The following is a 72,089-nucleotide window of genomic DNA, read 5'->3' as shown; positions in this document are numbered from 1 at the left end:
TGTCGGTTTGTGGTGGTTCGGTTACGGGTGGGGTTTCGGTTACTGGGGTGTTTCAGTTGCAGTTGTGAAAATGGGTGGTGGTATAGGGAAAGAGGTTGGTGGAATAGTGGTATTGGGGATTATGGTCGGAATGGAAGTAGGAATAGTTGGAGGAGGTGAAGGAACTGGTGAATTATGAAGTTCCATTTCTGGGGTGGGGGACCGAGGTGGTGTGTTGCCTCGTTGTGGGGTTTCGCCTCCTTGAGAGCCGTTCGAACCGGAACTTGCGCCCTCAGAATCACTTGAAGAAGAGGGAATAACGAGCTTGCGCTTCGGTTGTGTCTTCCTCCTCTTCAACTGTGGGGACTGTGCAGCCTTTGTTTGTTTCCTCTTCTTGGGAGAAGGACCCTTAGGAGCTTTGGTCGCTTGCTTCCCTTTTTCAGCCTTTTTGCCCATGTTCGCCGGTTTGTCAGCATCGTGGATAGACCTGAGCATATCTGATGTCAGTTCCCTAGGACCAGTTGGCCTGAATTCCTTGATCGTCCGAATCAGCCTGCTGTCAGATGGGACGTCGCCATACATTGTCTCCAGAATGGAGCCAATGAAGGAAAATTTAGATGCATCTGAGACGATGATCTTCTTGGTATGAAACGTACCAACAGAAGACATCGATGCATCGGCAGCAGTGGGAATTTCGAACTTGTCCATCGCCCACTTTGTAATCAAAATCCAGAACCGGGCCAACGACACCTCAGAGTGTCGTGATGATGAAGAAAGGCTCTGGACGAGCTGTTGCCAGAGGACCATCCCAAAGTCCAAATTAACCCCGTTGTAGATGGCATACATGATCGACAAGAAAAGTCGACTAGCCCCGTCAGATCCTGAGCTCCGTTCCGACAAGCCCTTGAAGAGGACTGTGAACATGCCGTTCCATTGAGGCGGCAAGCAGGACTTCTTGAATTTAGCGACGGAGGTGAGAACCTCCGTGTACCCCATGTTGTAAAACATGTTATACAGATACCCAACCGGAATCGTCTCCGGGTTTATTCTCGATGGGTCAACAGCCAACCCTGGCATTGTGCAGAAACGTTGTCGAGAAACTGATGTCTTGTGTTCAGCAATCTCGAAGAACACCCGGTCGACCGCTTTATCGTAATAAGCAGTCGCATAAACCTGCGATAGGACCACCATGGGAACAGACTCGATCCTGGAAAGAGTGGTGGCTATTTGAGAGTACTTGAGGCACTCTATAATCGGCGACATGTAGGAGTCATACGCTAGAGGGTTGAGATGAATCACCAGACATTGTTGTGGACAGATGGGAAGGATTTGTGAAGTAGCATGGACGGAAGAGGATTCTGCCATTGTTGAAGGTATGGAGAAGAAGATGATGAACAGTGAAGCTTTTTGGGAGTATTTGCTCTTTAGAAAATCCAGAAGCAGTAAAAAGGTAAATGGGATTGTAGACGGGCTTTTATAGTGAGGGATTGGAGAGAGAAAAATCGTTTCATATCTTCTATGGAAATACGAAAAGGTTTCCTCAGTGACAGATGGATGACAGTTGAGGCGTGCGATGATCACGTAGGAGAGAGAGTGTCAGATTCCTAGGATCACGCCGCCTAACAAGTGCCGTTTCAGGGAGAAAACCGTTTCAATTTCTCACGCGCCATTAATTGCCAGAGAGATGACGGTTGGATTTCGCACACGCGTCCACGTTGTCAGTAAAAGTATGGCCGTTTCAAATTCACACGCGCCCACTATTTACCGTCGTTTGAATTTCAATCCGTTTAACTCCCGCCGAGTCAGCAACCTTTCATCTTATCCTTTTAAACGACATCTTTTGAATTGAATACCCACGTGGACTGTTTTTGACCACAGCTTCATAATTAACCACCAAGTAATGATACAGCCTGTAATAATTAGTAACGGAATTTTGGAAAATCAAAGATTTTCGTGCGAAGAGTGTAAAAGAAAAAGAAATAAAGCAACTCTTTTAAGGATTTTCTGTGATGTCAATAATGACACGAAACTGATGATCCCGGGCACGAATCTCTTCCTTCAAGGTCAAGAGAGACCTTAAAGTGTTAGTGTGGATTCCCGTTGAATTACGATCAAACACTTATTAATAAATGTGGAAATGCTTCTTTTAATTAGGCTAAATAAGGGTGGTTTTCGCTTTGATTCAGCTATTCTAATCATGAAATAAGAAAGAAAGTGAACAAAGTACTTGTGAGACCGGTGTAGTCTGTTGAACAAGTAGGTAGGAATTTTTATTTTAAAGTGGCTTGGATAAATATAAAATCTCAGAAAAAATAAAAACTGGATCCCAAGGGAAGAAATGTTATGGTGTTTTAACAATTTCATAGGAATCACGCAAAAGAGAATTTGAGATTTCATGAGGGTACATTCGTCAATTCTTTGGTGAAAGCTTGAGCAAATTAATTGTTCACCGTCAATTCTTTGGTGTTGAATATTGGGTTTCACTCAGCGCGTAGTGACACGAAACTAAGATCATAAACACAGATGTTGTGTAACCATAAACCTCAGTGGTAATTTCTGAGAGTCTCAAGGGTTACGATGATGAAACGAATGTAATGGAGAAATGTAAAGGAGATGGTGTAAGAAAACATAGTACCTCTACTGCGAAAATAAGGACCAAGCAGGGAACTCTTAACTCATGTGAGAAGAGAGTGAGGTAGCTCACGATTAGAATAAATGTGTTAGCCTTATTGGGAAGACAAGGTTTGTGTATACCAGGTCATGAAGGCTATTATTGAAAATCTTATGAGGCTTGGGACACATACAGCAGCATGCTTCTAGGGACACTTAAGTAAGTCATCAATTATATCCCCATAAACGAACGAACACACAAGAAAAAAAATAAAAGAGAAAAATATTTTTGGTGTTTTTGAGATTTTTTAAAAAAAATTAAAATAAAAATAAAATAAGAGAAGTTAAAAAAAATAAGTAAGAAAAAAATACGATTAAAAAAAACTTGGAAAAAAAATTTGATAAACCGAACCCGAACGTTCGGTTGGTTTCGGTTGAGAAAAAGTTGAAAAACCGAACCCGAGCGTTCGGTTGGTTTCGGTTTCATAAAATTTTGAAAAACCGAACCCGAACCTTCGGTTGGTTTCGGTTTTGGAAAATTTTGAGAAACCAAGAAATTTAGACATGCAATTGGAAAATACTTTTAATACAAAGAAAAACAAAATTGTACAAGAAATATACAACAGAGAAAAACTACCTTTGAAGTGAGAGCGAGTCAGATGGTTTAACCGAACCCGAACGTTCGGTTGGTTTCGCTTCTTACGTTTGATGTTGAGAGGTAGTGTGAGGTACTGACTCTGATTCCATCATACCTAGACCTTGCAATATTCTGTTGAATGATGCTTCAGGAAGAGCTTTGGTAAAGACGTCAGCCAGTTGATCAGTGGTTCTTACGAAGTGAACTTCGACGTTTCCATCTTCCACGTGATCTTTGATGAAGTGATACCTCAGTGCTATGTGTTTGGTTTTAGAGTGTTGCACTGGGTTATGACAGATGCTAATTGCACTTTCAGAGTCACAATATAGTGGGATCTTTTTCATATTGAGTCCATAGTCTCGAAGTTGACTCTGGATCCAAATCACTTGTGATGTGCAGGATGCAGCGGCAATGTATTCCGCTTCGGCAGTAGACAACGACACACACGCTTGTTTCTTGGATTGCCAGCTGACCAACTTCTCGTCAAGGAATTGACAGCCACCAGTTGTGCTTTTTCTGTCGAGTCCACATCCTCCAAGGTCAGCATCAGAATAGGCTTGAACGAAGAAGCCTGAGTTGGATGGATACCATAGACCTAATGAGGTGGTTCACTTGAGATAGCGTAAGATGTTCTTCACTGCAAGCATGTGTGGTTCGCGTGGGTTTGCCTGAAATCGAGCACAATAACACACAGAAAACATAATGTTAGGCCTGCTAGCAGTAAGATACATTAGTGAGCCTATCATTTGACGATAGAGCGTGATATCGACAGCTGGTTTGTCTAGAGATGGGGTAAGCTTGGTGCCGAATGCCATTGGGACTTTGACTTTGGAGTCTCCCATCATGCCAAACTTTGCTAGGAGAGTCTTCGTGTAAGCTTCCTGATTGATAAAGATGCCTTCGGGTCCCTGTCTTATATTTAAACCGAGGAAAAAGTTAATAGGACCCATTGAGCTCATTTCAAACTTAGTCTCCATCAACTTTCTGAATTCAGCTGTTAAGCTGGGATTCGTGGAGCCAAAGATGATGTCATCGACATAAATTTGAACTATCATAAGGTGGTTACCTTCCTTTTTGTGAAAGAAGGTTGGGTCAACCGAACCTTGTTTGAATTTAGACATCTTTAAAAATTTAGTTAGCGTTTCATACCAGGCTCTCGGAGCTTGTTTGAGGCCGTACACAGCTTTATCCAGAATATAGCAATGGTTTAGATACTTTTCGTTCACGAACCCAGGAGGTTGCTCCACATACACAGTTTCTTCGAGTTCTCCATTGAGAAATGCACACTTGACGTCCATTTGGAAAACTTCAAAGTTTTTGTGAGCAGCATAAGCCAGAAATATTCTAACAGATTCTAGCCTAGCTACTGGAGCGAAAGTCTCTTCATAATCTATCCCTTCCTCCTGACAGTATCCCTTTACAACCAGACGAGCCTTGTTCCTTATTACATTCCCTTCCTTGTCCATTTTGTTCCTGAAGACCCATTTGAGACCAACAACCGAAGCCTCTGGTGGAGTTGGAATGAGGCGCCAAACTTTGTTCCTTTCAAATTCGTTCAGTTCGTCTTGCATTGCTTGAACCCAATCAGAGTGATTGAGGGCAGTGTTGACTGTCTTCGGTTCAACTTTTGATACGAATGAGTTAAACATACAAAACTCAACCTTTGAAAATAAGGATGTCTGTTTTGCCTTCAGTTGTGATCGGGTCAGAACCTTTTCAGATACATCACCAACTACTTGAGAGATAGGATGATCTCTGGTCCATTTGGTAAGAGGAGGGTAATTTGGATCAAAGGTAGGGTCTAGTTCAGCATTGATCATTTCTTTTGGCTCAGATTGGCTATCGTAATCAAGCATCATATCATCATGCTCCCCCTCAATTGATGAGCTTTGAGTAACTTGAGGTTCAGGGGTTTCTTGTGGTGCTGGACTTTCAGGCGTTGAAGCGCCTTCGGTTGGAGAGGCACCTTCGGTTGGAGAGACACCTTCGGTTGGTGAAGGACCTTCGGTTGAAGTTGTAGAATTTGGCTCCCCCTGGACTTGTGAGCTTGGCTCCCCCTCGACATTAGAGCTTGGCTCCCTCTCGACTGAAGCATTGTTGGATGGAGAGTCATCAGTAGTCGATCCTCCTTCATGCATTCTCCTTGCAGCATCTTCGACAATCCACTTTATGTGATCAACCTTGTTGTCTGCTGCACCTGCTTCTGAGATAGAAGCTTTCTCTGGTTCGTCAAATAGTTCCAGAAATTTATCGTATAGGTTAGCGATCGAGACTGTGACTTGGCCAGTTTGAGGAAAGATTTCCCCAGCGATATCTTCTTTGGCCTGCAGCATTTTGACATAGTTATCGTCAAAGGTCACATAGTATGTCTCTTCAATTTTTCTCGAACGCTTGTTTAGGACCCTGTACGCCTTGGATGTGAGAGAGTAGCCCAGAAAGATTCCCTCGTCGGCTTTGACATCGAACTTGTTGCGGTGTTCTTTAGAGTTAAAGATGAAACACCGAGAGCCGAACACATGGAAAAATTTCACATTGGGCTTTCTGTTGTTTAGTATCTCATAAGGTGTGAGCGTGAAGCGCTTGTTGAGATAAGACCTGTTCTGTGTAAAACAAGCAGCAGAAATAGCATCAGCCCAAAAATAAAGAGGTAATGAAGCGAAACATAACATAGTTCGGGCAGCTTCACACAAAGATCGGTTTCGTCTTTCGACTATTCCGTTTTGTTGTGGTGTGTAGGGAGCTGAGAAGTTGTGACTTATCCCCTTTTCTGCTAGAAACTCTTCAAACTCCTTGTTCTTGAATTCCAGACCATTGTCGCTCCTAATGTTGCGAACGACCTTCTTGAGCTGTACTTCAATCTGCTTGATGAACAATTTCAGCTTTTGAGTCGCTTCAGATTTGAGCTTTAGAAAGAACACCCATGTAAATCTTGAAAAGTCATCAACAATAACAAGAATGTACTTGCTACCGCCAATGCTTTCGATAGATGAAGGACCACACAAATCGATATGAAGTAATTCGAGTGGTTCAACAACTTTTTTGTTGATTATAGATGGGTGACTTTGACGACTCTGCTTCCCCATTTCGCATGCAGCACACAAATGATCTCTGTCAAACTTGAGCAATGGAAGACCCCTAACATGACCTCCTGTAACAAGTCGGTTGATATCTTTAAAGTTGAGATGAGAGAGTCTTCGGTGCCACAACCAGCTTTCGTCGGATTGAGCTTTTGATAACAAGCATATATCTGGGTTTCCTTTGATAGGTTTCAGATTTAGAGGAAACATTTCACCCTTTCGCTCCGACTTGAGAATTACCTTCTTTGTCTTTTTCTCAATAATTTCTGAACCTTCATCATCGAATGAGACTTTAAGACCTGTACCTCCAACAAGCTGAGATACACTGATGAGGTTGTGCTAGAGTCCTTCCACATAAGCCACCTTCCTTATAGTAAAGTCACCATTTGTTATCATCCCGTATCCCTTTATGGTGCCGAAAGAATTATTTCCAAACTTGACATTGCCACCATTTGCAAGAGATCTATATTCCCTGAGCTCCTCTTTCCTCCCTGTCATGTGACGTGAGCAGCCACTATCGATGTACCATTCTTCGTCGAACTGCTCGTCACTTATAACCTGCAAAAATTAAGCAGATTTAGGAACCCAAAGTTTCTTGGGTCCATGTGAGCTTTTCATGGGAACAGGAACAGTAAGAGAGATGTCAACTAGATATGCTCATTTTATGAGTGTTGTTTTATCTTTCTTTCTAATGGTAAATACTTTTATCTTATTAGGATTAGGTGCGTTCGGTTTGGACTCTGTTTTAGATTCATTGACCTTCTGTTTGCCCTTTTGTTCAACTGATGGATGAGATTTTTGAGAACGAACAGAATTAGCTTTAGAGCAAGATGGAGATGAATTAGTGGAAGTAGAAGAATTAGAAGAAGTAGAAGAAGTGGGTTTAGATGGAGAGGACTTCTTGGCTGCAGACTCTAGGTGATCCTTATGCTTTTGATCATTGGAAGGACTGACCTTAGAGTTTTGATCTCTTTTGACTTCAGAGCCGAACCTTTGCTTTCGGTTGGAATCGTCTTGTGAACCGAACCTTGGCTTTCGGTTGAAGTCTTTCTCAGAACCAAACCTTTGCTTTCGGTTGGTATTTTCTTGTGAACCGAACCTTGGCTTTCGGTTGTTGTGACCTTCAGACTTTTTGACAGGATTGTTTTCATCCTTCAGATTCTTGTCTTGATGTGAGAAGTATGCATTCTGGGATTGCCAGAATTGTCTCCTTTCAGAGAGATTCTTCCTGTATCTTTGGTTCCTTTCTCTCTTCTTATTCCTCATCTGCTTTGGTTGATGATGAACATTAGCTTTCGTTTTCGGTTTCTCCTTGGTTGGTTCCTTTTGAGTTGAGGGAGTTTTACTTTGAGCCGAGGGAGTAGAGGGAATGTCTGAAGGAGTTTCACTTTGAGCTGAGGGAGTAGAGGGAACGTCTTCTTTTGTCGAACTTTCATCCTCCTGAGGAATGTCTTTCGTACCACTGGTGCTAGGCTCGTCGAAATTATCCGGTTTATTCAAGGGTTCAGGTATGTATCTACCTTTACTCATCTAGGAGGTTCTTTCAGATAAGCCAACCGTTTCGCTTGCATTATCTATTGGAGCTGACCAGAAGTACTCATCACAGCCATCAGCATTGTCTTCGTTAACAATAGCTGTGAGTTCAGCTGTCTGATGTTCGGTTACTCCAGTCACCTTGTATGCTTGATTTGGAGTGGTCCGGACCTTCTGATACACAACTGCTTTTTCTGCTAAGATCGGGGACTTTTGTTGGGACAATCGAGCGAACTCCACAGAATTTTCAGAAATAAGATTCTTGTGGTTTTTAGGTTCGCTTTTAACAAATTCTGAGCAGTCAACCGTGTCCTCTACATAAATTTCACTCATGTTGTCATCCTCGTTAAGCTCAGATGCATTTTCAACATCAATTTTGTTTTCTGAGCTTACTTTGGCATTCAATGAGTCAAATTTTTGTATGGTTTCGGTTCTCAGTTTAAGTCTATCATTTTCATCCAAAAGATTTTTGAGCATGTCCTTGTGGTCCTTGGATTTAATGAAGGACTCAATTTTGTCCAGTCCACACATGTAGGTCGGATTGACATCATCAGACGATATCACACTCTCACAATTGTAGGCTTCGGCATCGATTTCATCCTCCTTAAACTCAAGGAAGGGCAAAATCATGCGATGGATCTTTTGGCCTATTTCACAATCCAAGTGAAGCTGAGTAATATTAGAATATAGACGTTTTGCAATCAAACAAAAAACATTCCGCTGTTTTAACAATTTTAAATTATCTCTTTGCAAATAAATGTTTTCGTCTTTAACTTTAACTAATTCAGACTCCTTCAACTCGATCCACATACGCCGCTCCTCACTCTTCGACGCCGGCCTGCTTAATTGATCAGTTAGGTTAGATTTGGTGACTCGAGTTTGAGTTAAGCTACTATCTAGATGAGAAATTCTTGTATTAACGTTTTTTAGTTCTTTCTCATATGAGGATGGTGGTACTTTAGAAGAAATGAAAACCGATTGTACCTTCTTTATCAGTTCATCGAGCTCATTGAACTGCTGGCTGAGTGGTTTGGCCGTAAAGCACATGTCCTCCTGCACCTTCGGTCCATCGCTTCCACCATCGGTGTTGTATCCCCTCATTTGAGATATGTCAGACACCACGAAGCATCTTCTTCCACTGCTCTCCTCCTTTGCCACATAAGCCTTTCCATGGGTAGGCTTCCTCACTTCATCGTCTTCTGAGTCGGTAGACCAAACTTCCGTGCTACCGAACTCGTCATCAGCAATCGAACCCTGCACAATAAGAGCATTAATAGAAGGGTTAACGGTAGACTTCTTCTTTCTGAACTCATCCAGCCGTTTCTGCAACATAGCTTCCTCATCCTTTCCATCATCCTTTTCAGCCATCTTCTTAAGGACACAATCCTTAGCATAGTGGTTTTTCCCACCACAGTAGTAACAGCTTACTCCGGAATCGCCATCCACCATCAGTTCCTTCTTGGGCTCCTCAACCTTCGATTCATTGTTCACCTTTTCTGAGCTGTAACTCCCCTGCCAGTTTCGGTTTTTATTGCTGGGGAATCTCTTCTTTATGAACCTCTTGGGATTGGACACCATCATGGCGTAATCCTCAGACGTGAGGTCATACTCCTCCAAGTTGAGGTCTTCATCCTCCATCACAGCTTTACTTTTTGATAGGAAGGCCAACGAACCAAGGCTTGAAACGAAATTCTTCTCTTGCACCACAATCTTCTCTTGGGACTTGAGAATACCCACCAGTTTCGCCAAAGAGTATGATTTAAACTGCTCATGGGCTTTGACTGTAGAAACCACTGCTCTCCATTCAGACCTCAGTCCATTTAAGAAACTAACCTTCTGCTCGATAAGCTTCCTTTCAATATCGTGTTTGATCATCTTGCTGAGAAGATGATTGAAGCGATCGAACGTCTGGGTCACTGTTTCTTCGGCTCCTTGCCTGAATTCTCCAAACTCAGATAAGAGCAAGGTTTGGATAGAATGTTCAAGATCTTCGTCTGTAGAGTACAGTTCGCGAAGTCTATCCCAAACTTCCTTCGCCGTAGTGCATGAGCTGACCAACCTAAATGTGTCGGACTAAAGGGCAAATCTGATCAACCTTAACGCCTTGATATTGCACTGGAATTTGTCCTTTTCATCTTGTGCAATATCCTTCACATCCTTTAGCAGATCATTGTACTCCTTTTGTGTCTTAATAATCCTGGACGTTACAGAATGAGAAAACGGTCCATTAATGATGGCTTCCCATATGAGGTACCCATTATCCTCAGATCCAATCACGTAGTCTTCGAAGTGATGCGCCCATACTTCATAGTCATGGGTGTATAAGATTGGAATCTTTGTCGTCGAACCGATGCTGTTGGAGATATTAATAGGATTTGATTGCGTCTCGTCCATTATGATCGAAAAAACCTGTTCAAAGATCAGACTTGTAATAAAGCAGATTAGGGCAAAACAATAAATATCAAGATACTTCAATAATGAGATGACGGCTCAATAAATATCGATAGTTGCGGAAAAACCCTAATGGAAATCTTTTTCACAGAAAAGATGTGTATCGATTACACATCCTCCTGCTCTGATACCAATTGATGAGATTAAAAATCTTTAATCTATGAAGATCGATTAGATCTTGAACAAGTATGTAAATATAAAATTATAAGAACACGAAAATATGAACGAAACAAGATTGAATCAAACGTGTCGAATGATTAAACAAAATCCTCAGAAGAGCTCGATTAAGAACATCAACTGTAGAGGATTAGAAGGTTACAAGAACGACTAAAGAAACCTGTAATACTATCGTTAAGCTCTAGAATAATCGCTATAAACCTTTTCAACCGTTAACCTAATATGCATGCAAGCATATACTTTTATATTAAACATAAAAAGGCTCTCGGTTGGACAGGCCCAAACCGGAATACAAAATAACTAAACTATCGAGCCCAAAAGACGCAACACTTCAAAATAATCTTCAGCCCAACAAGCCTAAAAGAATTAAAACAAACACCCCATAGGAGTTTACGGTCGTAAACTCTAGGGGTTATGGTCTTTAGGCCGTAAACTCCTCAAAGGAGCATTTTAGGGCCTTAAACTACCTAAAGGATTAATCTACCAATGCTAGGCTTATTCTAGGATTCATTTAGCACCTTAAAACACCCAAAACCACCAAGAGTGGAGTTCACGGCCGTAAACTCAAGAGTTTACGACCGTAAACTCAAGAGTTTACGACCGTAAACTCCAAGGGTGGGGTTTGTTGGGTGGTAAACTCTTATACAAGGTCCTTGGAAGCTTTTCAACCCTTTTTCCTTGTCCCATATCAACTTAGATGCAACCATTAGGACCTATAACACTTATACAAAGTGTTTACATGTTCCTAAGTGTCCCAAGTTATTTTGTTGAGTTATTATTTGGCTAATTAGTTATATATATGCTCTTTATATGATAACTAGGCTCGTGCGTGTGAACAAGTCTCCGTTTGCCACCTAGCACGGTATCCGATACTTCAATCCAATCCACTCACCGCAAGTGAGTTCATACCCCTTTAATTAACCTTTGAAATGCTTTTAAATGTTTTAAATACTTTATGGGGGGGGGGGGGGAATACAAGTTAAATACTTATAGTTATTGCATCAATCACATGTGATTGCATTAATCACAAGTGATTTATAACTAGAAAATCAATGATTTATTCACTGTTCCAACTGTTTATCAAACTGTTTTACTTCAAAATGCTTTACAAACTCTTTTACTTATCAAATGCTTTTATTAAATTTTGTTTTACTTCTTATAAATTGCATGCCAATATATGTATAGATATATAAGTAATGTTTAAAGGGCTTAGGAAGGCCATCCGCCCTATTTCCTTTTTCTCGATTTGGATGTGGTCTGGTGGGATTTCGGGTAACTGTCCGAAGGTCGTTTCAATATTAGTTATGTATCAAATATACATATATAGACATAAAAGTACTTCCCTATTCATACTTATCAGTACATCATCAGTAAGTTACCATCGGGGTAACATAGGATCATACTACTATGATTTCTAGATCAACGAGTCAGTTCATTCATGAGTCAATACTTATTACTAAGAGAACATATACAATGATATTAGAACAAGTAACATTATATTACATATACGAGAATACGTTAACAATTGTGATCCACTGTATCGGAGCATGCCTTAAATGTCATGACCCGAGTTGTAGCCAGAATTCTCTTGGAGGGAGAGCGTGAGTTTGCGTATAGCTCTATACTGGATTGACTATCCTATACCTCGCTGCTAGCTACAGCGGGACCGGCAGGTCTGCGGGTGCCAAACGTCATACCTTATTTTTTCGACTATACGTTGTCGTTGTTACTAGTCTATAGCATGGTGCAATTTATCACATTATACCTTTATATAAATCCGGTTTAAAGGTAGTTAGTACAGCAGTAGTTCCTATTTACAAGACTACAGTACTACAATGATTTACCCATTGCATATTTTTAGTGATTATTTCACTTAAACATTAATGTACAAACTATATTTTGTTAAATGATAGTTACATTTGGGAAATTACACACTTTTACAACAAACGAGCATACAAAACAGTTAAGCCTTGGTAGAAGGCTACTTTAATAGAAAATATAGGTTTTTCTGAGGAATTCAAACTTTTACAAACACTTACATACATTTTACAAACATACAATTGAGACAGGTCCAAACGTTTTTGATAACAAAGATCGACACTAAAATACTTATGAACTCACCAGCTTAATGCAGATAAACTCTTTCGAAATAACTTGTATTCTCAGGTCATCAGTAGACAGGTACCAATGCCAGCTTTTGAGAAGATGGAGCGCATCCAAGACTCATCTTATTATTTTGATTTACATTATTTTTGGTGTCTATAACTGTACAGAACACGCTTGTATTAAAATTATATATTTAATGCAATGGATGATGTTCTTTTCTTATTTACATTTACTGTGTTGTGATACTTTACATGACGTCCTCCGCCCCAGAACGTTTCCGCTGTTCATGGTTTTGGGGTGTGACAGATTGGTATCAGAGCATTGTTTATAGTGAATCAAGTATATCAACCCGTAAAAGATATACTAAACTATAAACCCATTAGGGATTAAGGCACTCTGACCAAGAGTTTATACTTTAAATATTAAAATATTTAATTAAGTATACTAGTCTGCATTCATACTAAAATCAGTGTCACAATGACAAGAACAAAAGTATTGCGATTGTTAAATATCACAAGTGAGCTCGGGGATGTATGGTCAGTCTTGGGAATGGCATAGCCTGATCAACTATGCTGGTCCTAGGAGTGATTAGCATATGCCCTAGAACGGTTGTGATGTGTTGACAAGTCTAAAAACTTACCAACAATACCACAAGAAGATCAGTAAAACTTAAACTTAAAATACTATAGGTGTATTTTGTACTACTAGTTACATGTATACTATATTCTTATACCTCTCTTCTCGCATAGATTTAAATGGCTGGATTCCATCACGGCGACCCGTACTTTCGAAATGAAGGCAATGTCGGGTGGATCGAAGAAGAGCCCGAAGATGACCATCCAATCCCTTTGGATGATCACCTCGCAGAGGGCTTTTCTGATGGATCTGACTCCAAGCCTGAAGTCAACAACCTACCGCTAGTAGGTCAAGCCCCGAACAACCCCCGACCAGCTTTTCCAGGTCCTACTCCCTTGTGGGCAACCAATTTGAATCGCTGGAGTGACAAACAGGGTCAACCCTTACCATACTTTGGGGACCGAACCTTTTACAACGTCAGCAATGGTGGCTCTGCTGACCGAGCTCTGCCTGTCATTATCCGCAGAATAGCTCGTAATGTCGAGCAAGGTCGAGCAGCCATCGACCGGGTCATGGATATTGATGCCAACTCTGGTGTCAATACAGTCCGCATCCGTCGTCTTGAAGAAGACATGGAACGGACCCGGAGAACCAATGAAACCCTACAGCAATAGCTGGCTGCCTCCCGAGCTGAAGTCGTGGAACTTCGAGCACGACAGAGAGCTCAGGATTGACACCTTCAAGAGGTGTTTCGTCAAGTGTCAGACCTCAGGGCTCGCCCGAGGAATTCCCATCGCCGTTAGATGATGTCTAGTACATCTCTGTCTTTTGATTAAGGAATAGCCTTGAACACCTGTGCTCTAAGTAGCACTTGTCTGTAAATATTCCTAACTTTCAGTACTCTAATTAGGAATCTAAGAACTGTCAAACTTTCTGTATGGTATGATGTAAGACCTACTGTTAGGTCAATTTTCCCTGAACTTATTACATCAGTAATACCAGTATTATTGAAATCTATCTGTCTGTGGGAAAAATCTATACACTTGTGTTTTCCTACTAATATTCCTTGTTATGATTTCAAACACTCATTCAATTGTTGGACTATGGTTAGTTAGTCCATGTGTCACTCCCATGTTGCTTACAAATTGATTCTTACCACTTTTCTTATCTTTATAAACTTATACCTGAAAGATGCCTCCTCGCAAATCTCCCAGGAATAACCCTGCACCTCCACCGCCTCCTTCGCCACCGGTCATCGATACTGCAGCCCTGAATGCTGACGTAGCTGCAACAGTGGCAACTGCCATGGCTCAGTATCACTCATCTGATGCCAGCAGAGGTGGAACCCCTATTGAATCAACTCCGGTTGAAACCCCTGTGCGCTCGAGAGAGTGCTCCTACAAGGATTTCACCAACTGCAAGCTGATGTCCTTTCATGGGACCGGCGGAGTCATTGCCCTCTCGCAATGGTTCGAGAAGACTGAATCAGTCTTCGAAATCTGTTCATGCCCTGCTGCGAGCAAAGTCAAATATGCCGCATGCACCTTTGAGGGAAAGGCCCTGACGTGGTGGAACAGCCACGTTAAAGCTCTAACCCTCATCGTAGCCAACGACATGGGCTGGGAAACGCTGAAAGACCTCATGATGGAGGAATACTGCCCGAGGGGCGAGGTCCAAAAATTAGAGCAGGAGCTGTGGAGCCTAACCATGAAGGGCTCCGACGTAGTCTCCTATACCGCCAGGTTCAGCGAATTGGTGGCCCTCTGCCCCAATATGGTTTCCACCGAGGGGAAAAAGATCGAGAGGTACATATGGGGGCTGGTGCCTTCGTATCAGGGGAATGTCCTATCATCAAACCCCGCTACCTTTGACAGTGCCAAGAGATTGGCACAACGACTCATCGACCATGGAGTCAAGACCCCTACAACAACCGCTCTAGCCATCTCGGAACCCTCCAAACCCGCTGACTGAAAGCGGAAACTCTGGGAGGAAAGGAAAAAGACGAAACGAGCTGCCAAAAAGCAGCAAATTGTGGTAGTGCATGCAACAATAACCCCTGCTGCTGCTGCTGCTCCGGTGGGACGGTATGCTGGAAGTTTGCCCAAGTGCAACAAATGCAATTACCACCACAATGGCCCCTGCCATGAAATGCAGTGCTCTAACTGCCATAGGAGAGGACACACCGTCCGTTTCTGTAAGTTCCCGGCACAACCGATCGCCCAAGTCCCCGGCTCTAGCGCGAGCCCGACCTGCTATGGATGTGGCGAAGCAGGCCACTATAAGAGGGACTGCCCCAAAGCGAAGAATGTTGGAGGAGCAGGGAGGGTACTCGCTATCGGGCACGGGGAAGCAGTTGCTGACCCGACAGTGGTGACTGGTACGTTCCTCCTCGATAACTCCTATGCATGCATTCTGTTCGATAGTGGAGCGGAGCGAAGCTTCGTAAACCACAAATTTGCTCGCATGCTTAAACAACAACCACACACACTTAGGGAACAATTCACCGTAGAAATGTCTAATGGGAAAACCGAAAGTACAATTAGCATATACTTAGGTTGTATGCTAACTCTAGATAACCACTCATTCCCAATCGACCTCATGTCGGTCTCAATAAAAAGTTTCGACGTTATTATTGGCATGGATTGGTTAAGTCTTCATCGCACTGACATCATGTGCTACGAGAAAGAAGTCCGTCTAAACCTCCCGTCTAATGAAACACTTATAGTCTACGGCGACAAACCTGGTGCGAGTCTTCACATTATATCAAGCATTCAAGCCCAGAAATATCTGCGCAAAGAATACCACGCATTCCTTGCTCACGCCGTCGACACAAGCCTCGAGACGAAAGAACTAAAGAACATCCCAGTAGTGAGCGACTTCCTCGACATTTTCCCAGAAGAGCTACCTGGATTACCTCCGCAACGACAGGTCGAGTTCATAATCGACTTAGTCCCAGGAGCTACCCTAGTAGCCAAGTCGCCCTACCGTTTAGCACCAGCTGAGATGCAGGAACTCTCTGGTCAACTTAACGAACTGCTCAGCAAGGGCTTTATAAGACCAAGTTTCTCACCTTGGGGAGCACCGGTTTTGTTCGTTAAGAAGAAAGACGGATCATTCCGTATGTGTATCGATTACAGAGAACTCAACAAACTGACTGTTAAGAATCGTTACCCTCTGCCTCGCATGGATGATCTATTCGACCAACTGCAAGGGGCGAACTATTTTTCCAAGATTGATCTGAGATCCGGATATCACCAGCTACGAGTACTAGAGGAGGATGTGCCGAAGACAGCCTTCCGAACTCGTTACGGATACTATGAGTTCGTGGTGATGCCATTCGGATAGACCAATGCACCCGCAGTCTTCATGGATCTGATGAATAGAGTATGCCGACCTTACTTGGATCAGTTCGTCATCATTTTCATTGACGGCATCCTGATCTACTCCCGAAGTAAGGAAGAGCATGGCGATCATCTGCGACAAGTTCTAGGGACATTACGAAAGGAGAAACTTTATGCGAAGTTCTCGAAATGTGAATTTTGGATCCGAAGAGTTGAATTCTTAGGGCACGTGGTAAGCAAAGAGGGAATCCACCTGGACCCATCCAAAATTAAAGCCATTGAGAACTGGTCAACACCCAAGACGCCTACAGAAATTCGTTAATTTCTAGGTCTCGCTGGCTACTACCGCAGATTCATTCAGAACTTCTCCCGAATAGCGAAACCTCTTACAACCCTGACCCAGAAAGGCGTTGCCTTTGACTGGGAAGAGAAACAAGAGAGAACGTTCCAAACGCTCAAGAGAGCCTTGTGCACCGCGCCAATACTATCCCTTCCCGAAGGAATAGAAGACTCCGTAGTCTATTGTGATGCATCAAATCAAGGGCTCGGATGTGTTCTGATGTAGCGAGGTAAGGTCATCGCCTACGCCTCGAGACAGTTGAAGACACATGAGGTTAACTATACGACCCATGATCTGGAACTAGGAGCAGTGGTGTTTGCTCTGAAGATCTGGAGACAGTACTTGTATGGAACAAAAAGCACTATCTTTACCGACCACAAGAGTTTACAACACATTTTCGATCAGAAGGAGCTCAACATGAGACAACGACGGTGGGTCGAGCTACTCAGTGACTACGAATGCGATATTTGTTATCATCCGGGTAAAGCCAACGTAGTAGCAGACGCCCTAGGTCGGAAGGAATATTCTGGTTGCAAAGTCAAGTCATTGTCAATAACCATCCATTCGCACTTGTCTAAGCAAATTCAGGAGGCCCAACTTGAAGCCTTGAAACCTGAAAATGTGACGAGTGAATCCCTTAGAGGAATGGACAAGAATTTAGAAGCCAAGGGTTACGGAGCCTTATATTTCATGAACCGGATCTGGACAACGAAGCACGATGGTTGCCGAGACTTGGTCATGACCGAGGCGCACAACACTCGGTATTCTGTCCACCCAGGTTCAGATAAGATGTATCTGGATCTTAAAAAGCTATACTAGTGGCCTAATATGAAAGCAGAGATTGCTACCTTCGTAAGTAAATGCCTTACTTGCGCAAAGGTTAAGGTCGAGTACCAGAAGCCCTCTGGTTTACTGCAACAACCAGAGATTCCAGAATGGAAGTGGGAGCGGATCACTATGGATTTCATAACCAAGTTTCCCAAGACAACGGGTGGACTTGACACCATATGGGTCATCGTCGATAGATTGACCAAGTCTGCACACTTCCTGCCTATCAAAGAAACTGACAAGATGGAGAAACTTACGAGAACATACATTAGGGAAATCGTACGGCTACATGGTGTACCTATATCCATTATCTCCGATAGAGATAGTAGGTTCACCTCAAGATTCTGGCAATCACTGCAACATATCCTAGGAACAAGGCTGGACATGAGCACAGCCTACCATCCACAGATCGACGGACAGAGTGAGAGGACCATCCAAACACTGGAAGATATGTTCCGAGCCTGTGTGATTGAATTTGGAAAGGCATGGGATACTCATTTACCCCTTGTCGAGTTTTCCTATAATAACAGTTATCACACGAGCATCAAGGCTGCTCCATTCGAAGCTCTCTACGGTCGAAAGTGCAGATCCCCTCTGTGCTGGGCTGAGGTGGGTGATACCCAATTAGCCAGGGGGCAAGATTCCGACAGTACTCTCACCGGTCCGGAGATCATTCGGGAAACGATAGAGAAAATCGTTCAGATCCGTGAACGATTGAAAGCCTCTAGAGACCGACAGAAGAACTACGCCGATAAACGAAGGAAACCTTTGGAATTTCAGGTGGGAGACCGAGTCCTTCTCAAAGTCTCACCCTAGAAAGGCTTGATACGCTTCGGGAAGCGTGGGAAGCTTAATCCGAGGTACATAGGGCCTTTTGAGATTCTTGCAAGAGTCGGCCCCGTAGCTTACAAACTCGACCTACCCGACGCACTTCCTAACGTACATTCTACATTCCACGTATCTAACTTGAAAAAGTGTCTGTCCGACGAGACTCTTGTAATCGCACTCGACGAGATCGAGATCAACGAGTGCCTCAACTTCGTGGAAGAACCAGTAGAGATCATGGACCGTGAGGTCAAGCAGACGAAGCAAAGCCGTATCCCTATAGTGAAGGTTCACTGGAATGCCAAGCGAGGACCGCAATTCACTTGGGAACGCGAGGATCAGATGAAACTACAGTACCCTCACCTTTTCGCTTAATTGTTGTAACTTCGTATTTGCTTAAATTCTAATTTCGGGACGAAATTCCTTCTAACGAGGGGATGATGTGACAACCCGAAATTTCCATTTGTACGAACATTATCTATTCAATAGAAGCTAGTCCAGTTTCAGTGAATTTCAGACTTTTCCGAATGCGTTTGTGTACATTAGGGTCTACATTTAAGGAGTTATCAGGAGAGTGGATGCTCATGGGTTTGTGAAACTTGAGCCTTTCAAAACTTCATAATGTTAGAATCAAATTCCGGAATAAAAATATTTTCTGCCAAAATATTTCAGGACTATAAATAGATTTCTGAATTAAATTAATTCATTATTCACATTTCCAACTAGAGAAAAGCCATTTTCTCTCTCACGGATCTTCGGGTTTTCATCCCAAATCGTGAGTCTACTTTCCAAAATGTGTTTCAATGCTTTTTATATGCTTTATAACATTGTTTACATGTCTAAAATGCAAGATCCGGGAGTTTACCGCCCAAGAACGTTCTTGGGGAGTAAACTCCAAAATGGAGCTTTAAGGCTACCTAGTCCCATTTCCTTGTTAGGCAACTAGTTAAGGACTTAATGTAGAATCATTTGAGGCTAGAAATCATTTAAGAACACATAGCTTTTGGAGTTTACGGCCCAATAGTTTCTTGGACCGTAAACACCATTTTTCAAGGACTTAAAGTGCCCTAAACACCCCTAAGGCTTTAAGACAATTACCCTCTAATACTTGTAGCTAATTTGGACACCTAAACACATCAAATCCATCCCTTAAAGGGTGTTTATGGCCAAGGAATATCACATGGGCCGTAAACTCCAAGTGAAGGCACAAAAGTGTGCCTAAAGTCCCCTTTAGCCTTAAACAGAAACCTAGAAGCTATCCTACTTGTGCAAGAGGCCTAAAAGAATTAAAACAAACACCCCATAGGAGTTTACGGCCGTAAACTCTAGGGGTATGGTCTTTAGGCCGTAAAATCCTCAAAGGAGCATTCTAGGGCCTTAAACTACCTAAAGGATTAATCTACCAATGCTAGGCTTATTCTAGGATTCATTTAGCACCTTAAAACACCCAAAACCACCAAGAGTGGAGTTCACGGCCGTAAACTCAAGGGTTTACGACTGTAAACTCCAAGGGTGGGGTTTGTTGGGTGGTAAACTCTTATACAAGGTCCTTGGAAGTTTTTCAACCCTTTTGCCTTGTCCCATATCAACTTAGATGCAACCATTAGGACCTATAACACTTATACAAAGTGTTTACATGCTCCTAAGTGTCCCAAATTATTTTGTTAAGTTATTATTTGGCTAATTAGTTATATATATGCTCTTTATATGATAACTAGGCTTGTGCGTGTGAACAAGTCTCCGTGTGCCACCTAGCACGGTATCCGATACTTCAATCCAATCCACTCACCGCAAGTGAGTTCATACCCCTTTAATTAACTTTTGAAATGCTTTTAAATGTTTTAAATACTTTATGGGGGGAATACAAGTTAAATACTTATAGTTATTGCATCAATCACATGTGATTGCATTAATCACATGTGATTTATAACTAGAAAATCAATGATTTATTCACTGTTCCAATTGTTTATCAAACTGTTTTACTTCAAAATGTTTTACAAACTCTTTTACTTATCAAATGCTTTTATTAAATTTTGTTTTACTTCTTATAAATTGCATGCCAATATATGTATAGATATATAAGTAATGTTTAAAGGGCTTAGGAAGGCCATCCGCCCTATTTCCTTTTTCTCGATTTGGATGTGGTCTGGTGGGATTTCGGGTAACTGTCCGAAGGTGGTTTCAATATTAGTTATGTATCAAATATACATATATAGACATAAAAGTACTTCCCTATTCATACTTATCAGTACATCATCAGTAAGTCACCATCGGGGTAACATAGGATCATACTACTACGATTTCTAGATCAACGAGTCAGTTCATTCATGAGTCAATACTTATTACTAAGAGAACATATACAACGATATTAGAACAAGTAACATTATATTACATATACGAGAATACGTTAACAATTGTGATCCACTGTATCGGAGCATGTCTTAAATGTCATGACCCGAGTTGTAGCCAGAATTCTCTTGGAGGGAGAGCATGAGTTTGCGTATAGATCTATACTGGATTGACTATCCTACACCTCGCTGCTAGCTACAGCGGGACCGGCAGGTCTGCGGGTGCCAAACGTCATACCTTATTTTTTCGACTATACGTTGTCGTTGTTACTAGTCTATAACATGGCGCAATTTATCACATTATTGTCACAACTGTGAATTTTAAGCTATGTAATCTATACATTCAAGTTAATGTGAATCAAAAACTTTAATCAAATACAAGATACAAGTACTATAAATAGTCATCAAACAATTGGAGACCCTAGAAGTTTTGGTTAAGTCCATTTTGGACTAAGACTTCCTTATTGGATCCAAATGAACCAATAAGCTTCCAATTAGACTATCATGGGCTTAGGACCCTAATTGGGCTCTAATTGGACCCACATTCGTTTATTCCAATATTTTGGGCTAGGTAGAACCTAGAAGGAAATAAAACACAAGTTTGATCCATAATTTAACCTAACCTAGCTTAATAAAGCATAAAAAAATCACAATTTTATTTTATAAGTCCAATAAATACCCTAAACTACCTCTAATGTTGGGCTTAGGGGCAAAAGCCCAAATTTTTCCTCTTTCCCCTTCATATTCTCGGCCCAAGGCCCAAATCCAAGGGAGGTTGACTTTGGTTGCCACCTCACTATTATCTAATGGATTTCTAGGCACATATCACATACCTCCATGCATGTATCACTTCAAGAGTCACTTCTTTTCTCTCTTCTCTTCTTGTTTGGCCGAGAGCAACACCACACACACCAAAAATATCTCAACTTTCTCTCTAGAACACACAAGAACTCTCCTCCCTCCCCTCTCCAAAAATCTCGAAATTTAGGGACTTTCCAAGAGGATTTTGCAAGTAAATCATCATCTAAGGTAAGATTATGCATGGATCTATGGTTTAAATTCTTTTGTTATTAAAATCCTTTCCTAATCTATACAAAAATCGTGATCTTACACCCTAGAATCATCTCAAAACTCAAGATCTTCACCAAAGGGAGCCAAGGCCAAAAACACTTCATTTTTCCTTCCATTTTCCTTGCAAAAACCGAACCAACACCCCAAGGTGAGATTCATACCCCTATTTTCTGTTTTTATGAGTTTTTGTGGGGGGGAATACAAGTGAAAGTGTAGATCTATATGTGTTTGTATGCCTTGTATGATTTCCATGCTTATATGTATGCTTATATGTGTTTTAATGTTGGATCTAGCTATTAAACCCCTCAAAACCGAGATGTAACTTATGTTTTATGATTTTAGCTTCAAATGTGCTCCTACATAATAAGTGATACAAGAAAAATAGCTAAGTGGTTAACAACAATTTTCTTTAAGCTAAAAACACACATTTTGGGCCAAAAATGTGAAAAATACAAAATTAAGGGCCCAAATTGACATTTTACAGATTCTGATGGTTGAAATGTGCCAAAACAGTTTCCATAAAACTATTTCTGGAATTCTATTCAATTAGAGGATTAAAAACATAAATTTCAAGCTTATTGGGCTAAAAATGAAAATTTCGGCCCAAGGAGGCCCATTATGCGAATTTTTCTGTTTTGAAGGGCCAAAACTGTGAAATTCTGTAAAACAGTGGACTATAAGTGTCCCAACCCTTTTCAAAGGTTTAAAATGCTTTTTAAATTTAAAAAGGACCAAAGTTGCAAAAATTTTCCATTTTGGGCCAAAATTGTCAAAATTGCGAAAAGAAGGGCTAAAACCGAGAAAAACTGCATTTTCAGGGACCTAAACTGTTTTCTATGGAAAATATGCTGGAAAATATTAATTTCAATAATTTTTGGTGTTAAAATGTCAAGAAAAATAGTTTAAGGACCAAACCGGGAAATATTGAAATAAAAGGGTTGAAAATGTAAATTTTACAAATAATGAGGGGCTGAAAACAGAAATATTCCAAGGCTGATTCAATATGTACAACTTGATCAAATAATGACACCTCAACTATCAACGAGATACAACTCATTACAATACCAAAAGTCGTTGTTAAACGAATTGGCTCGGTCTCGAGCCAATGAAAATCTACAACTACTAACTCTTCGATACGTACAAATAACGACTGGTAATACATATACATACGAGTGTGCACAGACGTCTACGCACCATCTTCGGGCCCCAAAAGTGTAAAATCTTGTTTGTTGGGCCTAGCTAGCCCAATGACCTGATCTTAAGGCCCGAAGACATTTTTTTTTCTACGAAGTGTTGAGTTTCACCGACTTGGCACAACGTAGGGTGACTTTCAATGGCTTGTACCACTGGTCCCCAAGGGTCCATGGTATTGCTAGAAAAGTCTACACATTTTACGAGGCGGGTCGGGGACCCCTCGCACGCATATTTTCCCCAACCGGTTAATGGAGTTACCGGGGTCTTCGTGACCTCTTTCTCTTCGGATGTGGGACTACACTTAGTCCGGGCGATTGGATAACGTGATTAGTACGGACGACGCCTTCGGGTTCGTTAGTATAACTATAAACTGGGCGTTTGTGTAATGCGGGTTTGTAGTAAATAATCAATGCTCGAGAACCTTCCAACGTCGCTTGGGACCGATACTGCTATTTTCATAATGTTTTCAACGCAACTTAATGGATTCCAAAAGAGCTAGGGGAACATCGGGTTTCCCTAGGTTTTTTTTTTATCACATACAGATTTGAAACGCATACATCTTAAAGGAACATTTTTTTTAAGTATAGAAACAAACAAGCATACCTATGGATCTTCACAAACGTTTTCGAAAGCTTTTCTTTTCAGAAAATATCGGATTTTCTGGTGGTTTTTCAAGCAATATAAACATTCAATTTCAAACACTACTTATGAACTCACCAACATTTCATATGTTGACGTTTTTCAAAATACTTGTATTCTCAGGGAACCAGTGAATCAAGGGAAATCATACTCAGTGACGGTTGCAGTTTATTTTTGAATGAACCAAACAAAATTAATTTTTGGAAATGTAATGTCTTAAACAATGTATGACATGTAAACACTACTGGTTGTACTATGTTGATGATTGGTGACGAATGTTGTTTTGTTTCATATATATTCAATGTTATGGTATTCAATTGAGTCACGACAGCCCCCGGACGTTTCCGCCGTCTGGTTCGGGGGTGTGATAGGTTGGTATCAGAGCTTTGTTTATAGTGAACTAGCATGTCGAGCCATACATTGATATGCAACTATAAACCAAAAAGAAGGACTAACATAACTCTGAACAAAACAAATGAATAAAATACACTTGCTTGCATTAGGAGTAAGGACCTAACGCTGAATCAAACACCATAATGCTGGTATCTCGGTTAATTCGGGACTGTTCTTAGTGATACCAAGGAGTGAATGTAGCCTGATCAACTACATTCTCTCCAAGGTAAAACTAACACATGTCTTGATGAGATCGGAATAGCCAGGGAACCTAAAAATTTTACCCTCTATCACTCAAAAAGAGAATATTTGCTTAGCCTGTGTAATAGTCATAGTACCCTAGGAATAATGTAGCATAATTCCGTACTCGCGCAGACAGCATGGCTGGTTTTCATCACCCGGGAGACCCCTACTTCCCCAATCAGGGAAACAACGGGTGGCTAGAGGAGGAGGAGGAGCCCGAGGAGGAGCAGCAGGGTATCCAGTTTCATCAGGCCTTAGTAGCTCACGGGATGCTTGTGGATGAGCCGGGAGAGAATCCAGGAGAAGCACACGACGTCAAACCCGACGAATATGTAGACACTGACTATGAATTTGGAGAGCTCGACGATGACGACGAAGACGGCCGGGACGGGGACCAGGACCCCATCCCGCCATGCGAGGACGAGGCACAACCAGATCACCCTACCCCACCAGTGAACCCCCCAAGAGAGAACCGTTCCCTCGAAGTTGAGATCGCTGCACTGCGACAACAGCTGTATGCTATGGAGGCTCGGGCAGTGCAAGCAGAGCATGAGAGGGATGAGGTTATAGGAGACATGGAAGAGATGGCGCAGCTACTGGCACAACATTTCGGCATATGACTTCGGCACCACCTCCTGACGCAGCTCATCGCGGTTAGGGATAGACCTATCGTAGTAGGATATTAGTAACTATGTTATGTACTCCGGCTCTATGTTTAAGTGACTACACTACTCATGGAGCCGTTATGCTGTCGGATTAGTGTTACTTATGTATGCTCCTACGAGCAAATTTTCTTGTACGAAATGCGGATAATATTAATAAACTTTTATGTGTTTTGCTAAATTATTCTCAGTTGCTATGTGTTGGGACATTATGATTGCATGCTTGATGATAGTAATGCTTAGGTTCGTACCCTACACCTAGTTAGTAGGATCATAACCTCACCGAAACCACGTACACTCAACATCTTTCCGTTTCATGACAGAAAGATGCCTCGCCCAGCTACTCGCGGAAATCCCGAACCAACCCCGCCGGAAGTTGACTCCACTGCTTTCCAGGCAGCCGTGTCTGCTGCGGTCACGGCAGCTATGGCACAACTTCACCGAGGAAACAACGGAGGAGGCAATGGTCAAGGCTCCGGAAGTTCGAACAACGGGACGAACCAAGGACTCACTAAAACGTGCACCTACAAGGATTTTGCGAACGCTAAACCCCGAACTTTCAACGGTACCGGAGGAGTGATCGCCCTGAAGCGATGGATCGAGAAGGTAGAGTCGGTATTCGAGATATGCGAGTGCCCCGAGCAGATGAAAGTGAAGTTCGCGGCCTGCACTTTTGTAGACCAAGCGCTCACTTGGTGGAATGGTCATGTGGAAGCTATGACACTCCCTGTCGCCAACTCTATTCCCTGGGCAGAGATGAAAGAGATGTTAACGGCTGAGTACTGCCCCCGGGGCGAAATACAGAAGATGGAGCAGGAACTATGGAATCTCACGGTGCAGAATGGGAACATCGATGCTTACATATCGAGATTCAGCGAACTGTCTCTGTTGTGCCCGGGTATGATCACATCAGAGGGGAAGAAGATTGAACGATTCATTTGGGGATTGACAACCCCCATTCAAGGGAATGTGATAGCTGCGAACCCTGAAACTTTTGACAGTGCGAAGAGATTGGCAAAGAGGCTGTATGATCATAACCACAAAAAGGGCGAGAAACCGGTAGAGACTGAAAAGAAGAAGGAGAGCGATGGTAAGAAAGGATGGAACAACAAGAGGAAGGGGCGTCAAGGTCCCGAGACCTCTAAAAAGCAACAAACAGTGGCAGTTCACGCTGTCACTGCGCCGGTACCAGTCACATCACATGCTCCAGCCTCAGCTGCTTCAAATACTTCAAGACCCTATTCCGGCACTCATCCCAAATGCAACAAGTGCGGTTTCCATCACCAAGGAGAATGTAGGGAGTTCCATTGCACCAGTTGCAACCGAAGGGGACACACTGCAAGGTTCTGCAGGACTTATCCTTCTCAGAACCAGAGTCAGGGAAACAACCAGAACAACAATAACAACCACCGCAATACCAACAACACCAATGCCGGCGGCAACAACGCAGGGCCTAGCCACACCTGTTTCGGGTGTGGAAGGACGGGACATTTCCGTCGAGACTGCCCTAACCACAACAACAACTCAGGAAACGGAGGAGCAGGAAGAATGCTGACTATGAGTCAGAGTGATGCAGTTCAGGACCCCGCAGTTGTGACCGGTACGTTCCTCCTAAACCACACTTATGCATGCATCTTATTTGATACCGGAGCGGAGCGAAGTTTCGTAAGCGAGAAGTTTAAACATTTATTAAAACAACAACCCCAAAAGCTAAATGAAACCTATACGGTGGAAATGGCCAATGGGAAGACCGAATCCACTAGGGAAATCTACACTGGATGTACCCTAACCCTTAACCAGCACGTCTTTCGAATAGATCTAATGCCAGTATCAATTAGGAGTTTTGATGTGATTATCGGCATGGATTGGTTAAGCCCCCACCATGCTGAGATTATGTGCCACGAGAAGGCCGTTCGCCTTCGTCTCCCGAATCACGAAACCCTAGTAATTTATGGAGACAAACCTAGCACGAATCTTCGTCTTATCTCGTGCATCAAAGCACAAAAACATCTGCGAAAGAACAACTTAGCGTTCTTGGCCCACATAGCGGACAAGGCCAAAGAAGAAACTAACATCCAAGACATTCCGGTAGCATGTGAATTTCCGGACGTGTTTCCCGAAGATCTTCCAGGAGTACCCCCAGAGAGACAGGTTGAGTTCCGAATCGACCTCGTCCCAGGAGCAACTCCTCTCGCTAAATCACCATACCGACTGGCTCCCGCTGAAATGCAGGAATTATCCAGCCAACTCAGTGAGCTTCTGGACAAGGGATTTATCCGACCTAGCTACTCGCCATGGGGAGCTCCGGTGCTCTTTGTCAAAAAGAAGGATGGATCTTTCAGAATGTGCATCGATTACAGAGAGTTGAACAAACTCATTGTTAAAAATCGCTACCCACTCCCGCGAATCGATGATCTATTCGACCAGCTCCAAGGAGCTAGCTATTTTTCTAAAATAGATCTACGGTCCGGATACCATCAACTCAAGGTCCGAGAAGAAGATATTCCTAAAACCGCTTTCCGAACCCGCTATGGACATTATGAATTCGTCGTAATGCCCTTCGGTCTAACAAATGCACCCGCCGCATTTATAGACCTAATGAACCGAATCTGTCGACCGTTCTTGGACAACTTCGTCATTGTGTTTATCGATGACATCCTCGTCTATTCTCGAAGCAAAGAGGAGCATGGCCAACATCTCCGACAAGTCCTAGAGACGCTGCGATCGGAAAGGCTTTACGCCAAACTCTCTAAGTGTGAGTTTTGGCTACGGAGCGTGAATTTTCTAGGTCACGTAGTTAGCCAAGATGGAATTCATGTGGATCCCTCTAAGGTCAAAGCTGTGGAAGGATGGGCAACTCCGACTACGCCCACAGAAATTCGTCAGTTCTTAGGCCTAGCAGGGTACTATAGGAGATTCATCCAAAACTTCTCTAAAATCGCCAAGCCACTTACCTTGCTTACGCAAAAGAGTGTGCCATTCAAGTGGACAGACAGACAAGAGATTGCGTTTCGAACCTTGAAGCAAGCTCTTTGTAGCGCTCCTGTATTATCTCTACCCGAAGGAACGGAAGATTTTGTAGTTTACTGTGACGCGTCAAATCAGGGCTTAGGTTGCGTTCTCATGCAACGTGGAAGAGTAATAGCATATGCGTCCCGTCAACTAAAGACGCACGAAGTAAATTACACAACCCATGACCTAGAACTGGGAGCTGTGGTCTTCGCTCTAAAAATTTGGAGGCACTACCTGTACGGTACAAAGTGCACCATCTTTACGGACCACAAGAGCCTCCAGCACATCTTGAATCAGAAGGAGCTGAACATGAGACAACGAAGATGGGTGGAGTTGTTAAACGACTACGAATGCGAGATCAAGTACCATCCAGGCAAGGCCAACGTGGTAGCTGACGCATTAAGTCGGAAGGAATACACAAATCGCCGTACGAAAACGCACTCGATAACCATTCAGTCTCATCTGACCACTCAAATTGCATCAGCCCAGGCAGAGGCTATGAAAACGGAAAATAGAACTAGCGAGGCATTACGTGGAATGGAGAAGAACCTGGAAGTCAAAGAGAATGGGGTATACTACTTCATGAACCGTATTTGGGTTCCAAAGATCGGAGGATTCAGGGAGACCGTTATGAAGGAAGCCCACAAGACACGATACTCCATTCATCCTGGTTCTGACAAGATGTATTTGGACATTAAGCAGCACTATTGGTGGCCTAACATGAAGGCGGAAATCGCAACTTATGTTAGTAAGTGCCTTACGTGTGCCAAAGTAAAAGTGGAATACCAGAAACCTTCCGGATTGTTACAGCAACCGGCAATCCCTGAGTGGAAATGGGAGGGGATTTCTATGGACTTCGTGACCAAGCTGCCCAAGACGTCGGACGGATTGGACACCATATGGGTAATAATCGACCGACTGACGAAATCTGCCCATTTCCTGCCCATCAAAGAGTCCTACAAGATGGAGAGGCTGACGCGTTTGTACCTACGAGAGATTGTAAGACTTCATGGAGTGCCAAAATCCATCATCTCGGATAGGGACAGTAGGTTCACGTCACGCTTTTGGCAGTCGCTCCACAAGGCAATGGGAACTCATCTTGATATGAGCACCGCGTATCACCCACAAACGGACGGTCAAAGCGAACGAACCATTCAGACGCTTGAAGACATGCTTCGTGCATGTGTGATAGACTTCGGAAAGTCTTGGGATACCCACCTACCGTTGATCGAGTTTTCATATAACAATGGTTATCATTCGAGCATTAAGGTGGCCCCTTTCGAAGCACTGTACGGGCGTAAATGTAGATCACCGTTATGTTGGGCTGAAGTAGGTGACACCCAGCTAGCAAGAACACATACGTCGGATAGGGCAATGACAGGACCGGAAATCATTCGCGAGACCACAGAAAAGATTGTCCAGATCAAAGCTCGATTACAGGCATCGCGTGACCGGCAAAAGAGCTACGCTGATAAACGGCGAAAGCCCTTAGAGTTCCAGGTCGGTGATCGAGTATTGTTGAAGGTCTCACCCTGGAAAGGGGTTATACGTTTCGGAAAACGAGGAAAGCTAAACCCACGGTACATTGGACCTTTCGAAATCGTCGCCCGAATAGGTCCGGTAGCCTACAGACTACAACTACCCCCGGAGCTAAACGGTGTACACCCCGTGTTTCATGTTTCTAATCTGAAAAAGTGCCTATCAGATGAAACCCTTGTCATTCCTCTTGACGAAATCGAAATCAATGAGAATCTCCTGTTCGTCGAAGAACCAATCGAAATCATGGACAGAGAGGTGAAGCGTACTAAGCAGAGTCGCATCCCGATCGTGAAGGTACGGTGGAACGCAAAGCGTGGGCCAGAATTCACATGGGAACGCGAAGATCAAATGAAGCAAAAGTACCCTCACCTATTCTAGCATTCTCAAATCTAGCTTTCAAACAGAATTTCGGGACGAAATTCCCTTTAACGGGGGGATGATGTCACAACTGTGAATTTTAAGCTATGTAATCTATACATTCAAGTTAATGTGAATCAAAAACTTTAATCAAATACAAGATACAAGTACTATAAATAGTCATCAAACAATTGGAGACCCTAGAAGTTTTGGTTAAGTCCATTTTGGACTAAGACTTCCTTATTGGATCCAAATGAACCAATAAGCTTCCAGTTAGACTATCATGGGCTTAGGACCCTAATTGGGCTCTAATTGGACCCACATTCGTTTATTCCAATATTTTGGGCTAGGTAGAACCTAGAAGGAAATAAAACACAAGTTTGATCCATAATTTAACCTAACCTAGCTTAATAAAGCATAAAAAAATCACAATTTTATTTTATAAGTCCAATAAATACCCTAAACTACCTCTAATGTTGGGCTTAGGGGCAAAAGCCCAAATTTTTCCTCTTTCCCCTTCATATTCTCGGCCCAAGGCCCAAATCCAAGGGAGGTTGACTTTGGTTGCCACCTCACTATTATCTAATGGATTTCTAGGCACATATCACATACCTCCATGCATGTATCACTTCAAGAGTCACTTCTTTTCTCTCTTCTCTTCTTGTTTGGCCGAGAGCAACACCACACACACCAAAAATATCTCAACTTTCTCTCTAGAACACACAAGAACTCTCCTCCCTCCCCTCTCCAAAAATCTCGAAATTTAGGGACTTTCCAAGAGGATTTTGCAAGTAAATCATCATCTAAGGTAAGATTATGCATGGATCTATGGTTTAAATTCTTTTGTTATTAAAATCCTTTCCTAATCTATACAAAAATCGTGATCTTACACCCTAGAATCATCTCAAAACTCAAGATCTTCACCAAAGGGAGCCAAGGCCAAAAACACTTCATTTTTCCTTCCATTTTCCTTGCAAAAACCGAACCAACACCCCAAGGTGAGATTCATACCCCTATTTTCTGTTTTTATGAGTTTTTGTGGGGGGGAATACAAGTGAAAGTGTAGATCTATATGTGTTTGTATGCCTTGTATGATTTCCATGCTTATATGTATGCTTATATGTGTTTTAATGTTGGATCTAGCTATTAAACCCCTCAAAACCGAGATGTAACTTATGTTTTATGATTTTAGCTTCAAATGTGCTCCTACATAATAAGTGATACAAGAAAAATAGCTAAGTGGTTAACAACAATTTTCTTTAAGCTAAAAACACACATTTTGGGCCAAAAATGTGAAAAATACAAAATTAAGGGCCCAAATTGACATTTTACAGATTCTGATGGTTGAAATGTGCCAAAACAGTTTCCATAAAACTATTTCTGGAATTCTATTCAATTAGAGGATTAAAAACATAAATTTCAAGCTTATTGGGCTAAAAATGAAAATTTCGGCCCAAGGAGGCCCATTATGCGAATTTTTCTGTTTTGAAGGGCCAAAACTGTGAAATTCTGTAAAACAGTGGACTATAAGTGTCCCAACCCTTTTCAAAGGTTTAAAATGCTTTTTAAATTTAAAAAGGACCAAAGTTGCAAAAATTTTCCATTTTGGGCCAAAATTGTCAAAATTGCGAAAAGAAGGGCTAAAACCGAGAAAAACTGCATTTTCAGGGACCTAAACTGTTTTCTATGGAAAATATGCTGGAAAATATTAATTTCAATAATTTTTGGTGTTAAAATGTCAAGAAAAATAGTTTAAGGACCAAACCGGGAAATATTGAAATAAAAGGGTTGAAAATGTAAATTTTACAAATAATGAGGGGCTGAAAACAGAAATATTCCAAGGCTGATTCAATATGTACAACTTGATCAAATAATGACACCTCAACTATCAACGAGATACAACTCATTACAATACCAAAAGTCGTTGTTAAACGAATTGGCTCGGTCTCGAGCCAATGAAAATCTACAACTACTAACTCTTCGATACGTACAAATAACGACTGGTAATACATATACATACGAGTGTGCACAGACGTCTACGCACCATCTTCGGGCCCCAAAAGTGTAAAATCTTGTTTGTTGGGCCTAGCTAGCCCAATGACCTGATCTTAAGGCCCGAAGACATTTTTTTTTCTACGAAGTGTTGAGTTTCACCGACTTGGCACAACGTAGGGTGACTTTCAATGGCTTGTACCACTGGTCCCCAAGGGTCCATGGTATTGCTAGAAAAGTCTACACATTTTACGAGGCGGGTCGGGGACCCCTCGCACGCATATTTTCCCCAACCGGTTAATGGAGTTACCGGGGTCTTCGTGACCTCTTTCTCTTCGGATGTGGGACTACACTTAGTCCGGGCGATTGGATAACGTGATTAGTACGGACGACGCCTTCGGGTTCGTTAGTATAACTATAAACTGGGCGTTTGTGTAATGCGGGTTTGTAGTAAATAATCAATGCTCGAGAACCTTCCAACGTCGCTTGGGACCGATACTGCTATTTTCATAATGTTTTCAACGCAACTTAATGGATTCCAAAAGAGCTAGGGGAACATCGGGTTTCCCTAGGTTTTTTTTTATCACATACAGATTTGAAACGCATACATCTTAAAGGAACATTTTTTTTAAGTATAGAAACAAACAAGCATACCTATGGATCTTCACAAACGTTTTCGAAAGCTTTTCTTTTCAGAAAATATCGGATTTTCTGGTGGTTTTTCAAGCAATATAAACATTCAATTTCAAACACTACTTATGAACTCACCAACATTTCATATGTTGACGTTTTTCAAAATACTTGTATTCTCAGGGAACCAGTGAATCAAGGGAAATCATACTCAGTGACGGTTGCAGTTTATTTTTGAATGAACCAAACAAAATTAATTTTTGGAAATGTAATGTCTTAAACAATGTATGACATGTAAACACTACTGGTTGTACTATGTTGATGATTGGTGACGAATGTTGTTTTGTTTCATATATATTCAATGTTATGGTATTCAATTGAGTCACGACAGCCCCCGGACGTTTCCGCCGTCTGGTTCGGGGGTGTGACAATTATACCTTAATATAAATCCGGTTTAAAGGTAGTTAGTACAGCAGTAGTTCCTATTTACAAGACTACAGTACTACAATGATTTACCCATTGCATATTTTTAGTGATTATTTCACTTAAACATTAATGTACAAACTATATTTTGTTAAATGATAGTTACATTTGGGAAATTACACACTTTTACAACAAACGAGCATACAAAACAGTTAAGTCTTGGTAGAAGGCTACTTTAATAGAAAATATAAGTTTTTCTGAGGAATTCAAACTTTTACAAACACTTACATACATTTTACAAACTTACAATTGAGACAGGTTCAAACGTTTTTGATAACAAACATCGACACTAAAATACTGATGAACTCACTAGCTTAATGCTGATAAACTCTTTCAAAATAACTTGTATTCTCAGGTCATCAGTAGACAGGTACCGATGCCAGCTTTTGAGAAGATGGAGCGCATCCAAGACTCATCTTATTATTTTGATTTACATTATTTTTGGTGTCTATAACTGTACAGAACACGCTTGTATTAAAATTATATATTTAATGCAGTGGATGATGTTGTTTGCTTATTTACATTTACTGTGTTGTGATACTTTACATGACGTCCTCCGCCCCAGAACGTTTCCGCCGTTCGTGGTTTTGGGGTGTGACAGTCCACTTAGAACTGGACAGCCTCGCATGAGACACACCGGAGACACCCCCCGCACGCCCCTCGCACGCTCCTCGGACACCTCCTTCGCACGTGCCCTCTTCCCATTGGACCAAGGTCTGGTCCAATCCGAGCCTACCACCTCCGAATCGAAGTTGCTTCCCTTCACAAACTATCAGCCTCGCATAGCCTTGCATAAGCCTCGGATCTGAGGCTTCGGCCTATATAAGGCATGCAAGGGCTTCCGAAAATTTTCACTTTTTCACCCCAAAAATCATTCTCTTTCACATTCTCCACTCTCCTAAGCTCATATACAACCCCTAAAGCCTCGGTATCAAGACTCGAGCCCGAAGTAAGCCGTGAAGCCACAAAATTCTCGAGAAGTAACCTCTCCCCTGTCAAAACTCTGCCCGATTTGAGCCGGTTTCTCGACAAATAAACTCATTTTCGTGAAACGAAACTCTGTCCGAATTACCACCAATCAAGTGACTTCATACCCCCGTATTTTCATAATTTCTACTGTTTTAATGGGGGAAATACAAGTATAACAGAACAACTTGGTGTTATAAATAAATGATTTCAAATCATGATAAAATGATTTAAAAGCATCAAAAATACTTCAAATATTGAACTCTTTTATAAACTTATATTTTTCCCAAATATAGATATTTGTATATATAATTTAATATAAATAAGATTTAAAAGGCTTAGGACTAATAATTGATTCTAGGTCCTTTTCCTTGTTTGGATGTGGACTTATAGTACCGGTTAATTGTCCGAAGGTCGTTCAAATTTTACTTATATATAAAATTGTATATGTATATAAAAATAAAACTTATTTCATCAGTTTATTTACCCTTTGTAACATGTTGAGCAAAGGATTACATGCAAAAATAGTTATTTACCAATCCATAAAGTACATATAAGTTATAATAGGTATAATTTATGATACATAGAGCAATAATTCATATGAATACAATGTTTTACATGCAACAAGGGTTTTAATTCAAAACAAATCAAGGGTTTACACTTATCAAATACTCGTTCGGGATACTAAGTCAAGAACATACTGTCAATCATTTATTTCAGAATGATTGGGCTTTCATAACTAATATACATGTAACGTTTATACGCTTTTTATGAGACATTCAATTCAGGTTGTTTAATTCATTTTAGACAACCAAAGTAAAGCCCTGACATTATAACCAGAATCTCCAGTCTGGGGATCGAAACAAGTTGTGTGTAGATCTATATTGGGATTGACAACCCCGCGCTCAAGCTGCTAGCTACAGTCAGGCATACACGCCAATGAGTGGCAATTGTTATCAATAGTTTAAGCGCTCACAAGGCGTTTGTTTCAGGCGTTCATGTCTAAGTATGGTTATAATAACTCATTAAAAAGATATTAACAACACGTTAGTGTATAAACAACTAAACTTAAGTACATCTTCAAAGTACTAGTTTACAAAATGCAAAGTACAATGGTATACTATAGTTTTCAATAACAGCTGGTGAAGCCAGGCACACTCTCAAATACAACTTTTACAAATACATTGGTTTACAAATAGGATGGTGTTATGGGAATAAAACTACTTTTCACATACCACAGAAAATATGGGATTTTCTAGAAGTGTTGACATATTCAAAATACAAAGACACCCGTTCAAACATAAAGACTGATGTACTCACTCAACTTATTGTTGATACTCTCTTTTCAAATTACTTGTATTATCAGGGAAATAATAACAGGTAGTCCCCGAGCTTTTTGAGAAGATGGAGCCATTAGGAGTCTTATCTTCTTCTTTTGTATAACTATTTTGGTTTCAATATACAATGATTGAACACATGTAAATATTATACTTTTAAATACAATGGTTGTTTATGCTTTGATTACTATGATACATGTGTTGTGATACTACAAATGAAGTCCTCCACCCCCCGGACGTTTCCGCCGTCTGGTTTGGGGGTGTGACAGATTGGTATCAGAGCATTGTTTATAGTGAACTCAGTATATCAATCCATAAAAGATATACAAACTATAAATATATTGGGGCTGAGAGCTCTGACTACAAGTATACTTTTAAGAATTCTAAGTATTTTTACAAGAAGTATACTAACCCTCATACCTACAAGTACATAGTCATAAGAACTTAAAAGTATTTGATGTTGAACATTACAGTTAAACCCGAGCAGTTATGTAATCATATCTAGAATTAATATAGCATGATCAACTATATTGATTTTAGACATGACCAACATGTGTTTGGGAGTGATAGTAGTGTTGTGACATGTCTAAGACTTACCAACTACCGAAGAAACTCTAAGAACAGAACATAAAATACTATAAGAATATTATAAACATTGATATGCTTTCGTTTTTTTCAGGCATTTCTCATAACCTTATTCTCATACAGACACAATGGCAGGACATCATCTACCAGGGGACCCTTATTTTCCAAATCATGGCAATCAAGGATGGATAGTGGAAGATCCGGAGGAGGATCTAGAAGAAGACTCGGATGAAGAACCATTTGAGGACAGCGAATCAAGCAGTACAGATACAGAGCTACAAGTCTGTAACCCGGGAATACGTCCCACAAGACAAGAGGAAGCAATACCCACACCCGAGTGAGGTCAATACATAAACCATTGGAGGCGACAAGACGGCCAACGCCCTCCCTACGGAATGGCACGGGGTTTTTATAACGTCTCGGAAGGAGGAACAACCGACAGAGCTCTTCCAGTTATAGTGAATCGAGCCCGACAATTCGATCAATCAAGGATGTCAATCAATTGTATCCTAGAAGTGAATGCGGCTGCGCAGGCTAACGCTGCCGATATCCTTCGTCTTGACGAGATGCACGATGATACACAACACCATACTAAAGCCCTTCAAAGGCAACTTCATGCTGCCGAATCAGAGATCAGAGGACTGAGGGAGCATCAAGCTGACCAAGAAAGGTGCTGGAAATCGCAAGACGAAGCGTAACCCAGTAACCGTCGTAGCAACCGCCGCAAGTAGTGATACACTACTTTCTAGTTTAATATAATGAATGTATAGACTACTTTCAGGATATGTATAAATCAAGTATCAATAAAATAACAAGCACTTTACTTCAACAAGAGTTATTACAATTTACATAAACATTCCATTCCAACGTTTTGGGATTTTGGATATGTTCTAGTGTTATTTTTCATACTTTTCAAATACGACCGCGAAAATTTTTATTTTCGGTAGGCCGGTTTGATGTCGATACTTTTGCAATATTGTGGTTTATTAAAGACCTACTTTAGGGTTAAGTATCCAAATTACATATACTTAATATACCAATACAATCGACATATACTTTCATACTCTTTGAAAAATAACCACTTCATTTTAATCTATCCAGTTGCAAGTTGTACTTGCAATGGACATCCATTTTCAATTCTTTACAAGATTCTAGTTGAATTAAGTGTTTAAGTTCAGAGATATCAAGTTCATATTCATTCTTGATATCTCATTATCTTTTTATCTATTGACTTTTATAGAAAAATATGCCTCCTCGTAGGAATCCAAGACGTAACAATGAAACGGAAGCACCGACACCACCTCTACCACCACCCCCCTCAATTCGATGCTGCCATGTTCCAAGCGGCAGTCACGGAAGCTGTAGCGGCTGCCTTAGATCTTATCATTACTCTTGGTGCTAGTGGGTCGGGAGCTGGTCCACGTCCTTCTAACCTTGGCGAGGGTCATGAGCACTCGAGAGAGTGCACTTATAAAGACTTCTCGAATGCCAAACCCGGGACCTTTAATGGAACTGGAGGAGTGATGGTTTTAACACAATGGATTGTGAAGATAGAAGCAGTCTTTAAAATTTGCTCTTGTCCAGAGGGTGGCAAAGTTAAATTTGCTGCCTTTACTTTCTTAGATAGGGCCCTAACATGGTGGAATGGCCATGTTAAGTCACTAACGTTGGTAGTGGCTAATACTATAAGCTGGGAGAACCTAAAAACCATGTTGATGCGGGAATACTGCCCGCAAGGGGAAATTCCGAAACTAGAACAAGAACTCTAGGGTATTACTATGGCCGGTGCCGACATAACGGCTTACACGAATCAATTCTGTGACTTGGCGATTCTGTGTCCGGAGATGGTTGCTCCAGAGAGCAAAAAGATTGAAAGGTATATTTGGGGACTGTCGCCCCAGATACAAGTAAGTGTCATTGCATCTAAACCTGTCACTTTTGACAATGCCAAGGAACTGGCACTGTCACTTATTGACCACGGAAACCGTCAAAACTCTGTGGTTACTGCCCCAGAACAACCTAGGGAGAACAACAACAACAACAACAACAAGAAGGGTTGGAACAAAAGGAAGGGAAAATCTCCTCTGGAACCTTCAAAGAAGCAACAAATAGTGGCAGTCCATGCTACTACTGTGCCTGCTACCATACCTACTACTGCACCTATTGTCGCCCCTAACTACCCAGCACCATCTAAGCCCTATGTCGGTAGCCTCCCTAAATGCAACAAGTACAATTTTCACCACACCGGAAATTTCCCTGAAATGCAGTGTCGTAACTGCAACAGGAAAGCGCATACTGCCCGATTCTGTAGAACACCACCTCAAACCCTTAACCAAGTACTGGCCGCTGGAGTAAGTTGAGCATGCTACCAATGCGGTGATGTGGGGCATTTTAAGAAGGATTGTCCAAAAGCTGGAAATGCCGGTGGGGTTGGGAGAATTCTAGCATTAGGTCACGAAGAAGCGGTGGCAGACCCTGCAATGGTCACGGGTACGTTCCTTCTCAACAATAGTTATGCATGCATTCTTTTTGATTGTGGTGTTGAGAGGAGCTTCGTGAGCCATAACTTTAAACATCTACTAAATCAGAACTCCCAACCACTAAATAAAACCTTCACAGTAGAAATAGCTAACGGGAAATCCGAATCCACCAATGATATATACATAGGATGTACCCTTACCTTAAATGACTTGTCTTTCCCAATAGACCTTATGCCGGTCTCTATCAAAAGTTTTGACATCATAATAGGTACGGATTGGTTGTGCCCCAACCATGCCGACATCCTATGCTATGAAAGAGCTATTCGTTTGAACTTGCCAACTAAAGAAACTCTTATTATCTATGGTGAAAAACCAGGAACGAACCTTCAGATCATTTCATGCATCAAGGCACAGAAATACCTTCGCAAGGAGTATTGTGCATTCCTAGCTCATGTGGTAGACAAAAAGCAAGAAGTGAAAGACATCGCAAGCATTCCTGAGGTCTGCAACTTTCTCGATGATCTTCCAGGGGTGCCTCCCGAGCGACAAGTCGAATTCCGAATCGACTTAATCCCTGGAGCTACCCCTGTAGCCAAATCCCCTATCATCTTGCACCTTCTGAAATGCAGGAATTATCAAGCCAACTTAACGAACTCCTAAGCAAAGGTTTCATAAGACCAAGCTTCTCACCTTGGGGAGCACCGGTTTTGTTCGTAAAGAAGAAGGATGAATCATTCCGCATGTGTATAGACTACCGCAAGCTGAATAAACTTACCATCAAGAATTGATACCCTCTGTCTCGCATTGACGACCTATTCGACCAACTTCAAGGGGCAAACTACTTTTCGAAGATAGACTTAAGATCCGGGTATCACCAGTTAAGAATTTTGGAGGAAGACGTTCCCAAAACCGCGTTCAGAACTCGTTATGGTCATTACGAGTTTATAGTGATGCCATTCGGATTGACGAATGCACCTGCACTGTTCATGGACCTAATGAACAGAGTGTGTCGTCCATTCTTGGACAAATTCGTTATAGTCTTCATTGACAATATCCTTATCTACTCAAAGAGCAAAGAGGAACATGGCCTACATCTTCGTCATATATTACAAACTCTTAGATCGGAGAAGCTCTATGCAAAGTTTTGAAAGTGTGAATTTTGGATTAGGAAGGTAGATTTCCTAGGTCACGTGGTCAGTTCAGAAGGAATACACGTCGACCCTTCCAAAATAAAGGCAATTGAAAACTGGTCAGCACCTAAAATACCTACAGAAATCCGTCAATTCTTAGGTCTTGCTAGCTATTATCGCAGATTCATTCAAAATTTCTCTTGAATAGCTAAGCCTCTTACTACTCTGACCCAAAAGGGTGTAACTTTTAGCTGGGGAGAAAAGCAAGAAACAACGTTTCAAATGCTGAAGCGAGCCTTGTGTAGTGCATCGATCATGTCTCTCCCTGAAGGGACAGAGGATTTCGTAGTGTACTGTGATGCTTCTAATCAAGGGCTTGGATGTGTTCTTATGCAAAGAGGAAAGGTTATATCCTATGCCTCAAGACAGCTAAAGACACATGAAGTCAACTATACAACACATGACCTTGAACTAGGAGTAGTGGTGTTTGCTCTGAAGATCTGGAGACATTACTTACATGGCACGAAATGCACAATATTCATAGACCATAAAAGTCTCCAACACATCTTCGATCAGAAAGAACTGAATATGAGACAACGATGATTTGTGGAGCTACTGAATGATTACGAGTGTGAAATTCTTTATCACCCCGGTAAAGCAAACATAGTAGCTGACGCCCTTAGTAGAAAAGAATACTCGGGACGCCGGGTAAAGTCGTTGACCATGACAATCCATTCGCATGAAGCCTTGAAACCCGAAAACGTAGCAGGTGAACCCCTGAGAGGAATGGATAAGAACTTCGAAGTCAGGGAGGATGGAGTCTATTATTTCATGAACCGGATCTGGACACCAAAGTTCGGTGGTTACAGAGATGTGGTTATGAATGAAGCACACAAAACCCGATACTCCATCCACCCAGGTTCAGACAAGATGTATCTGGACCTTAAGAAGCTATATTGGTGGCCTAGCATGAAGGCCGAAATCGCTACCATTGTGGGCAAGTGCCTTACTTGCGCCAAAATTAAGGTAGAGTACTAGAAATCTTCAGGCTTATTACAACAACCTGAAATCCCTGAATGGAAGTGGGAGCGGATTACAATGGATTTAATAACCAAGTTACCCAAGACATCAAGTGGTTATGATACTATTTGGGAAATCATCGATAGATTTACCAAATCCGCACACTTCTTACCAATCAAGGAGACGGGCAAGATGGAAAAGCTAACAAGAACATACCTCAACGAGATTGTTAGACTACACGGTGTGCCAATATCTATTATTTCAGACCGAGATAGTAGATTCACCTCTCGTTTTTGGAAGTCTTTACAAAACTCTTTGGGAACTAGGCTAGACATGAGTACAGCATACCATCCGTAAACCGATGGACAAAGTGAGAGGACAATTCAAACGCTAGAAGACATGTTACAAGCTTGCGTGATAGACTTTGGAAAGGCATGGTATATTCATTTACCCCTTGTTGAGTTCTCTTATAACAATAGTTTTCACACTAGCATAAAAATTGCTCCATTCGAAGCCCTCTATGGCCGCAAGTGTAGATCCCCTCTATGTTGGGCTGAAGTGGGTGACACGCAGCTAGCTAGAGGTCAAACTCCTGACAGTGCTCTCACTGGTCCAGAAATTATTCGAGAAACTACCGAAAAGATCGTACAATTTTGCGAAGGACTTAAAGCTTCCAGAGATAGACAGAAAAGCTATGCAAAGAAAAGGAGAAAACCCTTGGAATTCCAGGTTGGCGACCGAGTTTTGCTAAAGGTCTCACCCTGGAAAGGCATGATACGCTTTGGAAAGCGTGACAAACTGAACCCAAGGTATATAGGACCATTCGAGATTCTTGCTCGAATCGGCCCTGTAGCTTACAAACTTCGATTACCCCAAGAACTAAGTAACATTCATCCTACCTTCCACGTTTCGAAGTTGAAAAAGTGTCTTTCCGACGAGACTCTTGTGATACCACTTGAGGAAATCGAGTTAAACGAGAGCCTCAATTTTGTGGAAGAACCCATAGAGATACTAGACAGGGAAGTTAAGAAAAACAAACAAAGCCGCATCCCGATAGTGAAGGTTCGCTGGAATGCAAAGCGGGGACCTGAATTCACATGGGAGCGGGAGGATCAAATGCAACAAAAATACCCACATCTTTTTCCCTAGTGTATCTTTAAGTAAATTTCGGGACGAAATTCTCTCTAACGGAGGGATAATGTAACAAACCGTTACTTCAAACTTATGTAATAGTGTAGGTCATATTGTAATTCTTTTTAAATAAATAAAGAGAAATTTTGGCATACTATGTATATTTACATAATTGACCCTCAAAAATAAATTATTAAATAATCTAAATTGGGTTGAACCAAGTGATAGAGATTGTAACAAGGTTTCCAAAAATATAAAGAACACTAAAATCCGAGTTATAACGAAGAAGTTATGACCAATCGAAAATCCGTGACAAAACCAGCAAAACACTGTTCAGTGTAAAAACTGAATTTTTAATAAAAGGCTTTGTAGCCTTAACAATCTAAATGAAAGTTATAGTTTATGTTAAACAGAGAACTTTCATAAAAAGAACGCCGAAATCTGACATCGTACGAGGAAGTTATGATTTTTCTAAATTTTAGTATAGTAGTGTACAGCTAAAAACTCGAAATAAAGATCGAGTGGTGTTTAGCCGACACAACCTAAACGGGAATTGAAGGTCTCGTCATTAGTAGTACAATGGTAAAAAGACAGACAAAAACGGACGTTGTATGATGAAGTTATGAATTTATAACAGATTCACGTCCCGGTCTGTATAAAATATAAATTTTAAAAATAAGGTCAAAATTAGCTGACGAAGTCTAAACGAAAGTCGTAGAGTATAATTTTACCTACGCGTGCATTCAAAGAACGTCAAAAACGGAGTTCGTATGCAAAAGTTATGAATTTTACAAGTTTTGGCAAAAAAATATAAAAAAATAGCAAAAACCGGGAATGTTCGCATGAACAGTAACTGCCACGTCACCCACGCATGCGAGCCTCCACTTGGCATCTTCTAATTGGACCGTAGACCCGCGTGTCACCTCCTGATTCGACCAAGTCCGAGATCCACTTGGAACCGGATAGCCTCGCATGAGACACACCGGAGACACCCCTCGCATGCCCCTCGCACACTCCTCGAACACCCCCTTCGCACGTGACCTCTTCCCATTGGACCGAGGTCTGGTCCAATCCGAGCCTACCACCTCCGAACCGAAGCTGCTTTCCTTCGCAAACTGTCAGCCTCGCATAGGCTCACATAAGCCTCAGATCTGAGGCTTCAGCCTATATAAGGCATGCGAGGGCTTCCGAAAATTTTCACTTTTTCACCCCAAAAATCATTCTCTTTCACATTCTCCACTCTCCTAAGCTCATATACAACCCCTAAAGCCTCGGTATCAAGACTCGAGCCCGAAGTAAGCCGTGAAGCCACGAAATTCTCGAGAAGTAACCTCTCCCCTGTCAAAACTCTGCCCGATTTGAGCCGGTTTCTCGACAAATAAACTCATTTTCGTGAAACGAAACTCTGTCCGAATTACCACCAATCAAGTGACTTCATACCCCCGTATTTTCATAATTTCTACTGTTTTAATGGGGGAAATACAAGTATAACAGAACAACTTGGTGTTATAAATAAATGATTTCAAATCATGATAAAATGATTTAAAAGCATCAAAAATACTTCAAATATTGAACTCTTTTATAAACTTATATTTTTCCCAAATATAGATATTTGTATATATAATTTAATATAAATAAGATTTAAAAGGCTTAGGACTAATAATTGATTCTAGGTCCTTTTCCTTGTTTGGATGTGGACTTATAGTACCGGTTAATTGTCCGAAGGTCGTTCAAATTTTACTTATATATAAAATTGTATATGTATATAAAAATAAAACTTATTTCATCAGTTTATTTACCCTTTGTAACATGTTGAGCAAAGGATTACATGCAAAAATAGTTATTTACCAATCCATAAAGTACATATAAGTTATAATAGGTATAATTTATGATACATAGAGCAATAATTCATATGAATACAATGTTTTACATGCAACAAGGGTTTTAATTCAAAACAAATCAAGGGTTTACACTTATCAAATACATGTTCGGGATACTAAGTCAAGAACATACTGTCAATCATTTATTTCAGAATGATTGGGTTTTCATAACTAATATATATGTAACGTTTATATGCTTTTTATGAGACATTCAATTTAGGTTGTTTAATTCATTTTAGACAACCAAAGTAAAGCCCTGACATTATAACCAAAATCTCCAGTCCGGGGATCGAAACAAGTTTTGTGTAGATCTATATCGGGATTGACAACCCCGCACTCAGGCTGCTAGCTACAGTCAGGCATACACGCCAATGAGTGGCAATTGTTATCAACAGTTTAAGCGCTCACAAGGCGTTTGTTTCAGGCGTTCATTTCTAAGTATGGCTATAATAACTCATTAAAAAGATATTAACAACACATTAGTGTATAAACAACTAAACGTAAGTACATCTTCAAAGTACCAGTTTACTAAATGCAAAGTACAATGGTATACTATAGTTTTCAATAACAGCTGGTGAAGCCAGGCACAATCTCAAATACAAGTTTTACAAATACATTGGTCTACAAATAGGATGGTGTTATGGGAATAAAACTACTTTTCACATACCACAGAAAATATGGGATTTTCTAGAAGTGTTGTCATATTCAAAATACAAAGACACCCATTCAAACATAAAGACTTAGGTACTCACTCAACTTATTGTTGATACTCTCTTTTCAAATTACTTGTATTATCAGGGAAATAATAACAGGTACTCCCCGAGCTTTTTCAGAAGATGGAGCCATTAGGAGTCTTATCTTCTTCTTTTGTATAACTATTTTGGTTTCAATATATAATGATTGAACACATGTAAATATTATACATTTAAATACAATGGTTGTTTGTGCTTTGGTTACTATGATACATGTGTTGTGATACTACAAATGAAGCCCTCCACCACCGGACGTTTCCACCGTCTGGTTTGGGGGTGTGATAGTGTCTAATCTTAGAATGTGGGAAGAGCTTGAGGATTCTGTATCTAGAGTATCTTGGAGAGCTTTTGAAGGAAAAAAGCTTACATCTTGCAAATCCTTTTTGTTAGTTGAGTTATGGTTTTCTAGAAGTCCACTTTTGAGTCAATAAATCCTTCCTTGGGAGTTTGGGCTACTCCACAGGTTAGGAAGGTTAGATATAAGGTTCTTTGGCTTTGTTATAACATCAAAATGGTAACTAGATGACTTCCATGGCTCCATGCATGTGTTAAGACCTTTGCAAAGGTCTTAATGAGATAGGATGGGTTGTTGGGATCATATATGGTAAGTAAGGGCATAAAGTTGCCAACTTTATCCCTTAGGACCTTAAAAACAACCAAGATCTAGGATTTGGACTAGGCATCCTTGTACGTTAAGCACTAAATGGAGTTTTATGCAAGGCAACTTGTATGTTGGACGTACTCGGTTGTACGCTGTGTGTACATCCCATGAGCTTAATATGCTAAGCATACTCAACAGTTGCGTTGGGCGTACACTCCCAGTGGGTCTTGGGCCTCCGATGGATCTTTGAGCCTTTAAGGCCCTAATTGGCTTTGGGTCTAGACTTGATAGTGTAGTGGGCCCCTGAATTTATTTCTGGGCTATTGTTGTGATGATTGGGCCTTTTAGGCCTTGTGGCCATTATAGTTTTGGGCTTTGACGCTAGGCCCATTAGTGAAGGAAAGACTTGTGGGCCATAATTGAGGGACTTGGACTTAAGATTTTAGGCCATTGACTAGGTTGTGTCATAATCCTAATTAGGATTATTTGTATGTTTATACGTTTTGAGATTTTAGATTGGTAGTCAAGTCTCTATTGTTTCCAACAGACTAAGGTGAGTCTTCTCACTATATCAATGGGTCGAAGGCACCAATGCTGACCCATTATCTGATATGTAGATAGTTATTATTATGCAATTACTGTATGAAGACTTACAGGGTAGCCCGTGGCACCTATGTGAAGACTATGGGGTTACCCATGGCACCTGGATATCAAACTATGGGGGTAGCCCATCACTTTTTAGGTAAAGACCATGGGGGTAGCCCATGGCACTTGGACGTCAGACCATGGGGTTAGCTATGGAATTCCAGGTAAAGACCATAGGGGTATCGCATGGAAGCTTATGTATGTTGCATGGTATTCCGTAGTTGTATGTTATGTGATATTTTAGGAACTCACTACGCTTGTGCTTACAATGTATTTAGGTGTTTCAGGTACTTCCGGTACAAAAGGGAAGGGCCCGACTTGATGGCACAACATTCACTCTCCAACACTTTCTGCGTTTATCTGTTTGATACTCTGATATTTAATATAATATGATGTAATGGATTTTTGGGAACAAATTATTAATGTACTTCTATTTTCAAAAATGAAAAATTTTACCGACTCTTTGGGCTGTTACAAAGAATCTATTAGGCAAAAAGATAAAATATTCTCCAATCTAAAAAGAAAGGAGAATACGTTCGTTTCATGTTCTATGATCATCTTAGTGACTGTGGATTTATTTAAAAATTAATCCTCAAAAACAACATCTTAGTTCAATTCTATGTCTAAGACGAGGGATCGGATATTGTTAGATATAGTTCGATCAAGAGATGAGTCATACTTCATTCCAAATCAAGTTGTAGAGCTATGCTCTAGTAACTATCATTCATATATTGAAACACCTTTCAAACTATGAAGGTTGGAAACACCTCAAAATTTGTAGAGTAAAAATGTTTTCTTACTCTAGCACACATATATAAGTGGAGTTGTGATGATTCCGTTAATCGAGAAACAAACGATAAACTAAGGCCTATTCTATGAAGTATTTTATTGTCGGGAATCCATACGAACCGTTGAATTTTTTACCTCGTCAAGGAATGTTTCTTGAGTGAAAAACTCATATGTCAAGAAGTCATTGGGAGTCATATTGATCTTGAGAGTTTCAAAAGTCAATCGACAATAAACCTTTTAGTTATTACTATCACACGAACTGAGGTTAATAACCTATCGTGTTTAGTTGACACATTCTTATTTCTATGAACTGCAAGTTGAGTTGGCAATTCTTATGAGTATTATGTTTTCATTTTACTTCAAAAGAAAAAGCTCGTTGGTCAATGAAAGTACATTGATCAGTATCGATGAGTTGCTAACAACATGGAAGCACTCGTAGGCCCTTGTGCTACTAGAGGGTGAGAGATTTTGAATAACGAAGTTTAGTCCATGAAGGAACCTGAATTTCAATCTGGTTTTGTGATAAACCTTGTCCTATGATTGTAGGCTGAAAATGATAGAATCACATGGATGGGAACATATTCAGAATAAAATTTGGGTGGAAAAGTTTTTGCTCTAATTCATGAGAATGATTATGAGGAAATACTTTCGCTAGTAGATTTTAAATATCTAATAAAAAATCATTATGGATATTGGTTGTGTTAATTGCATTCTCAAATTGACAATATGATTACGAAATCCCTTTTCATATTTTAAATTGTGAGGAATGGCAAGGAATTATTTCAACTTTCAAGACATATATCTATAACTTCTGAAAGGATTTTAGCACACACATATGTTGTCTAATGATTGTATATAAGCTTAAGAAGTCTACTTGGAGACTTATCGAAGCATCGTGTAACATAAATCTATTCTTCAGTAAGAAATTCAAGAGTATTGATTTCTAGAAGTCTAGTTGATTTATGGGTACATGTCAAATCTAGTGGGAGCATAATTGTTATACTAGTATTGCATGTTGACAATATTGTTCGTAGGGAACAATGTTTTCTATTTGAAAATTTGAAAAGTTTGGGAATTGTTTCACTATACTAGACTTAAGGGAGATGGCAGTCATACTTCGTTTCGAATCCAAAGGTTTAGATCATATAGTTTAATAGGATTGAGTCAAACACATTTGTGAATATCATGTTGAAATGTTTCAACATAAGACATTCGATATATGGAAATATTATAGCAAGAGATTGAACAAATATCAGATCCTTATATAAGATATAATGACTCGAGTCACGTATGCTTCAGATATAGGATCAAAAGACCAGTTGCTTGTGGACAGCTAGAAGTATGATATTAATTTGGATAGACCATAATGACATGATTCTTGACTGAGATGTTTCTTGATCAGAAATGATGGTTATATGAAAATATGGAAATGTTTCCATAATGGGAGATACTTGAAAACACTACATGTGAGTTGGAAACTTTAATGCAAGAGAATTGTTCAGGGAGTGTACCTTAAGTTAGAACCTTTATTACCATGGAATTGTTTCTAGTTACAAAGTTCTAATGTGATATTATATTGTATCATAGACTCTGTCTTTGAGACTTTCGAATCTTGATATCACAAGAGATTAATGCATGTTAAGTTGGAATTCCATCAAATATTCGATAGGGATAAGAATTTGGAATTGTGAAATGAGCATCATAAGAATAATGTCCAGATGATTTGGTCACAAAGGTAGGGCCATAGAGAGGCATAATATGTATGTTCATAACATGGCATGAATGATGTTTAATTCAATTGGTTAGTTGATTACTTGAAACATTATACAATGAAGTGTCTCCTAGTCAGCGGAGTGTGGGTCAGGCCCGTATATCCTAGTTAGCCTGATCAGAATCAGAGAAGGATAGGTAGATAGGATTCGAGGTGGAGTTTTACCGCGTAGCCCTAGATAGGTGAGACCTGGGGTCCATGCTACTCCATAGTATGGTTTGGGTGAGACCCGTGGGTGAGGCCAGGACCTGGAAATGGGGCGGGTTTGGAGCGAATCGAACTCGATCCAAACCCTTTTAACAAATTTCAAAATCCGATCTAAACCCGCTCCATAACCCGTAGGGTTTTGAATAATCAAATCCATATTCTTATCCACCGAATCAACGGATATCTGAACCCGCCCCATCACCCATAGGATTTTTGAATTATCAAATACATTTTACATAATTCAATAAATAATATTACTTAAATAAAATAAATGTTGATTTAGAAAACACATTACGTACTCGAGGACTTTCGACTGGAATTAAAAATCACTATTATAGTAACTTCTGATTTATTTTTTACTGACAATTGTAATGATAAAGAATAGAAATGAAAAACTTTCTCTCACTTGATGAATGAATTTATTGATTTATGAATGAAATATGATGATTGCTTTACGAAATATAAATGAAATGACATCATAATTCTTAGTAGAAGACTGAAAGTCTAGAAGTCGACTCCTTGATTCTTATGTATAAACAGTTTGGACTTTGGCATTTTCCCTGTGGACTATTGATTGGAATTAAAATTAAACTTTAAGAAATATAAAATATAAAACAATAATTCAAAAATTATACGGGGGCGGGTTATAAACGGAGCAGATCAGTGATGATCCATACCCGACCCTTTTAATAAAAGGGTTAGCGGGTATGGGTCGTTAACGGGTAAACGAATCAAAAACTATGCTCCAAACCCATATAATTCTTAACGGTTTGGATCGGATTAGGGTCAAAACCGGCTCCATTGCTAGGCCTAGTGAGGCCCGTGCGATCATAGCAAGGCAGGTGGCACCTGGCAGAGACCGTGGGGTCGACATATAGAGCCAAGAATGGCAATGAGGATAGATCAGTTTCGATAGATGAAATTTTCTTTGGGAGTCGTTAGGAGCGAATGAGAAGGTGTTCATTGGTTCAGTAACTGGGTGGAATCTGATATTTCTAGATAGTTGACAGACAAGTTGGGACCTGGGAGGTCTCGGCTCATCCAGACAGGAGATAAGAGGCAGCAGATGTTTGGGCAGTAGCTATGTGAGAATTCTTGTGTGTGTAGAGGTAGCTTGTGGATCAAAAATGTTAAGACACTTGTAGCAAGATTAAAGAATCTCAGAGTAATTGATTTGACTATGTTTCACAGCTCTCGTCTGAGTCTAACCGTTTTAGGGATGAATCTTCTACCCAAAGGATTATCTGAGCCTTCTGTCAAGTATAAGTATTCTAGAGCTGGTTATGGACAAGGATTTTGTTCGTGATGGTAGCATCGAGATAATCGGGGTGAGAAGTTTTATGGTTGAACAATTATTCAATGAGGTTTTGGTATGGTAGTTTTTAGAGCATAGACGGTCCCTCAGGGAGACAGACCATTATAGATTTCAGATCTCGGAAAGACAGAAGTAATGTCTGTATGACAGTAAGGATTATCCATCATTAGGTTTGGAAGGTCTTGGTAGATGGGTTTAGTTTCCCTGGGAAGCCCATTTATTGCGCGGGATGATGGTTGTACTCCTAGGATGGCGGTGTCAGTGGTCATGGGAAACATCAGTTGGTTCAGGGCAGATAGCGGGAACCACGGACATGGCGCGTGAGGAGTATCCCAGGTAGGTAGCTGCAGAAGACTTAGAGGACAAAGTCTAGTTTAAGTGGGGGAGAGTTGAAACACCCAGAATCTGGAAGGCTATTTAAGGAAGAATAACCTTCATTTAAGAAGACAACTCGTCGAGTTTAGGGAGGAAAACTCGATGAGTAGGAAGGATTAGCATGCGGGAGTTTAAGAACTAACTCGACAAGTTCGACTGGTTTTGGGAAACCCTAAATCTCGGATTTACACCCTATTTAAACAATTTAACTTTAGAGTTTTGGCTTCATTTCCAGCCTCCATTGCCCAAACCCTAGATTTAGAAACCTTAATGCATTTGTGAGCTTGTGAGCCATTTTGAGTGAAACTTGGTGTGTTTTGAAGCTTATGAAAGAAGGAGAAGCATATGGATTCAAAAAGAAGCTAGTAGATCTAGAGACTCCATTTCATTCTCATCATTTTCTGGTAATCATGTCTCAAACTTGCTTAGTAACTTCTTAGATCCCCTTACTATCACTTTATTGGGTTTTTGGTCCAAGAAGCATGACCTTTGGGAAATGAACGTCCCAAGTGTGTACACCATCAACTCTGGAATCTGGAGGTCTTTCATGGCATAAAGGTGCAAACTTTATGGACATTGAAGCCCCATGCAAGCTATAGGATGTTATTTTGGCCTTTTTAGCTCCAAAAGGCCATGCATGAAGAGAAAAATCGAAACTTTGCATTTTCTTGTAGTGTCTAGGGTCTAGATCTCAGTTTATGTGCCTTGGTTTAGAGTATTGATGGTGTTTGGATCAAGATCTATGTCTTAAAGAACTAGGGTTTGAGCTTAACCCATTAAGTACGGGTATTAACGGGTAAAGTTAGAAACTTTACCCTTAAAAGGAGATTTTCAGTGAATATGTGAAGTATCAAGCTCAGATCTAAAGAATGAAGGCTTAATCCATTAAGATGAAGCAACAAACTAGAGAACTCGACGAATCCATAGAGGGACTCGACGAGTTGAGTTGATTTGCCCCGATTATGTACAGGGTAGAACTCAACGAGTCTGAGGAGGGACTCGATGAGTTAACTCGCTTTATCATGACTACAAGTAGCAAGGGAAATCGGCGAATCAGGGGAATGACTTGACGAGTTGGATTGAGATTTCAGGATTTCTGATTTAAGGAACTCAGTGAGTTGAGTCAACCTAGAATGTTGGCTTTTACCAGAATGTTGACTTTGACCAGGGGTAAAATGATCATTTTACCCTAATAAGGATTATTGGGTTTGACTAGGTGTTGTTTTGGTAATGATAGCTTAAAGAGTTGAGAGATCAACAGTTCGGGGATCTGCCAGCTAACAGTAAGAGGATTATTAGAGAGGTTCAACATTCAGCCTTATGAGGTGAGTTTTCCTCCTGTAGCAATGGGTCGAAGGCACCCATTTCGGCCAGTGTATGTATGTTAGTATGTTCCGGACCAAGGTTCGATGACGGGCGGGGCCTGCAGAATGTTTATATGTATGTTTCCGGACTACGGTTCGATGCTGGGTGGTACCCAAGGAAGGTATCCATGCTTAGTTATACTTGTAGTCTGTATGATACTTGTATTGCCTGGTTAAGGAAGTGAGTGTGGAGCGGGGGGCCGTATATCATATCTAGTTGAGAGTGGACGGGGTTCTATATCTCATCATTTGTAGAGTAAGGGTGGGGCCCTTAGTAGGCAAGGCCTTAAGTCTACAATATATAGTGATGTGTATGATTCTTATGTACTAGCATGATTATGTGTTATTGTTGTATATGTATAATGGGCAGGGCATAGAGACAGGCGGGGCCTGGTTGAAACAGATCTGTATACTGAGCAGGGCTCGATGCCAGGCGGGGCCTGATGTCGGACTTAGTCCGATGCCGGGCAAGGCCCGAGGAAGTGGTGGGGGCCTAATTTATGTGATTATGAGATTATGTGTATGGTATGTGGTAGCTTGGGGAGACTCACTAAGATTTTGTGATTACGATTATCAGTTTTGGTTTCAGGTACTTCCAGTTGCAAATAGAAGAGCTCGAGATGACTGCATTGCACACACCATGATGTTTAGCCAAGGGTATTACTCTAATGTTTTGATTTGGAAACTCTGATAATAATGTTTTGAAATATCCTGACTCGTTTTTTATGGAATGGTTTGACAACATTGGTTTATTAAGGATTTAAAATGAAACTTTTGGACTGTATTTTTGGGATGTTACATAATGGAGGTTATTTATATTCAATAAATTTAAGACCATAGTTAATTAGTTTATTATTGTGTTTCATTTTGCATGTTTTACTTCCTGAATAATTTGATTATTTGAATCTCTATGGTCGCTCATACTTTAGCAATTAAGTACTTAATAAAGACAAACATGAATTGGATTGTAGATTGTCTAAGGAGTTTATACATAGCAATTGTGTTGGTACAACGTTAATGCGTACTTAGAAAATGGCGATTTGAGTATAGGATAAACCGATGCTCCAAGAATTACTTCATTGATTACAGCATGAGTAATTCTGAGACGATAATATCTTATATTCTTAAAATGCAGATATATGAGTTGTATTATACAAGTCGATTGTACATTGGTATTGCGAAAATGCGTCAGTAACTTGATGTTATAAATCATATTGTCATGTATGATTTGGTGAGTAAAATATACAAGCATATGAGTCAAAGTTTATTCGTCCCTTTTTCCCTGACAGGAAAAACGATATCATTGGGCCCCTCAGTGATTTGGTGTTGACTTATGGTGTTTGGCCCAACTAGGACTAATTTAATGTGTGCAAATAGAAGTCTTATGACATCATCACAAATCAAGAAATTGGGAAACAAAATTTTGGACGACAAGATTGATTCTAATGAATGTCTTATGTCTAAACGATATCTTGAAGAATGGAAGAATATCTGATCACTTATCTAAGAAAAAATATCTGATCGGATCAGGGTTAGATAGTTGCCTTGGAAAGCACCCTTTGCTCTTGAATTTAGAAATTATACATGTAATTTAGTTGTAGACTTATCTATGTTGGAGACTGTTGGATTAGGTGTCTATGCCAATAACTAAATTAGTAAAATCTTGATTTATTAGAAAAGTCCTTTTAGGTTGCCCTCAAATCTAGTAATTGACTTGAATGCTTCATGGAGAGAGAGAGAGAGATAGAGAGAAAGAGAGAGAGACTAATTTATTAATTTATGATATGATTAATAAATTAATTACAAATCAATAAATGACTTGTTAATATAATATGATAATAATATATTAATTTGAAATAGTATTTTTTTAGTTAAAATTTAATACAAAATTAATTGGAATTAGTTTTGGGATTAATTAGATTAATTAAAAGTGGAAGAATTGAAGGTGACAATGTAGTAAAGTTGAACATTGACCAATTCTAGAACCTCCCATAGTGGGAACGGATTCTAGAGGATTTTATAGGTTTTCTATAAAATTCTAGGGCTCTAAGGAAGCTTGGCTGCCTTGGGGGTAAAGTAAAATGATCAGGGTTATCTAAAAGGAACATACCTTAACTTTAGCCTCTATATCACCTGTCTCGATCCCCTTGAGTTTGATTTTCTGAATTCACTTGATTTCTAGTGAGAAATATGAAAATACTCCTTCTCCTCTTCTCTCCTCGTAAGCCTCCAACTTGCTAGGGTTGAGGTGTGAGCCAGTAGAGACACGAGACTTCTGGTGCTTACTTTCTGAAGACCAACAAAGAAGGAACATTAGTTTATTTTCTATAATAAACTAAAGATATGTATTTTCTAATAACCCTTTCTTAATTTTGAAAATAGCAACATACTTTTAGGGTTCTTGATATTAATAGTTTGTAAATCACGATGAAAACAAAGATCCTTTAGGTTGCATGTGAACTTAGGGTCTAAGTTTTTCTGCTAAAATAAAATTTTTGTAACCTATAAAACCCATCATGTATATGATTTAAGCGAAGATTCTCGATTCCAAGAATACCTGAATTTGACAGTTGTCACAGTTTTATTGTGAAGCTTTGAAGAAGCATAACTTGTTTATACGAAGTCGGATTTCAACGTTCTTTATATGTACGGAATCCTTGTTACACCTACTATAAATTTTCTTAAGATTATTTATCCTAAATAACATTCTATCAAAATGTCATTTTATCTCTTATAGATAAGTCCCCTAAAATACTTATAATATATATAGTTTGCGACGCACAAGACTAGAGATCTCCTTATTCGAGGGTTTAAATTATAATAATTATTACTTATTATATCTTAATTTTCTATCCTGAAGTTGTGGGCGTTACATTATGGCTACAAGCATATCATTAGGATACTGCAACCATCTATAGTATTATTGCCACAAGGCATCTGATTATGATGCAACAACTATTTATGGTATTTCTACCACCACTACTAGAAAAACAGCCTTTTACGACGCTCATTGCGCGTCGTAAAACGCTCAGACGACGCGCAAATGCGCGTCAAGGAAGGCCCTGTCATAAAGAGAGACGACGCGCTTTTGCACGTCGTCTATAGACGACACGCATTTACGACGCTCATTTACGACGCGCAATTACGACGCACGTTTACGACACGCATTGTGTATCAAGGAAGGCCCTGTCATAAAGGAAGACGACACGCATTCGCATGTCGTAACCTTACGACACGCGTGTTAATGACACACAATGCGTATCAAGAAAGCCCCTGTCATAAATGAAGATGACACGTATTTGCGTGTCATAATTTTAAATGTTTTAAATATATATATATATATATATATATATATATATATATATATATATATATATATATATATATATATATATATATATGATAGAATTACTAATTTTCAAATTAAACAACATATTGAAATTATCAGAATACAAAATAAAATACCATACATAAGAAAGATAATTTATTTCAAGAAAATATCACATGTCAAACAAGTTACCTAACATTAAATGTCAAACAACATTACATGTCAACACTAATAACACTTAAAAACATGTTTTTTCCTGCATTTGGAGAACCCACTATTCCTATATTAGCAACCAACTTTAGGTCTAATTCCAAGCACCTGTAAAAGAACAACATTAGAAGATCAACATTTGCTTCTCCATTTAACCTCTTTATCAAGTCTTGCATTAATTTTTAAAGGAAAACACAAATACTCTCATGTTCATTTTTCAATATGCACATCTTTTAACTTAAATAATTGTTGGAAAAAAAAAGATAAGGTTTACGAGAAATAGCTTGTTCTTTTTTGTATTCTTAATTTAAGAAGCATAACTTGAAGATATATTAAAAATGACTATCACTCAATTATATATAACGATTATCTTGAATGCATTGAGCTTAGGATCATCAATTAGATATTATATTTTAAACATATGAGGTTTCCTAATGATAAAATTTCTTCATGAACATACATAACTCAAAATATCTGAATTATCTAAAAGACTATTAAGCATGAACTTGGTAAACTATCATATCCAGGTTATGAAATAAATACCAGCTGGAGCAGCAAACTATTAAAAAAAAAATCTTCGTTAGACTAATATTGTACTCATCATTCGTGAGAATTAATTTAGTTAAAAACTTTTAACTGTAATTGCTTTTAAAAAGTTTTTATTTCATATTCTTAACAAGTTTAGCTAATAATTATATAAAGACACTACAACTCTTATCTTAAAAAAATAAATTTTGAAACAAACAAGTAAATAAAACAGGGGAAACCAAAATAAATGGACTAACCTTGTCATCATCTATTTGATTATGTTTTTCTAATTGCCACCAATCCTTCTCTTTGCTTGCATTTTAAACAAACCAAATCTTGAATAGTTAGTATTTTCCACGACTTCACTGTTGTAGGGTTGACCACATTGTGGGACCCCTTGAAAACATGTGCTTTAAGTAAGTTGCTTGTCACATATATGGTTCGATCCTATAACAAATAAAAACAAAATAATTAGAAATGTAGTGAAAGATTCTTGAAAAAATATATATTAGTTTATTTACCTGTTCTGAAACTTTCTTCACCATAAAAAAAACATAGTCCAACATCCATCAAGTTACCAAAGAATATCCATCCAGTTGAAACTTCAAAAACTTTAAGTTGAGACTTTTTGCTACAACATCAAGGCATGCTCCTACACAAAGATAAAACTCACAATTAATAAATAAAATACATTATTTTCTTTATAAAGTTATAAAATATGAAGAATGGTGGTGATCTAGTGACGCCCTTTAAACCAGAAGAAAAGTAGGGAATGGATTGGACAACATTGGTAGCAATGATGGCAATAGAATCTAAAAGGGTAACAAATATCCTGAAGGAAGACGATTTTTTTTATGAGTGTGTGTTTTCAAGCAAATAAGGTAGAAACTGAAGAACTTGTTGTTGATTATTTCTTCTTCTACTACTACTGCTTTATAGAAGGCCAAGAAAACACATGATTATAAAGACTATTTGCATATGAACATTGCAGCATCAAAGATCTAGCAAAAGTACAGGGGTGGAAAGGAAGGAACGAGTTCTTAAATAGAAGGCAAAAAGCTAGAAATCGAAGAAAATGGAAAAAGAAACATGTTAATAGACAAAAGTACCCCTAAATTAAAAGATGCACACTTAAACATACTTAAAAGGGGTTAACAGAGAAAACCGAGTCTTCTCCATCTCCAAGGCATTCATCTCTTCTTGGAGAGCCTTGGTGTGGTTTCTGGTCTGAATTATTGGTAAGAATCTCTTCTTTAGACTGAAATCTTATCAAAAAATCATTTTTTTTTTGTTAAGACATTTTTCAATCTATCATTAATTACCAAAATAAAAGTTTATTGCCTAGTTCCTAAGCTTAAACCTCATAACTCAAGGCTAAAACTCTGCAGAATTTTGAGGTACCTTATTTTATTGAACATGCACTTGAAAAACATAATCACATGGAAATAAGGGTTTTCTGTGAATGATTAACATAATTAAAAAAAGGAAAAGGGTAAAATGGTCAGAGTAAAATCCAAGGGAGTAAGTAGTTATAATAACAACAAACAACAAAACTGAAGCAATAACTATCAAACATTTTCATTCATTACTATTGCTGGAAAAATTACAGACTGCAGCAAAGATGAAAAGTGTGGTGAAACAAGTCTCCATCCCTGTTTCCAGATGATTATAATTCATTTGTAAGAAGGAATAAAATGAAAACAAATATTAATTGGCTGATGCACTGAATGAAAACTCACTAGGCCAGTTTCTAGAAGTCGAGATATAACATCAAAAGCTAAAAACATAACCCTCTCTCCCAGATTATCCAGCTTCTGTATAAAACACATATTAAAGGTTAAAATAGCATTAAAAGTTCAAAAAAAAGTTAGAAGCAAGGTACTGAGAGTGTGTTCACAATAACCAACATTTGGTGAAGTGCAAGATATCATAATAGTCCTTGAGTTTCCAACAAACAAATCGCAAAGAACTTCTGTCAGTTTACTCCCACTATAGTGGAAGAAAAAAAAAGGTAACCTGTTTTATCATAAGGGAAGATCTAGAGCTCTTCTAGAGATTTCATTGTTAGCAACAGCATAGTCAATACTTCTGTAATTGTCAATATGCATCATAGTCAGTAATTAAGAGACGTAATTGTTAATATGTATCATAGTCAGTAATTAAGAGACGTATATATGAGTTTTATAGTTCAATAGCTTACAATCCTACATAAATAAAGTGTAGCTGATCTGCACTGGTGGTTTGAAGGTGATGAAGGCGCTTGAGTGTCTTTTTCTCTTGAGTCAAGACATCTTCACACCATTCCATCCATTTAACTTCTTTGAATTGTTCATACACTTCTTCTCTAAAAAAGAGATATGTGATTGTAATTGTAATTAATACATAGGAATTTATTTATGTAGTGAGAAAAAACGTACTCTGATTCCAGACACAGCCTTTAGACCAAGTTGCAGGTTTGAGGTACATCAAAGCCTGAAACTGTGAGATTGGATCATTATATAAGTAAATTATAGAGAGAGATAGAAAGAGCGAGAGAGAGCGAGTGAGAGAGAGAGAGACTAACTGCACGAAAAAATGTGTAGCTTTATATTGCATACCATAAACTCTCTCTCTAGCTCCACCCTCATTGGTGAAAAGGTAGCAACTTAATGAACAAACCTATCATATCATAAGAAGAAATCAAAATTTGGGTGAAAATCAAGAAAGCACCAGATATCATTCTCAAAGTTCATTTTCCCGCTGCTATTAATTTGAGAGAAGAAGCAGGGGATAGACAATCCATGTTGAATAACTTACCTGAAGTGGATTTCGAGACTCTTTCCATGCTAAGTTTTGAGCTTACGCCTCACTTTTTCTACAGATTAATCAATTTGAGCCCTAGGTTTTTGTTCCGCCTGAAAGTGAAGTCTTTTGATACGAAATCGGAACCTACCTCCACCTACATATTGGTTGAATCTTGGAAGAACCTGAAAACTGATTTACGATCGACTGTGAGAACGTGGGTTAAGGCGGGGGACCTAGGGCTTCTTGTTGGAGGCACTGGAGGTGGGTGAAGGCGGAGACCCTAGGGTTTCTTGTTGCTAATTCAAAGATCAACATCAATGGTAGAAGGTGGAGGCGTCAGTAGAGGGAACAAGGTAAAAAGAGAGGAGATTGAACCATTTATTGTGAGGGTTGATTTGGAAGAAATCTCAAATCCTTAACCTTAAACATTATGTGAAGCAATTGATCCATAATTTTCTTCGTCTCCGTCAATTCCTTGGGCTCACATAATCAGAGGATGGTGTAAATGAAGCATTCTTCGAGAAGGAAGGTGCATTGCCGTAGTTTGAGGCTAGAAGAGGAAATGAGGATTGGAGGTAGTGGATGTGAATGAGGGGTGGAGACGAGGGAGAAAAAGGTGGGGGTTTAAAAAATTTAGGGATTTCATTTTCCCTTCGAGACGCGCGTTTCTTAAAAAAAATATAAAACAACATTCACAGACGACGCACAAGTGCCTTCCGTGTTTTTAATATTTTTACATGAGACACTAATTTAAGGGCACTCAGGAATGCGCGACCTAAATCCTTAAATTTTTTGAAGAGATGACACTTTTTTAATGTCGCTCTCTAATGCGTAACATAAATCAAAGAGCGTCGTGTTTTGCGCGTCGTAAAAGGGTCTTTTTTCTTGTAGTGCACAGGCAACTATTATGAAACAATGACCAACTATGCGGCATTTCCACCATATTGGTATCTTTCACACAATAAGGAAATAGTAACATATATTCAACAATAACAACATATATTCAACAATAAAAATGTAATTAACTACCAATATTAAGGAGGGAAACATGGTTATTCACCTTATGATGTTATACGTAGGTAAGTTCTCAATTCTTAGAGTTCCTTATCAGCTTTTGTCTTTAAAGTTGTTAAAATAACATATCATAGTTGAATATCAAAACATAGCAATACAACTAGTTGTCTGAGTTATATTTAACTTCACAATCTTCATAATCACCTTCATTATCTATTCAATCCTTACATGACTTGAGCTTGAACTTACAAGTTCATATCTTTCAATTATCTACTATAGATTTTGTTTAGATTAACTTATAAGAACATACTTTTACTTTAAAGTTTATATCAACTTACCCAAATCAGGTTTTGATTCACCACACTTAGATTCATGAAGATTTACATGCTTCTATTTGAAAATTAAAAGCTTGTACACAAAGATTCAACACTCCGCTTCTTTTTATTTAATATTTTACTTAACATATAAGAAGTAGTAAGAGTTAGGTTTCATAGACCCTCTTCTAATTTTAGCCATCGAGTCAATGAACTATCAAGACGATAATGTAAGGGTCGAAATGTATAGTGAGGTGTCGAATTCCTTTTTGGTATGTATAATGTCGAAGTCTAGGACTTCACTATGTATGCATTTTGTAAGGCACTTGTAAGTGCCTAATTTTCCTGTGTATCAATCAGATCCGTTTGATGGTGTGGAATTCCAATCAAACGGATGATGTCAGATCAAATAGAAGAAAAGGAGAAGAAGAATATGTTGAATCTTGAATGTATTAATGATAAGAATTAAGTTCCTTACACAAGATTCACATACACTAACAAACACTAAAGTTCCTCTCTTCTTCTCTCTAGGCCGTACACTCTCTTATGTTCATCAATCTCTACTCCTCACCCCTAACCCCTATATATATACAAGGGGAACATGGGCCGGAGAACATGGGCCGTAAATGGGTTTACGGCCGTAAACTCAACCGTAAACTTGTATACGGCCGTAAACACCAAGTTGTTTACGGTCCAAGACACAAAAATACATTTTCCTAGAAAAGCAAATTATAAACCATATTTTTGACCCAACAATCTCCCCCTTGGTTTATAACTTTATTTTCTAAAGGACCCAACAAGCTCCCCTAAAAAGTAGCTGGCTTTTCTTGTTAATCTTCAGTTGGAGATTGGCTTCAATGTTTATCTTTGATGACTTCACAGCTTCAAGATGAACTTGATCAATCTTCAATAAATGACTTCATCTTGAGTAGTTGGGATTTTATTCAGAATTTGACATTGAACGCCCATTGGGTAAGGAGGCTTGACGTACTGATTCTTGAAAGATAGGGATTTCAGCTTGAGAATCTTCAGAGAGAACATCAGAGGGAACAAAGCTTCTGGATCACTTTAGCAGGTTCATAGATAGCAACAGACTGATTGAGGAGGCTTCAATGCAATTCGTCACATAATCTTCAATTTCAGCCTCACCTTGCTTCTGGGGTTGAAGGATTGAATGTTGAAAGAATAATCTTCATTTGTTGCTCCTTCGAATGAGAATTCTTTGATGCTCACGGACGAGGCTTTGGCTCAGAATTTTTCGACACAAACTCCATGAGTTTCATCTACACCTAAAATCACATTTCAAGATAGAACAAAACTAAAAGAAAACTTAAAACAAAAACAAAACAGAAATAACACTATTTTTGGATTTTAATTTTCAGATTTTTTGTTTGATTTTTGAAATTTTCTGATTTTTCTTTGATTTTTGATTTTTTGATTTTTTTTTAGTTTTAATTCTCCCCCTAAATTTGTGCATAGAGGAAAACTTTGAACAAATTTAACAAAAACAATATATTTGGGATCAAAGTTGTGAGACAACCTTAATCCACTTGTCGGTACCTCTACCTTCATGTCTATGTCTGGTCGATTGCCGGTATTGTGATCCACTTAAACACGAAAAATTTGTGATAAATTTTGAACAAACTAATAATGACAAGACATTTTGATCCTATATTCTTAGATATATTTCCTAGGGACCATTTAGCTGACGAAGATCAGGGATATTGTTGTCCACCTAAATTGAGCAGCGAGATCTACAGACAATTTGTATGTGTTCAATTTTAATTGTACTAGAACATGTTTCCCGCATCCTGATATACTCCAGCTATCAAGGACTTCTAGAATACCCCTTATACCGGGTGAGCAAACAATTATTAAGAGAGAAGATAGATTTAGAATGCATATGCTGTACATCCAGGTCGGATCTCTTCCAATCAAGCAAAGGATGAAACATATGACTAACTGGGTTTTTTAGAGGGATTAAGAAGAGAATGGTGCATATACTGTGTACTAGGTTGGATTTTGAGTCATGCAAAGGAGACATTATATGGCTAATAGATAGAAAGAATTGCATAGATAGAAGATCCAGAGAGATAGAATTGCATATGTTACAGTCCAGGTCGGATCTTTCAATCATGCATAGGAGGCAACATATGATTAACAGACAGAGAGAAGGAAAATAACCTTCTACATACCTCATTTATTGGAATTCCCCAGTCACCCCATCCAACCAGAATTAAGGACAGAATCCGCACATCGAGGAAAAATGAATCCACAGTTCTAGATAAAGGTTCTTTAGTGTTAGCAGTAGATTTCCATGTATATCTCCCTGCTCAACCTATCCGAGCGTCGTATTGTCAGGCTAAACGGATCTAACTAGGTTAATGTTTGTGAAGTCCTTGAATTATTTAGGTTTTAACTCTTCCTAGTCAAGTCCATTTAAAATCTTTCGTGCCTAACAGCGCATCGAGCACAGAGTGCAAACAATTCAACTTAGGTACATTACGCAGATTTAGATTGCCCTTTATCACTTGCTAATTTCATTTCCCAAACAATACCTACTAACGAAAAACTATAAAAGATTGTCTTTAAAATGAATCAGATTAAAATAAACTCAGGAGTATAGAGAAGAAAACTCAAACCGTAAGTCACCGATTAAATCTGCATCCAGAAGGTATGAGAACAGCACACATAATCTCAGAACAGATTCGAAAATTCTTTATGTCATTAAGTACAAACCCCATTAGTGACCCCTTCTTTTCTTCTTTTCATGCAAAGGACAAATACTCTAAAAAAATTCTGAATGTTGCACAGTTGAGAGATGCCTCCTATCATGTGCCTGGAACAGCCACTACCAACAAACCGATGTCTGATGATATGCCTCCATAGCTTCTCTGACATAGAGCGGGATTACTTGGTCTTTGGAACCCAATCCATTTTGAAACTGGGTTGACCTTTTTCATCAATGCATGATACTCTCTCCCATGACATATCCTGCTTATCACAAACAGAAGACGATGAAATATTAGAGTCCTGAGAAGATTTGGGGGTTTTCACCTTTGGTACCCATCTATATTCGGGTTTAACCCATTTCTTGTTCGATCCGGTGGGTGCCTCAGCACTTGATTTGGATCTTGAAGTCGGCTGCCAAGATGACTTTGACCTAACCGGTCTGGGCTTCACTGGAGCATCTCTTGGATTGGGCTTCTTGGCTGACATTTCCTTCTTGGCCTTGGGATTTGGATTCTTGGCCTTGTGGGTTTGATTCTTGGCCTTCTGCGCGTTCCAGTCACCATTGTCTAAACGTGACCTTAAGGGGTTTCTTTTGGAGTATCTCCCTCTTGGCGCGTTTTGCCACCATGGTGCGTAGTAGGGAACATATGCGCGATTATGACAATTTCTGGAAATGTGTCCAGGTGTTCCACAGTGTAAACAAGTCTTCTTCGTCACTGTGAAGTTATTTCTTCCTGCCCCTAGTGGTGTATCCTTGCCTCGTTTCTTGTTGTTCGCACATGCACACTTGCAACAAGCATTCTGTTGCGCTGGAATTAGAGGCCTGTATTTTCTCAACGGTAGGTTTGTTAGGAGTAACAGAATTCAAAGCAACAGATTATGAGTTCAAGGAGTCATTGGTTTGTTCAGTAGTGTTCTCGTTGTTCTCATCTTCTGTTACTTTACCTGCACATAAAGTAGAACCATTAGAATCTTCAACCTGAATACCTCCTCACACAAATCCAGCTGGTTTTCCATAATGAAGATGTGCCTCCCTCTCAATTTCTTCTTGTGTCATAGGGATGGATGTGTAGTTATGATTGAAAGGTGGAGGAACACTATCATACCCTAGACCCTTGTTTTCATTATCTTTGAATTTTAATTGGGTTTCAAATAAGGACTCGACTGTCTGGCTTGATGCAGTATAATTTTTAAAACTAACATCTGTTTTTCCACACTTAATTTTCAAAGTGTCAAGTTCTTCAGTTACAGCAGCAAGTTGTCTCTTAATATAGTCATAATTTTCACACTTGTTGCTATACTCTTCCTGAAGCTTCCTAAAGTCTTTGGTTTTTGCTTCTAATTCAGCCTTCAGGGGTTTCTTTCGTTTCCGAAGTTAATATCCTTCGTATTTTAGGTCCTCGACTTCCCTTTTTAGCAAATAATTATATTCACGGAGAATTTTAATCGTATCTTCACAAGATGGAGTACATGAAACTTCATTGACCGGGATGTTTGTTGAACTCATTGTTTCTCCACATTTCAAAGCATCAAGCTCCTCAATTACATCAGCAATACTAAGACGATTGCGATCTTTTGTCTTCTTGATGACAGCTACGTTCATATCCCACGATTTCGGAAGTGAATTCAGTATCCTTTTGTTTATCTCAGATTTGGTCAAGAAGATCCCAACTATATTCATCTCAGTAGTGAGTGTGGTAAATCGCTGCAGCTGAGCCTCCGTGGTTTCTCCGTGAATGTAGTTAAAGATGTTGAAATTTTGTTTTAACATATACTGACGATTCTCTTTCATGTCATCAATTCCCTTGTTGACCTCAAAAGTCATTAAAAGCGCAACTCGAAGCTAAAATAAAACTTAAACGTCAAATTTAAAAATGCCCTTTTTTCTCAAAACTCAACCTTAAAAGTCAAATTTAAAAAGTTAAACTCAAAAGTCAATCTTGAAAAAGTCAAACTTAAAAGTCAAACCGAAAAGCTAAATTTGAAAATTTAAAAGTCAAACAAGAAAGTCAAATTTTAAAATCAAAGGTCAAACCTGAAAGTCAAAGTCAAAATTTTAAATAAAAAGTCAAAAAATAAATAAAATTTTTTTATTTTTTTATTTTTTTAGTATCATCATCATTATTATTATTATTATTATTATTATTATTATTATTATTATTTATTTATTTTATTTTAATTTTTTTTTATTTTGGATTAAAAAGAATTTAAAATTAAAAGAAATTGAGTTTTGGGGTTAGAAGTGTCAAAAATGCGAAATTAGGAACTGAACAGTATTCCTTTTGAATTAAATTGCGTAGGAAAGGAACAAGATGCAAGCTGATTCAACTGGTAAGACGCCTTGTTGAATTTGGAGGAGACCCGGGTTCGATCCCTGGCACCTCCAATGCACGTATTATTTTTTTATGCGAGGCGAGGAAGCTACTTGCGAGGACGAGGCTGCTAAGCGAGTTGCGATGCGAAGCGAGGACGAGGACGCGATGTGAGGACCTGGTGCGAACCGGAAACTACTGTTGACCGTAAACCCGAGTTGTACTCGTGCGAGCCGTAAACTCCGAGGCCTCGGACCGTAAATCGTTTTCGGCCGTGAACGTCTGGTCGCAAACTCCGGATCGTGAACCTCGGGTCGTGAACTCCGAAACCCTAGCCTTCGGCCGCAAACTCCGCCACACCATCGCAGGTTTTGACCAAAAACACCGATTTTTGCCCCTTTTTGCTCCAAAACTCGATCAAAAACCTGTTTTTATGAAAAACGCGAAGCAACCCCCCCCCTCCCCCCAATTTTTAGAGATCTATCCAAAAACGCAAAAATCTTTGGAAAATAAGATCAAATAGTGCTCCAAATCTGACAAAATTGACTGATACAACCAATCTCTGATACCAATTGTAAGTCCCTAATTTGCCTGTGTATCAGTCAGATCCGTTTGATGGTGCGGAATCTCAATCAACCGGATGATGTCAGGTCAAATATAAGAGAAGGAGAAGAAGAATATGTTGAATCTTGAATGTATTGATGATATGAATTAAGTTCCTTACACAAGATTCACACACACTAACACACACTAAAGTTCCTCTCTTCTTCTCTCTTAGTTGTACACTCTCTTATGTTCAACAATCTATACTCCTCACTCCTAACACCTATATATATACAAGGGGAACATGGGTCGGAGAACATGGGTCGTAAATGGGTTTACGGCCGTAAAGTCAACCGTAAACTTGTTTACGGCCGTAAACACTTAGTTGTTTACGGTCCAAGATACAAAAATACATTATCTTAGAAAAGCAAAGTATAAACCATATTTTTGACCCAAAAGCACTGTATGATGTCGAAGCTTAATGTCTAGTCCTCACATACTTTTTGTGAGTGTGTTTCTCCCTATAAATAGGGCTAGTAAAGTAGTAGAGAGTAGTTTTTGAGCACTTCGTTCACTTTCTCTCTCTTGTACTTGTATAATCTTTCAAACTAATCAACGAGCCAAACAAAACTTATTTACGATTGTATTCTTAACGCTTTATCTTCTTGATTTTTTCTTTATACTCGACTCAAACACACTACATTTAGTATCAGAGAAGGTGTAACGCCCGGGTTTCAGGGCTAAGCATTTTTGTCAAAGTAATAGTCTAGGTCAACTCTTGTAACTCTTTTTGAAGTGATAAAGAAGAAATATTTTAGTATTATGTGAATTATGTGTATTTATGTGCTTATAATTTAATTATAAATGTATAATTAATAAAGAATAAAAATAAGCGTCAAAATTAAAGAGTGAGATAAGCCCGATATCTCTACATAAAGTTGTAGAATATGTCTTAAGATTTCCGTACATATACAGAACGCCGATATCTCTACATAAAGTTGTAAAATAATTATTTGGGCTATTATTAAGAGTTATATTGAGTGTTATTAATGCTTATATAATAATAATAATAGTCAAACAATTAATTTGTCGCGGTTATCGTTAGACTAAACCCTAGTGGTATCGATACTAGGTTTTATCGAAGGAAAATCGTTTTGAGAGTATCGAAGCGCTGTCCGAGTACTGAGTTACCACCTTTCAAGTGAGTGCATAGTTACTTTCAGCTTACCCATAGATATGAAGTATTTTATATAAATTACATGCTATGTGTGCATAGTATCTGAATACTTGCTATCTATGCTGGATGAACGTTGTTATACATGTTTTCAATAATTTAAACTGTATATGTATTTTATATCTACAAAAATGTTGGGGTAAAACATGGGTAGATGTAATAGGTGATGTGTGATAAAATGATGAGAGGCCTCGATGTTGATGTTGTTGATTCTGTCATCTAGCGGAGTATGGATGACGACCACGGACTCTTCTAGACAGTCTAGTAGAACACTAGCAGGCTCGCAACCTGTAGGTGTTTGTGAACGATGTGTTCACCGGTGTACTCCATCCCCCACACGGTTGCCTTTAGGACATTTATTGATGAGGAATCCCCTTAGCAGTAGTGTCCGTCCCGATGATGATCCTTAGGTTAGGTCCCTTATGATAGGTGTTTAGGGACGTAAAGTGAGGATAACAGGAACGGGTAATCGGGTTATTGTTGATTGATGAAATTAATAAAATTATTTATTGTCGGTTGAAAACCCTATGTGCTCACCGGGCTCCCAAGCCTGACCCACTCAGTTTTATGTATTACAGGTAGTGGCGCTTGAGCATAGATATGATGTTGGACGAGGGATTACGGATATAGGCCTGTAGATATGAAATAATGTAGTAAGGCTTATATTGTACTGTTTATGCTTTTGATCTGGACGAATATGACATCCCAAGTCTTTTAATGAAATACATTTCTATGGAAATGCTTTTGATAAATCTTTATCATATTTTGTTTTGGGACAAATTCCGCAACACTTTCATTTAAAATGTAACTCTGATTTTTAAACAAAGCATAAACAAACCGGTCTTTTATGTCCGTGATTTTGGGGATGTCACAGTTGGTATCGGAGCATTAGTTTAAGCGAACTAGGAATTTGTAGGATTTCTAGACTTAAACTTTGAATGCTAAGCGATGATTGTGAGATGTGAGCACTAGCTTATTTTAGGAATTGTGCCTAAAATGCTTTGATGTGCTAAATGTTTTGTGCATGATACACTCTTATTTGTTCGGATCTATGGTATGTTGCCGACCGGATCTGGAAACCTTATGTGTTTAGGATTCTAAACATACGACTACGATATTAGAACTAGCATGTATACGTTTCGGAGTGATAAGGACGATTTAAACGTCTATCCTAAATAAAGATCTAAATTCACCTTATTCAGTGTATAGATCAAGATGGCAAGGACCCGTAGCAGAAACATGAACGCAAATGGAGATAGGAACCAACCCCCAATGGTTCAGCAAATACCTGTTGTTAAAGAAGTTACACCTGAGCCAGTCACCATGGCTAGAGTTCAAGCCATGATTCAGGCTATGCTAGTTGAACAAAGGGAAGAAATGAGACGGATGCTCCACGAAAATAGGGACGAACCGACCATACATGTTGAACCGACGGAGCCAGTTCCCGAGCTATCTGAGGAAGGGAACTACAGCCGCTAAGTGAGTCAAGTAGGGACTCAAGGTGAGCAAAGGGATGGCCCAGAAGGAAGAAACAACAAGGATGGGCGGATGTACAAAAATTTGTTGGGTGCGAAACCACCAAGTCTCCCAGGAAGCCCAAAGCCTGTTGAGATTAAGGACTGGATCTCTGAGATGGAGATGGTGTTTGAGAGCTGCGACTGCAGCGAGAAGTAGAAGACTGTCTTCGCTGTGAGACAATTGAAAACTGGAGTCTTGAGCTGGTGGAAACTATTGGCAGATACAACGCCACGAGGAGAAGCTCTAAAAATGTCATGGGATGAGTTCTTGGAACAAATGAAGGCGCAGTACTGTTCAGAGATAGACCTGATTGATCTGAACAATGAGTTCTAAAATTTGAAAAAGGGGAGAATGAGCATCAATGACTATGCTGCTGCATTTACGGAAAAGATGAAGTTGTTTCCATACCTAGTGCCAACCAAACATTCCAAAATTGAGAAGTTCGCAAACGGACTGCCGGCTGACTTTGGCCTAACAGTCAAGATGGCAACCACTATGAAATCAGCTATTCGAGTAGCTAAGAACGTGGAGACCCAACAAAAGGAAAGAGGTCTGGAAAGGGCTGAGGTTAGTGAGAAACGGAAGTTCGATGGATCCTCAATGTCCAAGAAGAAGAGTAGATTCTCGAAGTCTGGTTCGAGAGGAGGAGGATCAGAAGCAAAGTGGTGTGACAAGTGCAAGAAGAAGCACTCTGGGAAGTGTGACGGAGGGGTCACTTGTTTCAAGTGTGGAAAGCCTGGGCACTATGCCAATGAATGCACCCTCATCAAGAAGGCCTGTTATGGGTGTAATGAAGAAGGGCACATTTTGAAGGACTGCCCGAAGAAGAAAGAGGCAGGAAGACCCAACATACTACCGAAGCCGAAGGCGAGAGCCTTCCAGATGACGCTCAAGGATGCGAAGGAGGCAGCAGACGTCGCTTCAGGTACCTTTCTTGTAAATGATTTGCCTGCAAATGTACTATTTGATTCCAGAGCCAACTATTCCTTTGTGTCACATAAATTTGGTGGGAAATTAGCATTGCCTGTAGAAAAACTTGATAATGCCCTGATTATAGAAGTTGCCAGTGGCAAATTCGTACCTGTTAGTAATCGTATAAGGAACATCGTCATTGACCTAAACGGAAACGAATTCCACGAAGAGCTATTACCTATAGAGTTAAATGGTTTCGACATCGTTTTGGGTATGGATTGGCTTAGTGCCAACGATGCCGAGATATTATGCCGAAAGAAGATAGTTAGGATAAACCCACCCGGAAAGGAATCATTTATGGTGTACGGGGACAAACGCAGAGTGAATTCTGGAATCATCTCCCCGATGAAAGCCAAGAAATGTTTGTCCAAAGGATGTGCATCATACTTGGCATTCGTAATCGATGCTAAGAAAGAAAAGAAAGAGGTTTAGAATATACCGGTTGTATGTGATTATCCAGAAGTCTTTCCCGAAGATCTTCCTGTATTACCACCTGATAGACAAGTGGAATTTCGTATCGACTTGTTACCAGGAACAACACCGATAGCGAAAGCACCATACCGATTAGCACTGACGGAGATGAAGGAGCTCATGACGCAACTTCAGGAGCTGTTTGACAACGATTTCATTCGACCTAGTTCATCACCCTGGGGAGCTTCGGTGTTATTCGTGAAGAAGAAGGACGGAAGTATGAGAATGTGTATAGACTACCGAGAGCTGAATAAGGCAACGGTGAAGAACAAGTATCCATTGCCGAGAATTGACGACCTATTCGATCAGCTGCAAGGTTCGAGCTACTTTTCAAAGATCGATCTTAGGTCGGGATATCATCAGCTGAAAGTAAGATATCAGGATATCGAGAAGACTGCGTTCAGAACGAGATATGGACACTACGACTTCTTGGTTATGTCATTTGGACTAACCAATGCTCCAGCAGCATTCATGGAATTGATGAATAGGGTTTGGAAACCATTCCTTGATAAATTCGTGATAGTGTTCATCGACGACATTCTCATCTACTCGAAAAGCCAGGAGGAGCATGGCAAGCATCTACGAGAAGTGTTGGAAGTATTAAAGAAGGAGAAGCTTTACGCGAAGTTCTCCAAATGCGACTTTTGGATACGGGAAGTCCAATTCTTGGGTCATGTTGTTAACCAAGAGGGAATAATGGTTGACCCCGTGAAGATCAAGGCTGTGATGAAGTGGGAACGTCCGAAAAGTCCCACGGAGATTCAAAGCTTTCTAGGATTAGCCAGATATTATCGACGATTTATCCAAGTCTTTTCTTCAATAGCTGCTCCATTAACGGCTTTGACTCATAAAGGAGCTACGTATACATGGAGTGAGAAGCACGATGAGGCATTCGAGAAGCTAAAGAAGAAATTATGTAAAGCACCGATACTTTCTCTACCCGATGGAGTTGAAGACTTCGCGGTTTATAGTGACGCTTCTGGAGTTGGGTTGGGTTGTGTTCTGACCCAAAGAGAAAAGGTGATAGCATACGCATCTCGACAATTGAAAGAGCATGAAAAGAACTACCCCACTCATGATCTGGAGTTGGCAGCGGTAGTATTTGCCTTAAAAATATAAAGGCATTACCTCTAAGGCACGAAGTGCAAACTCTTCACTGATCATAAGAGTCTCAAGTATCTCTTTAATCAAAAGGAGTTAAACATGAGGCAACGACGTTGGCTAGAACTTCTCAAGGACTACGACTGTGAGATACTTTACCACCCAGGTAAAGCAAATATTGTTGCTGATGCTCTCAGTCGGAAAGTCAATCATGAAAGGAAAAGGCCAAGAGCATTAAGAATTGAAGTCGTCTCAACGATTGTGGAAAGTATCAGGAAAGCTCAAGAAGAAGCTTTAAAGAAGAATGACCGAAAGGAAGAACGTTTGGGAGGAACGATAGTGTTCGGTACCAACAATCGAGGACTGAATGTATTCCAAGATCGAATTTGGGTACCTAAGACGGGAGGAATAAGAGATCTTCTGATGGAAGAAGCACATAAGACCATGTACGCAATTCATCCCAGTAGCACTAAAATGTATAGGGACCTAAAACCCTACTACTGGTGGCCGACGATGAAGCTCTATGTTGCGAAGTATGTGGCCGAGTGCGTGACATGTGCGAGAGTTAAGGCACAACATCAGAAACCATATGGGAGTTTAGAACCTTTACATGTACCCATGGTTAAATGGGAAGACATCACCATGGATTTTGTGACTAAACTGCCCAGGACGAAGAACGGTCACGACATGATTTGGGTAGTTGTGGATCGTTTCACCAAGAGTGCACACATCATAGCAGCCAACGAGAAGTGGTGTATGGATAAGCTCGCAAATGCTTATGTGAAGGAAATTGTAAGACTTCACGGTGTCCCTCTTACAATTGTATCTGATCGTGATAGTCGTTTCACATCGAGGTTTTGGAGGAGTCTACAAGAGGAGTTGGGTACAAAGTTGTGTTTGAGTACTGCTTACCATCCGCAAACCAATGGTCAGACCGAAAGAACGATTCAGACATTGGAAGATATGCTGAGAGCATGTACCCTCGAATTCCAAGGGAATTGGGACGAGCACTTACCTCTGGCAGAATTCTCCTACAACAACAGTTTCCACCCGAGCATCAAGATGGCACCTTACCAAGCCTTGTATGGACAGAAGTGTCGTACGCCATCTTGTTGGCTTGAAGCCGGAGAGAAGCAGTTTGTGGGCCCCGAGATAGTCCATGAGACTGCTGAGAAGTTGAAGGTGATTAGGGAAAGAATGTTAGCAGCTCAGGATCGTCAGAAGAGCTATGCTGACAAGAAAAGACGACCGATAACCTTCGAAGTTGGGGATTCCGTTTTGCTTAAATTCTCACCGTGGAAGGGACTTATACGATTTGGGAAACGAGGAAAGTTGAGTCCAAGGTTTATTGGACCGTTCAAAGTTCTTTAGAAGATTGGGAACCAAGCTTACAAGCTGGAATCGCCCGAAGAACTCAATGGTATTCATAACACCTTCCATGTGTGTTATTTGAGGAAATTCATGGGAGATGTTCCCGACATAATTCCAATCTCAGAGTTAAGGATGGATGAGAATAAGAGGCTGGTCGAAGAGCCCGGGGAAATTGTTAACCTTAAGACTAAGAAGTTACGACGCAAGATGGTCGACTTAGTTCTAGTCTGATGGAAACATTCGAATGGGCCAAATCTCACTTGGG

This window comes from Lactuca serriola, chromosome 8 (genome assembly GCF_051521515.1).
Source record: "Lactuca serriola cultivar US96UC23 chromosome 8, Lser_US96UC23_V15, whole genome shotgun sequence".
Classification (NCBI taxonomy): Eukaryota; Viridiplantae; Streptophyta; class Magnoliopsida; order Asterales; family Asteraceae; genus Lactuca; species Lactuca serriola.
Note: the sequence above shows the minus strand (reverse complement) of the source record.